The sequence below is a fragment of the Pecten maximus genome, chromosome 8 (genome assembly GCF_902652985.1).
Source record: "Pecten maximus chromosome 8, xPecMax1.1, whole genome shotgun sequence".
Classification (NCBI taxonomy): Eukaryota; Metazoa; Mollusca; class Bivalvia; order Pectinida; family Pectinidae; genus Pecten; species Pecten maximus.
This window is the reverse complement of record NC_047022.1, coordinates 13,769,882-13,825,034: the sequence shown is the minus strand read 5'-3', so window position 1 is coordinate 13,825,034 and position 55,153 is coordinate 13,769,882. Positions and strand designations below refer to the sequence as shown.

The window sequence follows — 55,153 nt, the reverse complement described above, 5'->3', positions numbered from 1 at the left end:
TTAAGTTAAGGATAGAATTGGTTCTTTCTGATATATGAATTGGTCTTTTTTATTTAGTGAATTATTTTTGCTTACAGATGAAGACAGTGATAGTGACCAGGAGGAACAAGATAAGCCAGCATCTGTAAGTACAAACGGTAGAGAATCAACATGCTAAGATTGCTAATACAGACTAAAGCCAAGAGAGTAAGACTGGCCCTCACTGTGTCGTGCAACTAATGTGTTGTATATTTTTATTGATGACAATTCTGGTTGTTAATATACAAGATACTACACTAAGAAAGCTGTAAATTCTATGGTTCAGGAGGGGGGATTTATACCTCATTTTGCAAAGAAAATTTGTGAATTGGGAAGGAAATTTGGAGGAGTAAACCATAGGTTTTGGGATTTTGAGTTAAATATGAACAATTTCCTCTTTTGGGTAGTGGGCCAATTATTGGCCATGAAAAGTCATCATAAAAAAGATACTTCTTACTCTTTCTAGCTATTACTCTCTTAGCTAGTCTGATCTCTTTTGTAGAATCATACAAAGTCTCTTGTTGTCAGATAATTCTTACAGAAATGCTCTAAAATAGTGTTCAAATATATAAACTTTTACTGATTTTTAAGGTATTGTGGAATTATATGTGTTTGATTACACATACAGAATCAAACATATTAATATAAACAGATTTTTGTTACATCTGTCACTCTTGTTTTTGGTTATTCCTACAGAAGCGCCGCAGGAAAACCAGTGACAGTCGTGTATCAGATCGAAAGAACCGTGCCTTACAGCGCCATCCTCTTGCCGTTGTCATGGAAATCAGTTGTCGGGACGGAGGCTGCCTTCACCTTACATTTCACTACCAAATGTCACTAGAGATTATCACTGTTGATACCAAGTTTCAGCCCAGCCCAGACAATGTCACATCATCCATCAGTGGAGGGTAGGCACAATTAATTGTATTTTTAGCTCAAGATTATCCTGTTATCATGAACATGGCATTGAAATTAATTATTATAATGTCTGAAAATAATACAGAAAGGATATTATTCAAGTAGAGAATTATAATTTTATTTTGATGATAGACGTCAAGTCAGGGTTTCATGAATACATTGCAAGCAAAAAAATAATGATGTGATTAACAGGCTCTTATTAGCCTACAGTTGGTTGCAAACCATTTTAACAGTTCGTAGTGTAGTGAGTATTTTAAAGATGGAATGTGATATAGTTGTCAAAATAATAAGTTAGTTCCCTTTACTTGTTATTGTCTACCACCGGTAATCCATGATGGGAGCTAATACAAGTCTATGTATACTGTTATAAAGACTTGTTAAAACTCAACAAAAGCCCATTTATTTTTATACAACAATGAAATATTAATGATTTAATTTTAATGATTTTATGATTTATTAAAATAGCATGTTGGGAAGTCTTTCTCCCACTTTTCATATCCAAGAAAGTCAAAGATTGTTGAACAATGATGATGCTTTGTTTTGAGTTAGATATGAAAAAAGTAATTGTATATTGCATGCATCAGAGTGTGTTTTACATTGTCTGCTTATTATTACTTCAGTAAAAATCACTTTAAATCATTACAATGAGTCACAATTACTAAATTATGTTAATATTATGACAATAAATTTAATTAGGTTTGCAAATATACAAATAAGATCAGGAAAAAGTTATAAGAATAACCTAACTCTGTTTATATCATCAAAATGACTTAATCCTGTTAATATCATCACAATTATGACTTAATTCTGTTTAAATCACAATGACTTGATTCTGTTTATATCATGACAATTATTTAATTCTATTTATATCATGACAATTATTTAATTCTATTTATATTATGACAATTATTTAATTCTGTTTATATCATCACATGTTTATATCATAATGAACATACCTGTGTATTACTTGTATTTATCTCACAGGGACCTACTGTCAGCAGAATCAGTCCTTAATGACATCTACCCTGGTGACCATGGAAACACAACACCTAATCCAGCCAATCAGTATGAACTTCGCAGACTGGGGTATGTTTGTGTTTAGTATATGTAACTATTAAAGATTTAAGTGAAAATTTCTGGTGTAATATCCTCTATCATAAATAAAACTTTCCCCATCAACAATCCCCTACTGGTATAAAACAGGACGGGTATTTACTCTCCATCTGTATATCCTACCTGGTTTTATGATATTTGACATAGGTAATGACATTATGACTAAATTAGCCTTACAGTGCTGTGGACTAATTGTTGTATGCGTTTAATTTAGCTTGAGAGACTTCACCCACTACATTCCTGAGTTAGGTCGTCCTTTCCTTTGGGCTCAGTGGCTGGGTGGTCTACAGTTCCTGGACCATGACAGTCCCCTCAAGGCCCAGAGCTCTATCTCCTCTGCCCACATGCAGCAGACGGTGAAACTGCTTCGCCGGAGGATCAGGTCTCGGACATCTCTGTTACAACAACTGGCATCATTAGGTATTCAATTTGAATTATTGATGTCTTTTTCAAAAATCCTAAGGTTCAGCATACTATTTTCATATCATCTCTTCATTCATGACAGAATTAAAGGGAAACACTCAGCTTTTTTATTGGTTCGTGGCATAAAAACTGACCAATCACTCTGAAGATGAATGACGAGCTAAACTTAACAGAGAATACCGACATAATAACAAAACCATAATTCTATCTCATAATGATAAAGCAAGGGCTTAATACAAATAAAAATATACCGTATTTATTCTAATAAACGCCCCCACCCTAATAAACGCCCCCCCCACCCTTTTTTTGGAAAGAAAATTCCTCAATTCGAGAAAAAGAACTTACCGTGGCACATCCACGTGTGTCCAGAGGTAATTATTTAAAGGATATCCAACATAAAACTAACACAAACCACAAAACAAAGTTTCAGTAACTATATACACAGTACCACTATATCGTATCAACAAACGTTAATGTCCCGGGCTGTCATACGTGCCACTGACCTCGCTGTCATCATCACTTCCGGTGGATTCACTTTCACTTTCACCGAGTTCAACTGCACCTACCATTAAATTTTCCAGTACATCCTCAGCTTCCTGGACGTCAATATTTTGGAATTTTACTGACCTTCCTCCTCCCTTACAGCATTTTGATGTTTTAGAAATGTTTTTTAGTTTTTGTTTGTTTTGGCACCAGTCCTGCACTCGTTTCCGGTCAACCTTAAACACAGTAGCTGCCGCATGTTTTCCCTTTTGCTCGGCGTAGTTTACAACTTTCACTTTGAAACTTACTTCATATAACTTCACTTCAAACCCGACGTGATTGATAGCAGATATAATAAACTACAAGTGATGAGAGTAAACTGGATCGTGACCGGTTTATGACGCAATTTAACACACTCGACCCCGTGTTTCAAACAATGTATATGTTGTACGTAATGTACAACTACCGTAAGTATAAATAACAAAGTTTATGTTTCTTGCAATTTCATACACAAAATGTTTGTCACTTAGTTTTACAATGTTTTGGATACATATACACATGTTTCATGGTGTGAAATGGGTACATACAACATATCTCACAACTTACCGACTCTGAAATTTTGATCTCCATTTAACGCCCCCCCTTGGAAAAATTTCACGCCCCCAGGGCGTTTATTAGAATAAATACGGTAGATTTACATGGGGACACTTAAAAAATTACAAGGAGAAAAAGACCAGGTTTTTTCGGAAGGGTTTATAATGTACCAAGCATAACAAAGATATGCAGGGTTCAGTAAAATCAACTATCCTCTGTAAGATAGTACACATAAAGCCTTCAGTATTGTTACAAAATCCAAGAGTGTAAAAAATTTATATCCGATTTGAGATTATCTGCACTATGCAGGAATGTGTTATATACAGTCGTACAGTGAAGTAGAGGAAGCAATTAAGATTGAGTTTGTACGGGTTAATTCCTTAATGTTGAAAAAAGTATTCAGTTATTTTGAATTTGTGTGTGATGAGCTTGAATCATGAAAGTTGCATTTGAGTCACATTTAAATAGATAGTACAGGATTTAATGGAAATTTTATATCTGGTAGGTGATTTGGTGTTGTTGATTGTGAGTTAGAGACAAGTCAGTATTGTCTCCATTTGTTGTATTGCCTGTGACCAAAAATCCGAGAGGCGAGACTATGATGTTAACTTTTGCAGCAGCATTGTTAACATTTCACTTTAACAAGTTTTGCATTAGATCAGCTGTTGCGAACTTGAATCAACTTTACAAATAAAACATAATGTTTGTGTTCACAATATATCATTGTACACTTTTTATCAATATAAACAATATTTTTATCCATGAATATAGATGTGATTCAGATTATCACAGAATTAGATAGGCAATTGCTCACTTCGATCATGTCAGGGTATCTGGCTGTTTATCACTCTGACATTGAAACATCCTTTGTAGCGATTTGGCAAGTTGTAGCAGCTTCATATATTTCCAGCAATTAGATTTTGTGCCACAGAGTTTAAGGCCCGGTCAGGGCACAAGTCGAAAATTGTCTTCTTTAGTCCTTTGTGTTTCAATATCATACAAGTAGTTGTATTGGATATACGTTACATACCTATACATTGTAACATGAATTTGTATAACAGAGCGTGGATCTATACAAGTGAACAAGGACTACCTCCCCTTGTTTCCTGCCAAAATTGTTGCACGCCTGGTGTCATGGAAGCGATCAACATATGAGGACTTCAGTGTGTTGCCACACGCCCGCTCCGCCATCACAGCTGGTCTGGCAGGAGAGTCCGATCTGTACTTTACAGCCATCATGGAAAGGTCCTCAGGTGAGTCCGTGTCCATCACCTTTTCCTTTAGCCCTTCCATATATTTTTCTCAGTTTGTGTATTGTCCATTCAGTCAACCTTTTTCTGTCAGTCCTTCCATATAATACATGTTTTAGTCCAATCATTTTACACATTTTCATTCTTTTCCTGTCCATCCATCAGTCTGTCTTTTGTCCATGGCATTCAGTCAATATTTTCCTGTCAGACCTTCTGTGCACTAGTACATCAAGACATGTCTTCATCCATTTCTTTCACATTTTTTCCTATCAGTCCTTCCGTATACATACATTAAGACATGTCTTCATCCATTTCTTTCACATTTTTTCCTATCAGTCCTTCCGTATACATACATTAAGACATGTCTTCATCCATTCCTTTCACATCTTTTTCTGTCAGTCCTTCCATGCATCCTTCATTAATGTCATACATAATTTCAGACCATCTGTCCATCATTCTCCTGTGTTCCGTGTCTGAGGCCATGTCTGTTTCATGTGATGGTCTGATTGACTCATCACAATTAAGGCTTTACATGGTTTAGAATCCAAGCATAAGACTAAGACAAATCAAACTTAAACACATATGGCTGCTAGATTCTTTTTTGTGTCACCTGCAAAAAGGCCACCTATAGGCCTATAACTATGTCAGCAGCAGTGGGGGGGACGTCCGCAAAGAGGTTTCCATGTGATAACTCAAGTTCCCTTGGTTCAATTAAATTCAAACTTCATGCAGGTCTTCCTTACCAAAAGTGCTTGCTTCGGATTGCTTTTCAGGCCCGAAGGTCAAAGGTCAAGGTCACTGTTACTAAAAATAGAAAATTTGTATCACAAACACTTTGGAAAGCATTGCAAGACAAGAATTGATTCATTAATTTCTAATTAATTCAATGTAGAAGTTTAAGCTCAAAGTGAGGATCCTCCTTCCAAATACTGTTTTCACAGATCTGTTTTCCTTTCAGCTAAGATGACAGTCCAGGTGGTACTCACAGCCAATTACCCAGAGGTGGTCCCTTGGTTTGTTGTCGGTGTTCAGTGGCAGACAAACAGGACAGCACTTAATGACTCTCATATACAGGTAATGTACATATACAGGTAATATACAGGTAATATACAGGTAATCTACATATACAGACAAACAGGACAGCACTTAATGACTCTCATATACAGGTAATGTACATATACAGGTAATATACATATACAGGTAATATACATATACAGGTAATGTACATATACAGGTAATATACATATACAGGTAATATACATATACAGGTAATATACATAATATATACATACATATACATATATTATTACTCATTATTACTCATTATTGCTAAAGTGAGATTGCATGTGTGGCTCATGTTCGACTAACATAAATCCATGTAATTGCTGATAGATACAGTACACAATTTCAAGAAAATAAGCATCTAAATAACTCCTTATTTCCTTGATTATTTGTTCAATTTTTACTTACTGAATGCTTTATATATATAAGTATTAAATCATAATCCTACCGTCGAGGGAAACGGTTACAAATCTCGCATCACATTCATGACACCCATGACACCCATGCATCTGACCGCCTACGGCTTGTACCTGCGTATAGTGCACAGTGGATTTTTTCGCTTGTCAGATTTTGAAAAAAAAGTGTGCACTATATGTGAATATTTACAGTATGTTCATATCGAACTAAAAACACACAATGTAAATATTGATGTTAAATTGGATGTTACTAAAACATCAATGATATTTCATCTTTAGGCAATGGAAGAGGAGGTCAATTTGCATTACCAGGAATTGATGAAGGAAAAATCACATGACCAGATCCTATCCAATCAAATGCAACGTTTAATGATGTGCTTTGATATTTATCTGGAGACAGAGGCTCAAAATACAGAAAGTGAGGGTCCAATGGAGATCTCCAAGGAAAAGGTGTTCACCAGGGTAACCAGGTATGTATGATATATGAAGATCTCCAAGGAAAGGGTGTTCACCAGGGTTACAAGGTATGTATGATTTATGATGATCTGCTAGGAAAGGGTGTTCACCAAGGTTACCAGGTATGTAGGTCACACAGAGATCTCAAAGGAAATGGTGTTCACCAAGGTAACCAGGTATGTATGATTTATGAAGATCTCCTAGGAAAGGGTGTTCACCAAGGTTACCAGGTATGTAGTCACACAGAGATCTCAAAGGAAATGGTGTTCACCAAGGTAACCAGGTATGTAGGTCACACAGAGATCTCCAAGGAAAGGGTGTTCACCAAGGTAACCAGGTATGTAGGTCACACAGAGATCTCCAAGGAAAGGGTGTTCACCAAGGTAACCAGGTATGTAGGTCACACAGAGATCTCCAAGGAAAGGGTGTTCACCAAGGTAACCAGGTATGTAGGTCACACAGATCTCCAAGGAAAGGGTGTTCACCAAGGTTACCAGGTATGTATGATCTCTAAGGAAAGGGTGTTCACCAAGGTAACCAGGTATGTAGGTCACACAGAGATCTACAAGGAAAGGTTGTTCACTAAGGTAACCAGGTATGTAGGTCACACAGAGATCTCACAGGAAAGGATGTTCACCAACTTAGGTCTTAAGGAGGTCTCCAAGGATAGAGTCTTACCATAGTAACTAGTCTAATTACCAGGTATATAAGGGGTACGTGTATATGAATTTTTACATTGTTTGGTAAATATATGGTATTTTATATCAAATACCTGTATATAGGAATTTTCAATAAACCACTAGATGAAAAACGTATGAGATAATATTAATTAGTACATCACTTTTGAATGTATTATCCAAACTTTACATGAACTATTTTTGTATTACAGGGGCCCAAACCGTACCAAACCCTATATGTTCTGTCCAGAAGTGGGAATCTTCACTCATCGTTGAGCAATTAAATCACATCTGTAATTGGACGAAGGACCAGACCACTTATGTGTAGCAACGGTTTCATCCGTCATGATGTGGTTCTGTAATACCTTACTGTGAAACCTGTCCAAACAGAACACCCTATGGACCAGACTTTTCTTTTAGAATGATGTTTTATGGGATTTGATAACTGTATTTCACATGAATAAAGAGAAACCTTTATGAATGTCTGACTACTGAAGGTGTCCAGTATTCACTTGTTAAGTTGTAGTAGTGCTCATACTAAAGTGGATCATAGCTACTGAAATGTTTTGTGTTTTTTATCTTGTCGCTGTACAGAGATGCCTCAGGGTATGAAAGCCCATGGATCATAAACGATATCCACATCTATATCCATATACATCCTGCTACAGCCATGCTACCTATGTTATACATCTAGATCTGCCACCGAGAACATCTGTCGGTCGTAGCTGTGGGACGAGAAATGATATTCATTCAGGAGGTTAAGACTGACTTCTCTCCCGTGACGGACAGTTTTAAGTTAATAAGTTTTACTGAAGTATATCAAGACTCGCATCTTCATTGTGCTCTCGTGACATATGTACACTTTGAACAATTCTAGATCCAACCAGTCCCTCAGAAGGGACCAATTCTAGATCCAACCGGTCCCTCAGAAGGGACCCAAATTGGAATTGGGATTTATGGCAGTTTTTACAACCCACTGAACTTACAGAGAAGGGGCCGCGGTGGCCGAGTGGTTAAGGTGTCCCAACACTTTAACACTAGCCCTCCACCTTTAGGTTGCGAGTTCAAAACCTACGTTGGGCAGTTGCCAGGTACTGACTAGGCCGGTGGTTTTTCTCCGGGTACTCCGGCTTTCCTCCAGCTCCAAAACCTGGCACGTCCTAAATGACCCTGGCTGTTAATAGGACGTTAAACAAAAACAAACAAACAAACTTACAGAGAGGAGATTTCCCATTTACAAGAACATTCAGACTGATAAGTATGAAAGCACTGGAGAGACACAAGTTACCATTTATTTATTATTTGTTACTACTTAGTTGTTGTAACTTATTTTATAATTATAAAACGTGGTAATTAGGCTGTCCGGCAAAATAATAAAACAGTATTAATAATGATTAATGACAAATAAGTGGTAACTAAAAGGTCCCTCCAGGGCTTCCGTACATAAGTAAATCAGATAGTCTTCTACAGCTTCAATAGTTATAAAAGCTCTTTTCTGTAGTATTGAGCTACCACAGATTCGTGTGTTTTGATGCTTATGGTCTCGATATAGGTTGCTATTTGAAATATACATTGTATATAGAAAATTCCAGGTATGGTAGATCTAGTTACCTAATGGCACTATACGGCCTTTCAATCTAACACACGTGAAAAATGTCAGAATTACTTAGGAGACATTATACAAGGATTTGGACACCTGACGAGACATACAATTTAAGAATTTGACACCCTTTATGTCCAGAGTGTAGCACTATCCATGATTAATAATTTTGAGGAAGTATATATCAATTGTTTCAATGCAGATAGAATAATAATTGATTACAACAAACGTTCCCAAGTTCTGAAAAATGTAGATATTTCATAAGTGAAAATGGGATTTCTTTTACGAAAAAAGGATCAAATACCAAATTTCAAACATATCATGTCAGATACATGTCTGACATTTACATCCTATGTAGATTCTAATTTTCAATCTCAAACCCGGACGTTAACGTATTATGTAGGTATGTATATAAGTTAGCTTTCTCAAATTGTATTTATTATGTACGTGTGTTCCCCTGGTTGTGGCATGTTCAGTTTTTAGTAATCGTGAAAAATTAAGCTGAATTGCGACCATCCTGAGTTTTTAGAACTGAATATAAAATATACCGCTGATGACGATACATGGTCAGAGTAATATTGGATTTGGGAAACGTAGGCCTACAATATCCAGTGCACTGAACCTAAATTGGACATTTCCAATGTTTAAATGATCTCTAAAAACTTCCGATGACTTTTCAAATTTTAATTCGAAGAAGATGCTATTGATAAATTCCCTGTAAACAATATTCACACTGCCATTTGGAGTCCTCTATTTTTTACTGCCGTCAGTGTTGAATGTTTCGCTGAACCTGACAGAATGTAGGAGTTTCTCCTTGCTTCCTCCCCGCTTATCCTTGATACTAGATCCATCCAACCTACCATCACTGTCGTCCCTCTCTTCGTCCTCGATATTCTGGAGCTTTCTCTGTACTTTGCGCATTGACTTTTTCTCTGTGTATGATACACGCTTGAATTCTCGAGGTCCCTGGTACGAGTCCTCCCACACGGTTGGTAGGGAGTGCGAACTGTCAATCTCCCGCGGTAGAGCCTCCTTGCTGTTAGACATCTGGGCAGGAAATGGTTCTGTGTATTTGATGGGCATAGATACTGTCGTGCCTAGTGCCTGTGTGCCCGTCCCTGTACCACTTGTGCCGAAGGGTTGTATTGCGGTGTTAGCTACGATGACTCCGTACGAACTGGAAGTTCTCGGTTTGCAGTACCGGAGCTTCTGTCCAGGCGAGTCTATCAAACGCTCTTCCATATCCTCTTGGAACTCGGCAGGATATTTCCCAAGTCTGTCGGTGTCTGAATCTTGCCCTTCCAAATCTGCCTGGAAGTTGTATAAAGGATGGTCCGGGAAAAGCCGATCCGACGCGTTCGAACCTAAGGAAATTTCAAGCGCCATCTTGGCCACCGCACGTGCAGTGTGCGTGAGACTCTCAGCAACTTGTTTTACCGATGCCGCCTCACACATGGCCCGTTCGGCAAGAGCCATGGCATGTCGAGCTTTTAAGTCCGCTTCGTGAGCCTGTACACGTGCGTAGTGGGCGAGTGAGCTTACCTGCAGAGCCTCCTTAAACACATCTTCTGTCTTGGCTGTTCCTCCTTCGTCGACATCAGCCATGCTGAAGTAACTCGTTCATTGCTATGGTCGTCGTTATGATCATATTATGACGTCACAATGATAAACGCGTCATTTAATTATTTGATCATACCGCCTAATATCGTTGGGTACATCTGTCATGAAATATTCTTTTTGAAAACACTGATGGATTTACCTGCAAGTGTTCCCAGAGTCATTTAAATGAACCTCGGCATGGATAGCCAGGTTTAATCACATGAGGGGCCGCGGTGGCCAAGTGGTTAAGGTGTCCCGACACTTAATCACTAGCCCTCCACCTCTGGGTTGCGAGTTCGAAACTTACGTGGGGCAGTTGCCAGGTACTGACTGTAGGCCGGTGGTTTTTCTCCGGGTACTCCGGCTTTCATCCACCTCTAAACCTGGCACGTCCTTAAATGACCCTGGCTGTAAATAGGACGTTAAACAAAAACAAACCAAACAAACCAAATAATCACATGATCTTGAGACTTGTCACTCCATGAAACATACAATGTATGCTTTTAATATTGGCATAGTTCTATAAGCTTCCGTATATAAATAAATTAAGCTTTGTTCAAGTTCAACCTGGTCGTGTCTAGTTTGTGATATTTCAGAGCGATAGTATGCGCAGTGGCAATATATTTTGAGGCGGGAGTTCCTTGTAGTAGCTGGTGGCTACTTCAGTGAACAATATACAGGAGACTGGTTGCGCGGCAACACAGTCTCATCCTTCTAAGAAACGCCCGTGTGGGGATCAAACAATACCCAGGCTCTCCTGGAGTCTTACATGTTACAATGACCAGTAGCCTAGTATCATGAAATCAAACTGACTTTATAAATAACTATATTCTTATTCAAATACATTGATCTGAATTACGTGTCTTTTAACATTTCATACAGCAAAATAATTACGGACTGAGCAATTACATGTACACTGTCGTCGAAAGATGAAAATTAGTTTAGCAAGCTAAAATCTTGGCCCTATGAGCAGGATTACCGTTTTTCTCAATTAACGCCGGATATATGTAAAGAGATGATCACTTTGGACAGGGATGTATGGATCTCGATGTTAGACTTTCTATAATGATATAAAGAAATTGTTTCATTTTCTTTGTATAAATCATAAATGTAGCAGCCGAAGGACGTTCGTGTATATACATGGAACTGACATAACAAACTGTTTATATTAGACGATGTCACATAACGGCATTGACAACCGTAGGATTGGTTCAAGAGTATTTGAGCTCGATTTTTGTTCCAAGTTAATTTTTTTTGTAATTTCTATTTTTCTCTGGATTGATAAGTTATACGTTTGTGTTAATACAGCAGGTACGAATCTGGCGTGTAAGTCCATAAGCCCGTGTTTGCACATCACTTTCCATAATACATGTAATTAATTAAGTCAGGAATGCTAAATTGAGGTTTGTTCTGAATTCTTGACTGTAAACCTTTTCGTCATCTAACTTATTGACCAGTACGTTTCAAGCTTTATGTGAATGCATACACATTGACTTATCCAGATAATTTTGTCGTATCCAAATATGACCAAATTGCACCATTTGAAGTTCCAATATCAAGAGTTTTCGGACGACCCCAGACCCCCTATTACCAGTGCTTATACATAATATGGTCCAGCTACGCCCCTGAATTACCAAAGTTGTAAAGTAACCCACATCATTATCAATACAATGAGGACTTTCTTGTTCTGATTTAATTCCTACCTACAAACTATGCCCTGTTGACTGGACCCGAACGTTCACCTGTGACATTCCATTGGACGTTTCGCTTTTGATAATGAAATAAGTTTCCAATTATTGCGCACAATTCACTCTCATTTAAAGATATCACGATGTTTAAAAGAGTGCCTTACTTTGAAAAAGTGATGTACCTTTATAAAAAATATCTTTTATCGTCCCCTGAGTAATCATTTAATTCTATGATACTTTCATCACTTTTATATATATACGCATGCGCATTGCATTACATGTATTGTAAATCTCATCTAATTTTCTATCGTCTATATCTGTATACCATTGGTTGTCAAGATGTTGAGATAAGAAAATGAAATATAATGTTAGGTGAACCTGTGACGATTTTCCGGAAGTGCGAATACGTACGATGTACTCTTCATTATAACAAAGAAGAACTGATGAAGAGCGTGATAAAGTGAGTCAAGGGGAGGAAGGAAAACAAAAAAGGGCGGGGCTCATTATAGTTATGGCTAGTATTACATCATAAAGGACAAACGCTGAAGTGATTAATGAGCATTTTTAACTTCTTTCATTAAGACATCCCATTATGAATATGCTGCAAAGGAAGAAAAAACAATGACGTTTCGCTATGACACAGGGCATTGGTAATACATAAATTATATCGTTAGCTCCGCCTGAGTGGTAAATTTACACCCACATGGCTCACAATTTAGATGAAAACAAATTATGTCATATAATAAGACCTATGTTAGCTGTGTCCAGTAATTTTTTGTTGTTGATAAATCTCCATTTCTCTTTTGTCCCTCTTTCTTGTCATACCTATATGTGTATATCTAAGTAACAGTACTGCATATTGCGTGATATGAATTGTAATTCTATGATTATTGTCGAAGAGGATTTTTAATAAGTTTCAAAACTTATGTACAATTCGTTTGCAATATTTATTGCTTGCAATAAAATATGTATGAATCATAGGCCAATCCCTCGACCGGTCGGTACATGTATTATTTATGATGCTTATCTAATAGAAATGGTTTGCTTTGGTTTGGTTTGGTTTGGTTTGTAATATAAAGTAGTAATAAACAACACCTGTCCGCACTAGGGCTCGAACTAGCGACTTCTCGCTCTCTGAGAAAACGGACCTTATAATAAGGTGACACTTGACTCCATCTTTACAACTTTGTTGGGGGTGTAAGAAACATTACTATAGTTATCTAAATTTTTATTTGATAGCCATACTTTCGTACTTTCCAGGATTCATTTTATCGATCGAATGGGAAAGGGTATGGGAGTCATCTGTCCGACCACACGGGTTTCCTCCTAGTACTCCGGTTTCCTCCCACAGTAAACCCCTCGCCCTTCAATCCCAGCCTACAACCTGTTTAGTAATTGTTGTAAAAATGTCAGTTTTAAAGTTTTAAACCTAAATTGTGTTTCCAATTCGGCTGAAAGTTTTACAGTCGTTCAATCGCAACATCTCGGGGAAATTTCGGCAACACTCGGAAATCTAGATTTCCGAGTGTTGCCGGAAATTTCCCCGAGAAGTAAATTTCCGAGTGTTGCCGGAAATTTCCCCGAGATGTTCCGATTGACAGTCGTGTAATAGGTTACTAAAACAGTGACTGATGACTAATTGGTGGTGACGCGTCAATACTTTCATAACAAACATTTGTACGTTCAACTTATCCGGACAAGGTTACGATAGTTAATCCGGGCTAATCGGGAGTAAGTCGGATTACCGAGCTGTGGTGGGAACCACAGACGTAAGAGGATTGAGACGAAGGGTGGATTAAGTCTCAATGACAGATGGCGCTCAAACCACAGAGAGCCCTAGACCATGGCCACGCCCTCCTCAAGACGGGATTTGACTTCCGACTTTTGTGATTTTCTCGCTTACGACCGTGAAAACGAATGCAATCGTCAAATTGATTAGTAACATATAATGTTAATTGTCGTTCGCCCGTTTGTCCGTACGTCCGTCATAAATTTCGTGAATGTTTTTTTCCAGATGTTGTGATATTTTGCATGAAAATTAGTTTAAGGGTCAATCAGAAATGCTGTGTAAAAGTCAAATAGATAAATAAATGAGTTATTTTTCTGACATGAATAACTCTTTTTGGCCAAAATCTTCGGGCTGAATTTTTGGTTAAGACGTTATGGAGAGTTGGGTATTCATTCAGTGATTTTTATAGCTTTAGGTCTAATTTTGCGTTTAGCTTCATAAATCATTGCAAAGTGGACGCTTTGGTCTACATACTTTACAAATACTCCCTAGTTGCTTCTGTCAATTCTATGTATGGTCCAACATCCAAATTATCAAACAACTTGATTTTACATTCTATGAACCGTTAATTTATACAATGTAAATATCCGTACTATACGCCAACGATTGTTGATCGTCACATGGTTCCTGTCCCAAGTGACACACGACAAGCGACCTTGACCTCTGAAATTGGCGTGAAATATATTCATAGCAAGGACGTCGCGAGGCCAGTCCGCTGGGATTTTGACTTTTGTTGAACAGTTTCGTGAAGTCCAGTCACGCTCCACTGTATTAAATAGCAAGTGAGACAAAACCACTGGGATTTCGACTTAACTGGAACATTTCCTAAGACTGGACAATTGTCCTAAGACTGATCAAGGCTGCGGTTTGTTGTTCCCACGACTTGTGCCAAGAATAAGCGATGTTTACTAGACAATTGTACACGAACCTTAATTCTAGTCTTCAATCGTTTAAACTACTTACTATTGGTACACGTTATTTCACTCTTGCCAACGCTAGTCAACCGATTGAAAGAAAGCCAAAGCGACTGACTTGAGTAGATATTTCGTTTCAGTTCTTTTAAAATCCTACAATAGTTCGGCTTAGCATATGCCGTAAAACAAATTGAAAACAGTAATAGAGTCAGAGAGTTGTAAATTAAACAGTTATAGGGTAACATAGTTGTAAATTAAACAGTAACAGAGTCAGAGAGTTGTAAATGAAACGGTACTAGAGTCAGAGAGTTGTAAATTAAACAGTAATAGAGTCAGAGAGTTGTAAATTAAACAGTTATAGAGTCAGAGAGTTGTAAATTAAACAGTAATAGAGTCAGAGAGTTGTAAATTAAACAGTAATAGAGTCAGAGAGTTGTAAATTAAACAGTAATAGAGTCAAAGAGTTGTAAATTAAACAGTTATAGAGTCAGAGAGTTGTAAATTAAACAGTAATAGAGTCAGAGAGTTGTAAATTAAACAGTAATAGAGTCAGAGAGTTGTAAATTAAACAGTATTAGAGTCAGAGAGTTGTAAATGAAACAGTACTAGAGTCAGAGAGTTGTAAATGAAACAGTAATAGAGTCAAAGAGTTTTAAATTAAACAGTAATAGACTCAGAGAGTTGTAAATTAAACAGGTATAGGGTAGCATAGTTGTAAATTAAACAGCAATAGATTGAGTCGGGTATTTTTATGATTGTTTTTACACATTCAGTCAGTCATTGTCCAAATCTATAAAGAAAGGTTGTCAGGTTTGCGAGTACTCACATTGACAATGTACAAAGTATGAACATTTTATTGCAATCCAGAAAATCAGGAAAATCAAAATCGGCCTAAATAAATAGTGAATAGACTGTATGATCCTCTTTTCAGTGGTGTAAGTTCCTACCATGCAATTGCATTAGTGGTATGATAACTTCAATATTACAATTACAATAATCTCATTATCTCTGTGTTGAAATGTAATTTTTTCGACAAATATTATAACAATATAACATTACCAGAACAAGTGAGAAAGTTTAGCTTCCTGACTTTCGTATTCAATTTGTGGCGGTCCAGTACTTCAAGTACATATTATTGAAGTATAATAATGTAAAAATTGTAGAATAATGTTGAAAAGCATAATTTCTTTGAAAATGACTATATGGTGTTTGTATACCACTGTAGAGTAACGCTATCAAATTTATTCTTGGCGAAATGGACTTTATATAACTCATTCTCCGATGTCTAGACGAAGTGTCTGCAAACCATGACGTCAATATACCAATAAAAAACAGACTATTTCGTCCAATTTAACGGCTTATCTGTCATTACTCTAGGGAGTCGAAGGCTGCAGCGAAGAGGAGCAAGAGGAGAGGCTACAGTTTCACTGGGGAAATGGACTCCAAACAATGGTAAAGCAAAGCATTACAAAACAGGCGTTGGGGAAGGTACGAACTGTAGTAGTAAGTCCAAATACCATTTTATATAACTATTGCAAACTAATCCCTACATTTCAGATTTGGTATTGATTTTCGGTTGTCTTAGTCTCTGGTTGTTGTAGTTTGTGATAAGTGTTTGGTTGTCATGCGGTTTACAGGTGTCGCTGTCATGATAATTGGTTGTTCTTTTGTTTGGTTATTCCATGGTTTGGTTGTCATGGTATTTTGTTATGTTCTTTTCTTATCGTGTTGTTTGGTTGCCAATGTGTTTTTGTTGCAAGATCGTATGGGTGTCGTGGTGTTTGGTTGTCATGGTGGTTTTGTTACAGTATGCTATATGGGCCGTTGTTTTGGTTGTCATGGTAGTTTTGTTGCTATTTGCTATAGGGGCCGTGATGTTTGGTTGTCATGGTAGTTTTGTTACTATATGCTATAAGGGCCGTGGTGTTTGGTTGTCATGGTTGCTATATGCTATAGAGGCCGTGGTGTTTGGTTGTCATGGTGATTTTGTTGCTATATGCTTTTGATGGCTGTGATGTTTGGTTGTCATGGTGATTTTGCTACCATATGCTATTGGTGGCCAAAGTGTTTGGTTGTCATGGTATTTGGTTGTTATGGTGTTTGGTTGTCACGGTGTTTAGTTGTTATGTTGTTCTAGTGTCGTGATGTTTGGTTGTCATGGTGTTTGGTTGTCATGTTGTTCTAGTGTCGTGATGTTTGGTTGTCATGGTGTTTGGTTGTCATGGTGTTTGGTTGTCATGGTGTTTGATTGCCACAGTGTTTGGTTGTCATGGTGTTTGATTGTCATGGTGTTAGGTTGTCATGTTCTAGTGTCATGGTGTTTGGTTGTCATTGTGTTTGGTTGTCATGGTGTTTGATTGCCATGGTGTTTGGTTGTCATGGTGTATGGTTGTCATGGTGTTTGGTTGTCATGGTGTATGGTTGTCATGATGTTTGGTTGTCATGGTGTTTGGTTGTCATGGTGTTTGGTTTTCATGGTGTTTGGTTGCCTTGTTGTTTCGGTTGTCATGATGTTTGGTTGTCATGGTGTTTGGTTGTCATGGTGTTTGATTGTCATGGTGTTTGGTTGTCATGGTGTTTGGTTGTCAAGGTGTTTGGTTGTCATGGTGTTTGGTTTTCATGGTGTTTGGTTGCCTTGGTGTTTCGGTTGTCATGATGTCGAATCAAAAGACAAATTATTCTCCTGGATCATTTGACCGTAACAGATTTTGTACTACAGCACAGGCCAACACTCATCAATAGTAAATAATGCAAGATCTCCCTCTCTTGGACTCTCTGAAGCATCACTATTCATTCCTGCCTGACTCACGACATCGCCGTAACACAAGGACAGCGATTGTGCATTCTATTGCCGTAAATTCCGTTTCATTTCCTTCCGAACGTGTGATTCGGAGTAGAAAAAAGAGATCATTTCATATATAGAACATTACGCAATCGTATAATATCGAACGATTGACTCGGTCCGTGATCGCAGCCGCCGTTCCCTCTGCTTTGCCTGTCTTCGGTTTAGTTATTGCCGTTTAAGCATACTTTATGCTATCTCTATATAACTGATTAGTTGGAAGGATTGGCACGTGCGATAAAATTATCTGACTGTAATTAGGACTACCAGCTTATTACGTTTTTTATCCATTCATCATGAAAATTCGAATATTTTTCAACAAAGTAATGATAATTTTATTTGGTCTTTTCCCCCCCATGAATTATGTACCATTGATACATGTTTTTATTAAAATGGATAAAAGTTAAAAGGATTTTCTTTATTAGAATATTTAAAGAATCTTAAGAATTTAAGAATTACATTTATTTTCTATATGGTGATGTTCAGACCAAACGGTGCACTATTGTCTGTAGAATGACAATTTGGAATTTTGATTTACACTCACGTGAAATCTATGTTGGTCAGTAATCACGTTTTGTAATTCTATTATGTATTTTATAACAATTCCTTATTACAGTTAACAGCATTCTTTACAGACTTTTCCGTCATACCCATTTATATCTTATTACATATTCTTAGATATTGTTACATATTGTTATGTATTGTTCCATATAGTTACATATTGTTATATTTTGTTATATATAGTTACATATTGTTATATTTTGTTACATATAGTTACATATTGTTATATTTTGTTATATATAGTTACATATTGTTATATTTTGTTACATATAGTTACATATTGTTATATTTTGTTATATATAGTTACAAATTGTTATATATCGTTACATATAGTTATATTTTGTCACATTTAGTTACATATTGTTCTTTAAAACATTACACTTCCACTGATGTTTAACAGTCATTATTCGTTACCCAGTCATACCGGAGGCTCAATGATCAAGATAAAAATTATCAGTTTTGGTCACAAAAGACAATTTCCTAACCCGTTACATAGCTACACTTATCAACGTGTGCTTTTCAATAATTTCTGTTCCATCGATATTTATCACTCATCATATGTCAGTCATGAATATCAGTTGATCAATTATATAACCGATTTGTTTTTCACGAAAGATTATTTGCTGTGCCAATTTCAGGAATTTATATCGTACTGATTTTACAGGAGATTTATTATGTTCTCTTATCAGAATGCATATCTAACTTTACTACAGAGAAATAGGGAAACTTGCTTCTCTCGTGTGACATTATAAAATGTTATCTGTATAGTTTATCGTAGACATTTATAGAGCTGAAGAAATGAATGATACAGGTTTTTTCACAATCCATATGGAAACATCTCCAGCGAGTTATTGTAAGAGAGGAAAGTCGGTCTCACAAAACCGTTACAGATAATGAAAACAAGGTAGAATCTATAAACAGGTTTTGTAAAGATTATTTTGGTATGGTAGATAAAATTACGAGCAGGAAAGTATCAGTAAATACCTCGTGTGTCATTGTCTAAAAGTAAATGATATTTTGTGTCAATAAGAACATATCTCGATGTCACCTCGTACTGCAGAGAGCACAAGAGGGTCCAATTGATTCTGTCTTGTTAGTTGCCTTGTGCTATCATAAAGTAGGAAATAGAATGTTGATAATGCTCTATAATCTGTTAGAAACGACGTTTTTATGTTTCTTTGTTTCTACGTAGAAACATAGAGGAATAAGTGATTTCTCAATATTCTCACAATGACACATTTTTCCAATATTACATATAAGGTAACTTTAAAACTATAGTTTTTATCTTCCTGCTTCATGATTAATTCCAAATATTCTGTATTGTTTATTGTGGGCATTTACAGAACTGCACTAAAGGATGATAAATGTTTATCACATTTCATATGGAAACTCCTCATAAAAGTCAACGAGTAATTGTAAGGTAAAAATGTCATTGTCAATTGCGCCTTGAAATATCAAAAGATAATAAAAATATTTTTGCGATATTGAGAATTTAGTAGATGAGTTGAATTCATTTTATAACTATCATTTTATGCATGAATTCTTATGCATCTTCCCTTGTCGAGTATGCTTTGTTTTTACTTTAATATACTATATTGCCTCATTTTGACATATGTTTGAAGGCAACAGAACCTTCCAGGGGTGGTTCTGAATCATTTTGACCAATTTCGTCGTTGACAATATTTATATCGATATACAGCCCGTGTTACGAGTATGCTTCATTTAATTACGACACCTGACAAATCTAAGGCTGTCATTGTCTCTAGAATATAAGAATTACAACAACGAAAAAGATAATAAATAAATAAAATAAAGATTAAAAAAAAAACACCAATAAGATAAAGATAAAAAGTGAAAAATATATAAAATAAAAGCTAATTAAGGCATCAGATATGTCTGAATTGTAATCCAGAGTTTTAAATTAGGGAGATTAGTGATCTTAACTCAGCTTGGTGATGGAAGTCAGTCCAGACATATAGGTCATGTCGTCACTGATAGTCGAGCTATGTAAGCTATTTGTAGATACTTGCTTCAATAATTTATATCCATGTTGGAAGCAAAACACTCGCAACAATATAAAAGTATATTAGTTAAACATAATATAGTTATTGGATGTTTGATGTGTAGAGTAAATATGATTTTAATTACTGACAATCAACCATTATACTTGTGCGACGCCTCTAAATATTTAATTTGTGTGTCTACCAAACCATTACATGAATTTACGACAAATAGCATTCATTCTTAACTCTTATATTCTCAAATTTATCTGTTTATGAGGCTTCGTAATGTTAGCAAGATGTAGTCGGCGAATCGGTTTAATCAACGTCTGCAAATATCACAAAAATATAAGCATAGCGAAGAAATTAAAACATCAGCATTCGCTTTATTGTTTTAAATAAACCTGCTGTTATTTTCGAAGTGATCGATATTTAGGTATTTTAGTAGATGGAATAGATTTATGGAAAGTAAAAAGTGTTAAGAAAAGTATAATCTTTTTTCATAAAACAGCGGAAAATACATCTTTTTCCTGCAAAAACCGCGAAAATTTAAATCAATGAAAAATAAGATTTTAGAAGTAAAAATGATATTTTATCGTATATCACAAATCCATGAATGTAATGAGTGGTGTCATAATTGACAAATGCTACATGTCATTTTGTTTCCGTGCATTTGCGATTCTGGCATTTCCTGCGAAATATCACAGTTATGGCATCTGTAATAATTGATATGGTTGTTTTAATACTTGTTCCATTTGCCAATAATGCTACAATTAAATAGAGGTAGGCCAATGTCTGGAACTCCATCAGTTTTCAGTGTCGTGTTTTGTTAGCATATCAATCAAAGAGCAGAAAGAAACATTGCTTTTGTGTGTCATTTGATAATGATTGAAATTCAAACCATCTTAGAATTAATAGGAAAGGTGCAATAGTTTATCATTCATGACAATGGATCTTGTAAGCAACATCATCACATGAATTATTCACACCTGAACTGGATTTAATTATGAGTAAGAGTCCACATCGTGTTAGATTTATACATTACTACAATTCATGACTGAAGATATTTTCACACATGAAATGTAATGACCCATGTGCCTCCACGGGACATGATCAGACAAAATTCTGTAACTATATATAAAATATCGTCATCCCCCACCATCAATTGTCCTTATTATTTTCGGTCATGTATATTCATTTCATCATTTATATTATACGGGAAAAGACGGATTATAAGTTTTGTACTCATGTCTAATCCTATTTGTGTTTTGACAGATAAAATACGTTTAATTAAAAAAAAATCCCCTATGGTGTGGATCCGTGATTTAATTCAAAAGGAATATGCCGAACTATTTTTAAGAATTGCTTTAAATCGGTAAAAATAGATACATAGGAAAAAAATATTGTTTTTGAGAACATTTTACATTACAGTCAATTTTGCAATCTACTTTCCTACAGAATACATTTACCAGATAGACACTCATCTTACATGAACCTGCATGAGGAGGAAGGCGAACGTGATTTATTTTCTTTAGTATTTGGTCACATTGGTTATTTTTTATGTCTACTTTTTCGCCTTTTGTGTTGACTCTAGGCTTATATTTTCCGTATTAGCTTAAGTTTTGTGTGTACTTTAGGTTTTCTGTGTTAAGTCAAAGATAACTAGACTTTCTGGTGTTTTATTAACTAAGAATGCACTCGCGCCGTAAAATATATATCCTAAAGCATGACACATCGTGTACCTGTCGTCACATTTCCTGTCGACATTGATCAGAATTAGATGATTGCAGTAATCGGTGTACAACTTCACCTTTTACCTGGCTATCCTCGTGACACATGATCAGGTTCCTAATTACAATAAATAATGGTAACTTTACTCGGTTTGTGACAGGACTGGTATCCAGTAATTGCAAAGTTTCTTAACAATTCATTTCAACCATTCAGCTGTAAAAATCAATAAAACTACTAACAACTATACAGTATACACACAGTTTTACATGCTTATCTAAACAATCAACAGTTATATTGCATGCATATATATCACCAGTTTGCTTTGTCGACTTTTTTCTTTAAAAACTATTAATATCAATATGTTATGTAGAATCTCCGCAGCATTAATCATCTTAAGGAGACCTATTCTGTAGCCCGGTCTTCTTTGTGAAAACGATATGCCTATATTCAAATCACTTCATTTGTGATCTGTATCTATCCCCTGACAATTCGGCCATGATTTATCATCAAGGGTAGCGTATAGTGCTGTCTTAGTCTCAGCCAGGCTCGCCATAACTCATACGATGAGATCCGTAAGCATACAAAAATAGAATAGGGGAAAAACAACTTTGAATTGCTCTGCATCATTACTGTACTGGTGGCTTGCTCCAAACACTACCTGTATAGAGAATACCTTATGTACTTACAATTGGAAATTGGGAAATATTTCAACAATATAAACGTTGTTCTTAATATTTTGTATAAAAATATTTCATTTCCACAAAACTAAAGTGATTGTTTCCAAAACATTTTATGGTTAAGTTAACTTAAACGTGACAAGTTACAGTTAATTAGAATTTCTGGGTTGATTGTTGTGTACTTTTCGATGACATTTATAAATCATAACCGGAAATGAGCAACCTGATCTGTCTAATGGTCTCGGATCATTTTGTGCATTGAGTGGAATGTTTCGAGATTTTTACAAGATTATCAAGAAGGAATGCTAATGTCTCTTCTTAAATTAGTTTCAATTTAATGCTACCGAAGAAATTATTTTCGGATCTGCATCATTTACTCTGTCATACTTTTTTAATCTTTAAATAAACAGCAATGCAAGAGGAACATGATATACAATGTGCAGGGGAAAATACTTCAATCTTAAGCGGCATCTATAATTTCCTCGTGGAACTAGTTAATAATTTCGTTAGACATGATAAATTCATTGGCAGCTGTGATTGAGTGAACAGTCCCATTGCAGTATATCTCAACAAGGTAGCTTTGGCATACTGCCAATATCGGCGGCTCGCGCTGCCGACCTTCTATTAGTTCTATAGCGGGATGAGGTAAGCCTCGTCTTTTGCTAAATATAACCATATAAGCGACTGATAATGGAAGTTCTAACCTTTCAAGTTAATTCTACACCGACAAAATGATAAAACAGAAAAAATAGCCGGACATGTTTATTATTGAAAATGAAAGTGAAAAAATAATTACGTATTACAATAGCCCCTTTTGTTATTCGTAATATACTAATGTCTAGACATCGACAGGTAAAAGGACAATAACCTGTGCTGTATTATTGACCTCATTAGACGTTAATTTATCCGTAAGTCACTCTACTCATTAATTAGGGTTTCTCTGGAAATCAGAGTCAACTAATCGGGAACAAATCGGCCAGTGACCACAGGTTCATATATACCATGTTCCCTCGTCAGCTTGACGATATATGGAATAATAATTTCACGGTTTCAATAAAATGCAGAATCGCATTCATCTTATTTTCACTATTTTTATGTGTTTACACTAAAAATTTTCCATTGCGATTTTCCAAACGTGTTCAGGGCTATAAGGCTTTTACTATCTTTGATCAGAGGTAGCACGTTACTACCATAAACATCAGTCATCTTCTCAATAGACCGATATATGTGAGGTGAGAATATTGTAACAATTCTTCCATTAGAGGTCGATCTTTAACCACAAAACATGTCTTTTAAAGTGATTCACATCTTGACCAGATGTTCTAATTAAGTTGATCATTCTCGGTATATCTATAGGTGACTAGTGATTAGCGGTACCTAAAGTAAACAGACGTTGACCTATAACTTAAGGGGTATATTATAAACGTATTATGTACGATCGTCAGCCACAACACAACACTGCACGGCTTATGATACTGTAATAGGCTCAACAACAACACAAAAAGGTGTTTAAAATGACTTTGGTAGCACTCGTAATGATTTGTGGCTAAGTACATACACTTTACTACATCGTAGATTTCAAGCTATCCGGATGTGTCCCTCGGCAGGGTCTTCACTAACTCCTTACACTAAATAGTAATTTATCTGAGGTTAGATTAGATTCTTTATAATTTTTACAGTTAAAATAAGCTTATCGTCACACTGAGAGTCCTGTCTATTTTTTTATAATGCATGCCGGTGAGTCATACTTACACCACTACATGTTATAGACACAAGTTAAATGAAATTTGACTTCGATACAGGTAAAATGCTGGTAATATTCTAACAATCTATATATTTCCGTCAGTGGTGTCAATTTTGTAATCAATACAAAAAATAAACGATATTTTTCGAAATAAATACAATTGTGTTACATTTTGTTCTGCGTCATTTGTGTTTTATTAATAGACAAATGGTTAAGCAGATGACATAGACATGTGTTATTTTAACAATAGTCTTATATTTCTATATAAACATACCAATGCCATATATAGTGAAGTTACCATATTTAGATTTATTGTTCCACATGGATATAATGCTACATTTAGATAGGTTACTATATATAGAAAAATACAATATGAGGATGACGAAAGACAATAGACGTCATGTTCGATTTCGTAATTTGATAGGACACTTGAATATACGGATCCTACGTAAGTGAGTTAGAAAATAGTCCAGATAGCGATGAAAATATATACTGTTTGTATGTTTGAACAATGTTTTCAAATATAATTAATAATCAACCTTTGTTTTGATCAATAAGGTGTTATACTTACCTGATAAAATCAAATATTAACAGAGGGCGAAGGCTCGAGGTTAATATTTAAAAACACAAAATTAACCGAATCAAAGACTTTTTAATATTATTAGAAACCTTAAAGGATTGAATTGTATTACATTATGGCACTGTGACGTCATAAACGCAATATTCGCTCGGTGTTTCTAAAAAGGCAACATCAGGTAAATATCTAAACATATTAACCTCCACGTGATAATGCTATAGTCAATAAGAAATGAGGAATGTCGGATCGCATTTAACATTACTGCGAATCGCTTCACTTTCGCGCGTATTTTATTTAGCGACTTACAATGTCTGTATGCTCTGGAAGATTGGATAGTGTTTTTCTGTTAGGAATCTCCCTTTTAACAGCACATTTTAATTGAAAACCAACAAATCCTTGAGCTCATTAAGCATATTCCAATAAATTTAACGTTTGAAAGTACCACGACGCGTTAGATAAATAATAAATGAAGAGTGAGTAATTACAATTGGATATAAATATATCCTGTATGGTCGACTTGGCACAATGATCCACATTGATGGCTATCGCTTCCTTTACGTCATCGCCCATTGTCAGTCGCGACCAAACGTCACTGCTATGCTTGAGTCTTGTCTCTGTTGGGATATCTGATTTCACTAACGTGTTTCACACAGTGACATAAAAAAAGACTGCGCCAGATCTGATCATACCGACAACATCAGTGTATGGCGAGACACTTCGATCGGTTTTTGTAAAAAACCTCCTCTCATGTATTTGGTAACACGTATTTAGTATCAACACGTATTCGTTCTGTAATGTAATTATGAGAGACAGACACATTTCACTTGTTAATAAAACTTTCACATTATTGTCAACAAAAGAAAATAAACGTTAGCTGATTCTTTTTATTACATATCAGTAAATCAGAGATGTTTTGAAAACAGGATTGATCGGAAGCCTGGGTCACACACCAATTGGAATAATTATCTCTAAAAGTATTTTGATGCAGAAGTCGATATCTTCATGTTTAAACATAGCTAAGCCACTGCCATAGCCCTTTATATTACCAGGGCGCCTGATATCGTATTTGGTGATATATTGTCGTATTGTATTGAACACAAATTTTCTACATATATGAATTAAAAGTCATATCCGACGCTTCATCTTTCATTACTAGAGAACACGCATGAGTGTTGATATGTGTTAACTTTACAATGGAAATAACGTCCGGTATTGCTTAACAGCATTTGACAGGTGGCCCAGCTGATAATGAGTCATTCTCTAATAATAAACCTTAATGTACACGGGATAGTGTTATATATATATATATATGCTCTATTATCAAAGTGAGTTCGTGTTTATTTAGAAATAGAAGACATTTCCTACTTGACATTTCATATTAATTTAATTAATAGGCACTTCATAGAAATATTTTTGCATATGAATTGTTGTTTAGGATTGTTTGTATTCTTTAATATTTTTGATACTGTAATATAACAAAGGGCAGTTATATTAATTACTAATCGGTGTACATATTACTGTTATTAAAAAAATACCTTTCATCTAAACCTGATATATTACATTCTGCTCATGTAAACCCCTCATAAGGGGACCAAGGCCGAGTTGGGCTAATACTTGATATAAGAGGTGAAATGTTGCAAATGATACTAGTCGAATTTTAAACCGTGTGAAAAAAGACTAATTTGATGTAAGTTAATCTGGCCGAGTACATTTGATACCTGTGTCTGGTCTGGAGTTCACCAGACTAGATATTTCATCAGACAAGGTATATCAGCTAGAGTGTTCGGTTTGTGAAACCTAATTATCATTTTCACGTGATATTTACATCAGGGATAAATGCTTCGGTCGTCAATATGTAATAAAAAGACGCTCAACACAGAGAATCATTTCAGAATTATTTTATTTTTATTTTCAGCATCATCTGTATAAAACACAACCTTCCATACATAACCTCTATCACAATCCATATCACAGTTCATAGCTTCTCCCACTCCCCACAGCGACGCTCAAATATCATCAGTTATCATTTGTCTCAACTCACAACCTTCAGAAAACATATCATCACCCTAACTCAATGGCGAGATTCATTAACATATATACCCTGTTTGTCAGGTACTCACAGCGTACAGTCAGACTTCAATACCCGACTCGGCAGGTAGCCAATAAATTAATAACCTAGTGTGTTTGCAGTGTTTTGAAGTCAGTCTATACCCTGTCACACCTGACACAGGTGAACACATTCAATATTCCATTGGCACCAAAATCGGTCTGAATGGCAACATTTGACTTTTTCTTGAAAATCTGTAGCAAAATAGATCAGATTTTGAAATCTTAAGTGGTTATGAAAAGTGAATCAGATAAAGTGGTGTCGGATGAATTTCCTTCAACATCTGATCAAATGCACTGATCACCGACAATGCCCGATGAAATTACCCTGAAATGGATTGGCGAAATCCACAATTGTATTGCCCGATTATCACCATACAAAAATGGATCGGATTTGAACGGGTAGCCAATTTCTAATGATTTTGAACAAAAATATATTTTATAATTCATCAAAACATACACAAAAAGAGGGAAAAAGAGAAAGAAAAAAAAACAAAAAACAAAAAATAATAATAAATTATGAACAAAAACAGAAAAAATATCTGAAATTGTAAGCCATTATATCTCGATGCTGAATAGACAGTCTGATATTACTTCGTTTCACTAATCTCTGAACACATTCTGTATATCCCACACACGGTAACTTCGATATACCTGTGCTGGGAAATGCACATTTCGGTAAGATGATGTGTAGGCAACCGAATTCGAGTTCATTCCTGAAAATGTTTGTCTTTACCGTCTTCAAAGTGTCACTAGCAAAGACAGGTTTACGTTACTAGGTCACAGGCACGCTTGTCAATTAGTGCCTATAAATTGTCACTGGCACTAACACACAAACATTTGTGTAATAATGCCTTCATTATAATCCATGTTACGTGTATGTTTGTGTGTGACCAACATAACTATGACTCGACCATTGTATACAGTGTCTTTATTTTTCCTCTTGTCACAAATAAAAGTGTCCTCCCCATAGCCTTGCCATATAAATGTTTGCATAACAATGTCTCCATCTTTTATTTTATCAAACAGTTATTTACAAGGACACGTGTACTCAAATCACACGCGTTTCCTGATACACTGGCTTCAATGCTTCGACGCACCATGTACATCTCAGTGTCAAACATTATAATAATTATGTCATTAAGTCTTAATCCTTCTCACGAAATCCTTTAGTAAAACACTAAATTGTCGATATCGTGTATGCGAGTATTTGCACATCCGGTATAAATAGTTCTAGTTATTGAACTTGTCCATACAGACAGACATGCTGTCAAATTAAAATTGTTCCATCCAAAATTAAACGTCATTCCGTATTATCAATTAAGATCCGTAAACTCCTAGACGACAATTGTTTAGGCACGCGGGCAGCCACATGTCTTTCTGTCTCCTTCACCTAGCCTGACTAGCGGCCACCTGGGAGAATGACAGGAATCCGTTAAACACACACACGTAAACTCTGATAGCTCCACAGAACTTCACGAGGTAGGCAGACATATCTGTAATACAAAATAAATATCACTTAAACGTGCGGTCGAATCTAGCATGTAAGAGCAATAAAAGACAATATGTAAAAACACCAAAATCTCTAAAGCATCAAACCATGTTTGTTGTGTTTTACACTACCTTAATTGGCTGAACGGTTTTATTATTATTTCCTTATATCACTGTGTGTTACATATCGCCACAATCAATATACCATTCAATCCTTGTCACAAAGCCGCTAAGTGTTGACATAAAGGCTAACCTCATATCGTTTTATTTTTTGCATGTCCAGTTTTTTCTTCGGACTTCATTGATAGACTTTAAATGAAAGAGTGGCCCCCTAAAATCACATTGTATATAAGAAAATGCAAATCAACATAGAAAATAATATAATTAGTATTGTATGACAAAAGTACTCTTGGTTATGAAACATGCCAAACATGCATATAAACGATATGGAAACAAATACTGGCGTACTTAGGCGGAGTAAAAATATTTACATATCTCCTATTGATATACAGTATACATATTATGACGGGTGTGTAATACTCGTAGATCTACCCTCTCATATTCACACATAACAGTTTTCGACCTGGTCTGTTGATATAAATAGCTGCATATGCTTTGTAGTATACAACTACAGGTATGTTTGATCAGTTTGTAAATGTGACAACAAAAACTCACATATATCCTATATAAATATATATGGGTCAAAGAAGTAATATAAACAGTATAATCCAGATAACACTGGATCCTCACATAAATGTAATTAAATATATATATATAGCCTGAGTTTCCTCTGGCCCTGGCACCTTGTCTGGTGTAGGAGTCAGGGCAAGAGGAAACTCGGGCTAATATATATATAGAACCTGTTATCGTGCAATCCATGTAAATTTGCTTAGGGTTATGCCTCTAATCATGATATACTGTACGAAGGATTCACTATATGTTCATAAACACAAACGACCAACAGGTGTACCAGACGTACTGCGTAGTAATACCCAGGGTAGATTCTCGTCTATATATAGCTGCTTATTGTATCATGCATGACAGTGGCATGCAATACGTTTGACGCGGCGTTCAATGATCAATTTTTATTTAACCACTAATTTCTCTGTTATCACTTTAATCAGTTATGGATATTCAGTAATGGTTAGATCTAATAATATAGCAGTAATATTCAATCATTTGATAGATGAAGGCAAATTTATTTCTATTTTATTAAGTTCACGTATCCACGAAATGGGATCTTTAATTCCTGATAAGGCATTCATAATAAAAACGTGACATTCAACAAGCGTTGTTCAAAGTATTATTAAAGTTATTCTGCAGTATTAAATCACTAAAATAAATGTATGATTTGTATGTAATGCCAAGTGTCAACTTCATATCCTAATTTCTGTATAGATATTTTACGGTATTAGTTACCTGGTGACACCCATTCAGAGGTTTCCAGTGTGGATGGCGATTCTGAAGAGAAGGGAGAGGATGAGTAATGAAACTCTACCCATACGACACGTACCTCTGACCCAGCGGTCATTTGACTGACCATACTCCTGGTACAAACTGTCCCCTATGTTCCTCAGTCTCTCCCCACACACCCGAATATCCTCTTTAGCCGCCATCATCAATATAAGAGGCCACACATGTCCCCCTCACTTCCTTCATCGGTAAAAGTCACCAGGTTTGTGTTCTGTGACTGTACCGCTAATACACTTTAACTCCAAATCTCCTCAGGAAATCCCAAAACAATCGGCAGAGCAAGTAATGGGCAATACGATAACAAAGACACGTGGTCGGTGTATATATACAAACAACGTGCCTACGTCACGGGTAGGCCGCTTTGTAATGGTTACCTAGCTGCCTTCCCAGAAGTCCAAAACATAAACAGTCTATGCGCGTGCGGACTGCACGCGATCACGATGGCTTGTGATATCAGAAACATATAGTCCGGGGAAGTGACAGGGTGTCCACATTAATTTTGTTGTTCGGTAGGGGAGAATTTGCCCACTACATCTCGATGGGCAAAAGTCCATATCATATATAGTAATGGGGTGGCGCTGAACGGATAATACATATATTATAATATATATCGACTGCCTTATCAGGAAATCAGAGTGCGCGCAAACAAAAAAGATCACAACAGATCACACCAATAAATAAATGGTCTGCTTCTGTTTTATAACGCGCATCGTGACTAACAAATCAGTATTGAATTTCGTAAGAAATTAAAAATAGATACCATGCAGATAATTTAATCGATAAGATCCCTTTAAAAATATCCTGGTATGACAAGCAAAACTATGACGAGAGAAACTGTGATAAGATTAAACACTATCGGTTTGATGCCTACATAGTACATAGGTCCCGCGTAATCATCTTTACGACTGGTTACCTTTAAAATATGTTTGACATATTTTTATCTTAAGTGGTGATTCAGTATCAGGGAATCTATTGATCAGTGTGATTTAAAGGCCACTCTTATACAATCGGAAATACTTTTGAGCCTATCAATCTATTTACAAACTCTAAGGCCAATTTTACCTTATTTTTATCTCACTTTAATAGATTGTACAACATATTTACAGATCTAGTCACAGTAAATAACATATAAAGGAAATAATAACAAAATAGGCATGTTTTGTATTGATTGCTTTTATTTGTACATTCACAGAAGTATGAACTACTAGCAAATATGTGACAATTACAAAAGTTTGGTGATACAGAGGATATCTAACAGTATCTTTAGTAATACCAAATATAATTCACGAGTTTTGATATTTTTCGAGTGAAAAATATCAAAATATTAGCCACACACGTGAAATACATTTGGTAATTCTGAAGATACTGTTAGATATTCTGTTTATTACATTTCTATAGCAAAATATACCGGGTAAGCTTTTTATTTTTCCCATTGTCGTTTGTAAGCAGCGATTTAATTGGTCAAATAATAAAAGGTGATATATTTCCCCCCGAGTGAAAAATATAAGAAAAAGTGACATTTTTCACAAAATATCACTTTTATAGATTAAATATCTTTCGGTATTTCACAGGTGAAAACGCAATAAAAACGAATCTCACATATCTTGTTCTTGCTTTGTACTGATACCTTTTTATATGGTATATTTTTTATACCTAACCCCGCCACTAATAACTATACTTAATAGCCATTTATTGTAGTTATACCAGTGTGATGTCCAACAGGCCTTAGTTACAAATGTATAATTGCTTGTGAAAATAGACGTAGAAAACATAAAACAGAAAATTAACATGATTTACTTGTTCTTTAGTAGTTTATGCAGAAAAATACACGCGAAAATTGGCTTGAATCATTAATTGATTGCATTTCTCAATTAATAAGCTAATGATCTCGAGCAATGAAAATAATACGTTTTTAATAGTGACTGATCATGTTAAGATTTTCTGAAAATTTTCATCAGCTAATTATAACCTTTTGATTGAGATTAGAAGATATCACTTTTTTGTGGTTTGACCAAGGGGATTTTAGAATTGATTTATCTTGAATTCTATTTATAGATATGATGCAAACTTTATCTAGCTATACTTTTCATAAGAACTGCACATTTAAGTATAAGACCTGATTAATAACTTCATGTATTGCAAACAATATGTGTACAGGTTACGAACTCACCGAACTTCCTATTATGTATTTTGCGGTTGTATGTTTATCTATATGTGTTTACCTGCCACGTGCACTCGCCACCCGGTAACAAAGAGGGCCTGCTTTTACCTTTGTGTTTGGCACAGGTGTGACATTTAAGTTGTGATTGATATGTGTCAGAAGTAACAGGTAAAATATACAACACAATAAATCCATAGCAATAACATTCTAATGAAACACTAACAAAGGAAATATCCAATATATAGATTTCAACGACGTGTGTGCATCGGGTACGAATACATCACAAAAACATATACATATATAGATAATTATGTAATGGCCCGGAACGACAAAGGTATGATATCGGAATAGACACAGCATGTGGAGTTGGCGTGTGCCTATGAATCAGATCACTCATAGTAAATGACAAAGGTGGCTTTTCTCCGACAGGCACACTTCTGGGTTCAACCAATACACATTGACAAAACACCTTCAGGTATCAAAGGTATTACCTCTTTGAATGAATTGTGAACACCACAAAGGAGTAGTAATTGATTCTTGATTATAACAATATTTCAATCGAAAGACAATCTCAATCAATTCTGTCTAGAGAAATGTAATAAATTCAACCAAATAATGTTCAATAGATGAAGAAAACGACATGACTATCATACGTAATCTCTCATTTTGGTGATCCCATTTAGATAAACATTTTTTTCTCGAATAAACAAATAATTAGATTGAGGTCATATGAAATGTACACAAGCAAAGTGGGAAATCTGATAGTAACACAAATAATTGAAATAAAACCAATAACAACCGCAATGTTAAAAAATTACATTGTAAAACCAGAAAAACTTAAAATAAGATATCAATTGACATTATCCAAATATATGATGTTTTAGGCAGAGACTCTGAAAAGAAAATACCCAAATTGATAACTTGTTATAGATAAATAATAAAAAAACTGAAACTTGATAGAATTATAGAAAATATTACTATATATTGTACCATACGTTTTTTCTGTAGATAGAAATTTGTTTCAGAGGTAGAACACTTTACTATATTTTCTTCTGTTAGGCGTCTGGTATTTCCTTTATTTTGAAATACTTTTAGTACATGTATGAGCTCGTTGATTCAATTTTATAGAATGAAAAATATTACTTCATTTATTTACATAATCCCTACATTGGGATTTTATTTTAACAAATTTTATCTAATAAACTCTTGTGACTGTTTCATTTTTATTTGATAAAGAGACAGATTGCAGCCAAAAATTCGACAATTTACTTGACTACATGACCAATTATATGATGTACTTGCATGGTACAGTATATATGCTTCTATCTTGTATCTTTCATTCTCTTTCAATAATTCTTTATTTCTCTCATTATTATACAGCCAATATCAACTGCAAACGATTATATTTATCAAGGAATCAACTATTTTGTACATCTAAACACAGAGACATATCTAACAAATATTTCCATTTGTACAACCACATTTACATGTTTTGTTATCAATTTTATTAAAATTGACATTTTTATCCATCATTAATTTTAAAAATACATCTTGAGATAAAGAAGTATATCTATTACATATGCAGTTTTTATTAGTCTGCATTCTTTCATACATCATTGTAATAGTAAAACTTAATTGTTTTCTTCGTGTAATTTTCTGATATGCCTATTGTTTCCGTTATCACTACCCTAATTCTCACTAGAGATTATGACGTAACCAGAATTTGGCATCAATTTTCATGACTGGGTATCGTCGATGAAGCAGAAGACGCTTACTACTCTTGATCACATGGTCTTTTTCTCCATTCAATTATGTATATATTACCCTCGTTTACTCGACCTGGAGTTTGAATTATGGTTTTGTTATCATGTCAATATTCTTTATTTTCTATAATCTAGACAGGATATTTCGAATTCAATTTGTTATTCATTAAATACTGTTGAATGAAATAAAAAAAAAACATTGCATGGAGATGTAACACAATTACCAGAAAACAAATAGTTGATCTATCACTATGGTTAAAGCGAGACAATGACAATGATCTTAGTCAAGTGTTGGAAGGATGAAGCCATACTGTACACGATGCATTACATTTGATGCATCTACGATTCTTTGACTGGCTACGGTTTATTCACAGAATTTGTGGTTGTTTACTCGTAACTTTGACGGTGTTTACGTCAGGGCGTAATTTCATCTGACAATTTAAGCTTAGACGGAATACTGAGATGGAATAATGTCAAAAACACGTTCATTTTAACACGATACTCCTATTAACTAGAACAACGTTATTAGTTGAAAATGGAAAATAATACAGTTTTAAGTGATTGTCCTGACAAAAAACACTGTCAAAGTTAAGAATATATGAGGATGGTATTTCAATGTTTGAAGCAACCATAAATTCTGTTAATAATCCGTTGCAAGTCAAAGAATCTTGGATGCATCAAATGTATTTGCGATCATATCAAATGGAAAGTCGGGGATACGAGTAAAAAGTAAGATAGACTTATCGAGAAGCGAGAGATGAATGTGCCATCTTGTTCTTAGTAACGTTTCAGACGTAGTTTCCCTGCCGTGTTGAACATCGCGAGAAGTGCACTTATCACTACATCGAGTTACGATGGGCGTGTTCAGATGGACACAAACATAAAAACACCAATAAGATCCGAGTATTCCAGGTTAACGAAGATACATATTCACGTCTTGGCGGTATTTATATTCCGTAAGCTGGTCAGTCAAGCTTCCGGCATTTAAACCATTGATATATTGGGTGAATCAATGACGTTAGCACTAAACAAACTAGCATTATGTCCACCTGAAAATAATAATGATCTTATCAGTAACTATTTATATTGTTTAAAAATTATTAATCTGTGGCATCAACATAAAGGCTACAAAAGATATCGAAATGGCAAGGAAATGTTCCTGATCAACATTAGGAATGTACGTTAGCTAGACCTCACCAAATTAATTCAAAGAAGTTATCTCGAGTGTAATATGTTGTTTTGAAATAATCTGGTTTGGTATATTTCATATCCCGCTCAATTACTAATCGCTTTAATGGTTCATCCTATCTATTGTAAACAGTGACATCAGCTAAGAAATACTCTCTTTGTTCATTCAAACTTTTCAACAAACAAAAATTATCGAGATGCTGGCTAATGGCTAGGTATATATATTTTGTTACCAAACTTTCGAAAACATCAGATGACCAAATTTTACAATTAATGTACGACTTTTACAAAAGGTGCATTCTAATTTTCTTACACAAATGACGTCCTATATTAAGCAGGCTACCAATAGCACAAGGGAAATAACTCTTCAAGTATCTCGCCAAATATGTACTACCACTCAGCTACCGAGAGCTTCTCTTTAGCTCGATTCGTTGAGTTAACTACTAGTAAACCAGTATCACCACGGATGCATCTAAATAGATATAATTTATTGTGATAGTAAAATTCGTGAGACGTTTATTAAGGTATTAATGTTATTGTACAGTTTACCGTAAAGTAATGCGCCCATCTATAACTTACGTGTAGAAACGCCCCGGAATATAACTCTGTCCAGTAGAAGAAGAGATATTGGAAAAAGCTAGAAGCTCCAGTTACAACCATGAGAATTCCCGATAGAGAGTTCAAATACTTGCTTGGGAACCTGGTGACAGAACGGTTATATATATCAATTCATCAATAAAATGTTGATATACGAATACGAGTTGGTTCTAGGTTTGTCATAGTTATGTAACGCTTTTTTTCAATTTGGTATTGTGCGTCCTCGATTTATGTTTGTCGAATTACTGACTCGTATTTCTAGTGTTAGTTTGATAATATAGAAAGCTTAAATTGTAACATTCGTAATGTGCATACGTACATTTCGCTTAGGTACCCGTTTCCGATTGCGTATAAGAAGGATCTGAAGGCCGTCACTGAGAAAAAAGACGCGTAAATGGCTCCCTGGTCAGGGATCATCTGCATCACTGACAATAGCACCCCAAGGGCTGTTCCAGTCATCAGGGGTAGTACGACTGGGCCAGTTTTTCGCCTTCGGGGATTTTTACAATCTGGTAAAAGAGCACACCGTGAAATGAGCATTTTAGCTTGATATTGAATTTTTACACACAATTAACAGCATTACACACAATTAACATCGTTACACACAATTAACATCATTACACACAATTAACAGCATTACACACAATTAACATCGTTACACACAATTAATATCATTTCACACAATTTATATCATTTCACACAATTTACATCATTACACACAATTAATATCATTACAAACAATTCTTATCATTTCATACAATTAATAGCATTACACACAATTCACATCATTACACACAATTCACATCATTATACACAATTAACATCATTACACACAATTTATATCATTACACAAAATTTATATCATTACACACAATTAATATCATAACACACAATTAATATCATTACACACAATTAATATCATTACACAAAATTTATATCATTACACACAATTAATATCATAACACACAATTAATATCATTACACACAATTTATATCATTAAACACAATTTATATCATTACACACAATTTATATCATTACACACGATTAACACAGATCAGTTGGCAGTGTATTAAAGACAGTAATTATACAATAGATTTATTAAGATAACATAAGAATGTGTAGAGGGTGATAGATTAAAAGAAAAACCGGTTAAGAGCATTTACTGGGGCCGCATTAACTGCATTCATTAAAAAACTATTTAAACAGTAAGAATTATGAGGCAAAGTTTTATATATAAATTACATTATAAACAATTACGTTTACCCGGTAATATAAATACTGTATGCCTTCTGCTCTAGAACAGTGTTCTTAGATACAGGCACGTGACTAAGAAGTATCATCTAGGTGAAAAGCAAGTGTGTTACCACGGAGCCCCCCAACCTCCTTAAATAAACACATGTTGTGCGATAAAACAGTTCTTTTCATTCGGTGTCTAGCAAATTTAGCAGTGAAAAAAAAATATTTAAAGGGTCTTTCTTAGAAGATAAATGTACATTACAATAGTCAAATAATAGATTTTAATCTATGAACCTGCTACAAGTATATGATCAATATTACTGCAATTGGAAAACAGCACATATTATAATATAAAACATTTCCTTTTTATGGGCATCTAAACAACAAGCCCAGTAAAAACAGTGATATTTTACAAGCTTAAACATTCCTTCTATGGTGCAATTTAACAGAAATAACTTGATCAATACTAGTATGTATCATGGCAAACATTGGGACTTTCTGTTGACATGTAATTTGTTGAGCTGTTTGTAAATTTTAACAAATCATGCAAAAATGTATGTTTCAGGCGGTCAAAATTAGTTCATTTGTATCACATATATTGCACAAAAGAGCCATGTCGTTTTGCACACAATAGGAGCATTAGTTTGACCAGATCTGACTTCAAAATATGCATAAACACTGATTCTAATTTGACCTTGAAACGCAAATGGCGGTTGTGAATAATATCACACAAACATATAAGGAGGTATTTCAAACATAAAAAAATGTTGCTATTAAACACAATAAAGAACTCTAGACATGGCAAGAATACTGTTTATAGAAAAAATGCATATTTTTAAAAGGGTCCCGAACTCAGCAGTTTAACAAATTGTCTTAAAAACGTCCTTCTTACTACGATCAGATGTCTTAAAAGTATGATATAGGAGAATTTTCAATAGATTGAAATGTCTCCTTTTAAGCCATATTTTTGAAATAATCTTAAAACCGCCGTTTGTATTTCAAGGTCAAAACATAAGTACATAAAGTCAAATTCGGCCAAACAAATGATCATATCTTGTGCTTTAGACACTTGTGAGCACAAAAGCATATCTACTTTTCTGGTTGGAATATTTCTGTGACTATTACTACATATTACCACAACTCTATAGAAGAAACTGTTATCATCTAGAATAAATTATTACTGAATTTAAGAAACTACATGTCAAAACAAACATTTTGGTATATCATATGAGTTTTTTTTTATTCGTGTTTGAATTTCAACATCATTCTCTTATATAGATACCCTTAACAAGTCTGATCCTCATGCACACCTGTTCACGACATTGGTCATATATTTGTATATACTCAGTAAGCAGTTAAATGGTTCCTACCAGTCTGGGAGCTTATGGTAAATCAATCCTGTTATAAGTGATGGCTTACCATCACTGCTACCACGAGGGACAAGTTACGGTTCATTTTGACAGAGCACTTCATTGTCTTTCATAAGTTTTATGACTACGGAATCTTGCAATTTACTACTTAGCGCAAAGATCGTGTTCACATGAAGGATATCCCATATCGATAGTCGAAGGTGTTAAAATAATATCAAATCCCACATTTCATTATGAGGGAGAGAGTGGGCGACAGTGAATCTAGGAAGAGAGTAGGCGCTAGTGATTAGAATATCATGATGAGGTATAGACCTCTAGTCATATCGCCATGTCGGAGGCAAACTGTTAAAATTACGTCCACATTATCATCACCATGTCAATGATGAAAAAGCAGGCACTTTAATCATAAATACCATTTAGATAAAAACAAATTGGTTATATGGATATTTCATTTTATCTGATGTTATCATATTATCAGACGATGGACTTAAAAAAACACATTTTATATTGAGTTGATGATACATGTGTACCCTGGAAATATATACATTGTAGAACACCCAATAAGTGTATTAGATTTTTTTTTCTCGTATACACGATAATCCGAAAGTTCTGAATGAAAGTGTACACGTCATTACGGGGGCACTTGGATATGATGCTGTCCTAGCTATACATACTAAAAGTAAAACCTTTGTACATGTATCTGAACCAACAAACCAACCAACCAACCAACCAACCAACCCCCTCTCTGAATAATACCTTTATATCTCCGCTTCAGCATTTCGAAGAAAGAACCTGCCATGGATGAGGTGGCAATACCTCCCAGCATAAAGTACATACTGACATCTGTGTAACGACTCACTGAAAACAAGATTTAGTACAACACTCGATAAAAGACAACCTCATATCCATTATACATTAGCGTTTATCAAATGAGGGTTAAACGGGTTTAATACCAGCGAATGCTTTTATTTATGTGTATTAATTATTTATCATCAGTCTTTTTAAAATTTCTCTTGTGTAACGTCTCATTTTATCAAATTTGTCATTGTTTTAATCTATTACATGCATTTCATCAATTGTAATATTTTCTACAAGCTATAGTTTATTAATTCCATATTAGCATTTATATACAAAAGTACCTCTAACCAAGGAGCCACTTTACACACAGAGCAAACATTACGAACCTTCTTCCTTGGTATGAAGGACCTTCTCTAAAGTAGAGGTTGCCTACTTTCTTCCTCGGTATGAAGGACCTTCTCTAAAGTAGAAGTTGCCTACCTTCTTCCTCGGTATGAAGGTCCTTCTCTAAAGTAGAAGTTGCCTACCTTCTTCCTCTGTATGAAGGACCTTCTCTAATGTAGAAGTTGCCTACCTTTTTCCTCTGTATGAATGACCTTCTCTAAAGTAGAAGTTGCCTACCTTCTTCCTCGATATGAAGGACCTTCTCTAAAGTAGAAGTTGCCTACCTTCTTCCTCGGTATGAAGGACCTTCTCTAAAGTAGAAGTTGCCTACCTTCTTCCTAGATATGAAGGACCTTCTCTAAAGTAGAAGTTGCCTGCCTTCTTCCTCGGTATGAAGGACCTTCTCTAAAGTAGAAGTTGCCTACCTTCTTCCTCTGTATGAAGGACCTTCTATAAAGTAGAAGTTGTCCACCATTTTCCTCGGTATGAAGGACCTTCTCTAAAGTAGAAGTTGCCTTCCTTTTTCCTCGGTATGAAGGACCTTCTCTAAAGTAGAAGTTGCCTACCTTCTTCCTCTGTATGAAGGACCTTCTCTAAAGTAGAAGTTGCCTGCCTTCTTCCTCGGTATGAAGGACCTTCTCTAAAGTAGAAGTTGCCTCCCTTCTTCCTCGGTATGAAGGACCTTCTCTAAAGTAGAAGATGCATACCTTCTTCCTCTGTATGAAGGACCTTCTCTAAAGTAGAAGTTGCCTACTTTCTTCCTCGGTATGAAGGACCTTCTCTAAAGTAGAAGTTGCCTACCTTCTTCCTCTGTATGAATGACCTTCTCTAATGTAGGAGTTGCCTACCTTTTTCCTCTGTATGAATTACCTTCTCTAAAGTAGAAGTTGCCTACCTTTTTCCTCGATATGAAGGACCTTCTCTAATGTAGAAGTTGCCTACCTTTTTCCTCTGTATGAATGACCTTCTCTAAAGTAGAAGTTGCCTACCTTCTTCCTCGATATGAAGGACCTTCTCTAAATTAGAAGTTGCCTGCCTTCTTCCTCGGTATGAAGGACCTTCTCTAAAGTAGAAGTTGCCTACCTTCTTCCTCTGTATGAAGGACCTTCTCTAAAGTAGAAGTTGTCCACCATTTTCCTCGGTATGAAGGACCTTCTCTAAAGTAGAAGTTGCCTTCCTTTTTCCTCGGTATGAAGGACCTACTCTAAAGTAGAAGTTGCCTACCTTCTTCCTCTGTATGAAGGACCTTCTCTAAAGTAGAAGTTGCCTACCTTCTTCCTCGGTATGAAGGACCTTCTCTAAAGTAGAAGTTGCCTCCCTTCTTCCTCTGTATGAAGGACCTTCTCTAAAGTAGAAGCTGTCTACATTTCTCCTCTGTATGAAGGACCTTCTCTAAAGTAGAAGTTGCCTACCTTCTTCTTCTGTATGAAGGACCTCTTAAGTACAAGTTGCCTACCTTCTTCCTCTGTATGAAGGACCTTCTCTTAAGTAGAAGTTGCCTACCTTTTTCCTCGGTATGAAGGACCTTCTCTAAAGTAGAAGTTGCCTTCCTTTTCCTCGGTATGAAGGACCTTCTCTAAAGTAGAAGTTGCCTAGCTTTTTCCTCGGTATGAAGGACCTTCTCTAAAGAAGAAGTTGCCTACCTTCTTCCTCTGTATGAAGGACCTTCTCTAAAGTAGAAGTTGCCTACCTTTCTCCTCTGTATGAAGGACCTTCTCTGAAGTAGAAGTTGCCTGCCTTCTTCCTCGGTATGAAGGACCTTCTCTAAAGAAGAACTTGCCTACCTTCTTCCTCTGTATGAAGGACCTTCTCTAAAGTAGAAGCTGCCTACATTTCTCCTCTGTATAAAGGACCTTCTCTAAAGTAGAAGTTGCCTACTTTCTTCTGTATGAAGGACCTTCTCTTAAGTACAAGTTGCCTACTTTCTTCTGTATGAAGGACCTTCTCTTAAGTACAAGTTGCCTACCTTCTTCCTCGATATGAAGGACCTTCAATAAAGTAGAAGTTGCTTACCTTTTTCCTCGGTATGAAGGACCTTCTCTAAAGTAGAAGTTGCCTACCTTCTTCCTCTGTATGAAGGACCTTCTCTAAAGTAGAAGTTGCCTGCCTTCTTCCTCGATATGAAGGACCTTCTATAAAGTAGAAGTTGCCTACCTTTTTCCTCTGTATGAAGGGCCTTCTCTAAAGTAGAAGTTGCCTACCTTTTCCCTCTGTATGAAGGACCTTCTCTAAAGTAGAAGTTGCCTACCTTCTTCCTCGGTATGAAGGACTCTCTCTAGCCAGGGATTCAGTGTACCCACAAAATAGAAAAACCTCAGCTGGAGAACGCTGTACCAGAAAACGTGTAAAAGGAAAAGATGCGAACGAAGGAAATCGCGGAGTCCTAGATCGGAATCGTTCGTCTTGACTGGTATTGTATTCAGAGTCTGGGAGGCATCATCTGTTCAGAATGGTATTCGATTAATGTGTAAAATTTGTGTTTAAAGAAAATTGAATTGAAACGAATAAATAAATAAATATTATGATTTTCTAAAATACATTTCCGTACTCAAAATATTTAATGATAGCCTAATATACCTTGTTCTGTCTCTTTGCCATTTTGCTCGTCTATTTGTTTTCTTTCCTCTAAACTTATGATCTTCTCAGACGTCTCTTTATCATCCATTTTTTCTTCCTCGTTACAATGTACGACTATTGTTTCATCATGTACCTCAGGAAGATCTATGTAAGTTTTTGGGAGCCAAAGAAAGGTACTGATGAGCGCCATTATGTGCAAACAAGCTACAATGATGTAACAATATTGCCTCTTGATGCCGCCGTCGTATCCAATCTGACAATGTAAAGAATAATTACCAGGAAAAATAGGGTTAACTTCTCTATAAGTTTTCTTACAATTACAACCTCGTTCATATGTCTATATTTCCATCTTGCATTTCTTATAATATTTTCCTGACAGTAATGTAGGATGTAAACAACATAGAAGCATACACAATGGATCTCACATAACCAAACCTAAGAAAGGTTTACGTTACCTACCTTTATATAGAGCTGGGTGGCTATTGACAATGGAAGTCACATATACAAACCTAACAGTTTAGCACAGCATTATGTTAACTTACCTATATATAGAGCTGGGTGAATATGGACAATGGAATGCACATATACAAACCTAACAGTTTAGCACAGCATTATGTTACCAACCTATATAGAGAGCTGGGTGGCTATTGACAAAGGAAGTCACATAAACAAACCTAACAGTTTAGCACAGCATTATGTTACCTACCTATATATAGAGCTGGGTGGCTATTGACAATGGAAGTCACATAAACAAACCTAACAGTTTAGCACAGCATTATGTTAACTTACCTATATATAGAGCTGGGTGGATATGGACAATGGAATGCACATATAATACCATGAAAAATGTATCATGTTACCTTACCTTTATATAGAGCTGGGTGGATATGGACAATGGAATGCACATATAATACCATGACAAAGCATTATGTTACCTTACCTATATATAGAGCTGGGTGGATATGGACAATGGAATGCACATATAATACCATGACAAAGCATTATGTTTCCTTACCTTTATATAGAACTGGGTGGATATGGACAATGGAATGCACATATAACCATGACAAAGCATTATGTTTCCTTACCTTTATATAGAACTGGGTGGATATGGACAATGGAATGCACATATAACCATGACAAAGCATTATGTTCCCTTACCTTTATATAGAACTGGGTGGATATGGACAATGGAATGCACATATAATACCATGACAAAGCATTATGTTTCCTTACCTTTATATAGATCTGGGTGGATATGGACAATGGAATGCACATACAATACCATGACAAAGCATTATGTTTCCTTACCTTTATATAGATCTGGGTGGCAATGGAGGAATCAAACGAACCCGTCATCAAACTGCTCACTAATGAACGTCCGCTCTCGAAAAGGTAGGATAACTATAGCGAGAATCGACATACGTAAAGCAACGAGATTGAAAGGAACAAAGTATCCAATAAATAATATATATATATTACATTTTTACCAGTGAAATATCAAAAATTATTCATTCTATAAAAGTGATATTTTTCACTAGTGAAAATATCATATTTTTCACTAGTGAAAATATCATATTTATCACTAGTGAAAAATATCACTTTTGCTGATTTGACCAATCAAAGTAATGATTAGAAAATACCAAAATAATTGACCAATCAGAAAGCCCGACATATATCTCAGCACCTGGACAGGGGGAACTACATTTTTTGCTTACAAATTATCGCTGTAGGCCTAGTTAGCATACGGGGTAGCTTTTTCGTTGATAAAAAATGTAATAAACAGAATATCTAACAGTGTCTTCAGTAATACCAAATATATTTCACTCATGTGGCTAATATTTAGATATTTTTCACTCGGGCTGCGCAATCGTGAAAAATATCAGAATATTAGCCCCACTCGTGAAATATAATTGGTATTACTGAAAACACTGTTAGATATCCTCTATATATTAATTACTGTTATACGGAAAGGCAAAATTCATCACATATTAAACAGAGAAACGTACGATATGTAAAGGTATAAGGCTGGAAATAAACCTGATTATGAGAGTAGGGTATAGTTTCAAAAATAACAAACAATGGGTAATTTCAATTGGACGACGTAATAGCGCTGAGCTTTTCAGGATAAACAAGCATGCTGAGTATTGCTAAAGCAATGCATGACCCCTACCGTCCCCCACTGAAAAGTAACCATGACCTTGACCTTGATCCAAAAAACCCAAAACTAAATTTATCTGTAGCTACTCATACTGAATTTACATACCAATTTTCATACCTGACTGACATGGCTGAGAAAAGTGCGGAAAACAGCGAACGGACCGACAAACGGATGGACACACAGACGGATTTTGGTCACCGGTAGGGGACTAATAAATATATCATTTCAACTGCCTTTATATGATTTGAGGTCAACTCAATGTCAAAAGGTAGCCTTGTATAGTTCTCTTTTGAAACTAATACTGTTCGCATTTTCATATCTTTGGTATATCTATATTCACATATTCTTGCATTATCATTATACAATATATGAACCAAAGATAATTCTATTTGATGTTAACAAAATATTTGGACTGGAAGGGGACAATATACATCTGTGAGAGGAACACTATACGACCGTGAGGGGAACAATATACGTCCGTGAGAGGAACACTTTACGTCCGTGAGAGGAGATATTTATACGTGCGGGAGAGAAACAATATACGTGCGTGAGAGGAACACTTTACGTCCGTGAGAGGAATAATATACGTCCGTGAGAGGAACAATTAACGTCCGTGAGAGTAACAATATACGTCCGTGAGTAGAATAATATACGTCCGTGAGAGGAACAATTTACGTCCGTGAGAGTAACAATATACGTCCGTGAGAGGAATAATATACGCCCGTGAGAGGAACAATATACGCCCGTGAGAGGAACAATATACGTCCGTGAGAGGAACAATATACGTCCGTGAGAGGAACAATATACGTCCGTGAGAAGAATAATATACATCCGTTAGAGGAATAATATACGTCCGTGAGAGGAACAATATACGCCCGTGAGAGGAACCATATACGTCCGTGAGGGGAACAATAAACGTCCGTGAGAGGATATATATAAACGTGCGGGAGAGAAACAACATACGTCCGTGAGAGGAAAAATATACGTCCGTGAGAGAAACAATATACGCCCGTGAGAGAAACAATATACATCCGTGAGAGGAACATTGTATATCTGTGGGGGGAGGGGAACAACATACGTCCATGAGAAGTAAGATTATATATTTGTTGTTATTCGATATAATATACAGTTAACGATAGATAATTATTGATTACACAAATTTATCATTAAAATAGCACAGTCCATTCATCTTGCAATAATTTTGCCATTTTTACAGAAACTGTACAGCACCAACACCGTATATTTACACTCTAAACTATAATCTCAATGTACCTAAGGCTTCATCCTTCATGCATTATTGTAACATATGTATAGACATTTCACGAAATGTTAATTAAACACAAAAATATAATTACCTGAAAATTAGAGAATAGAAGACTACATCCGGATATACCGTACAGGAACATCCCGACGAAAGCCAACCAGGGGAGGTCTATAGAACAGGTAGTCATATCATCAATTACAAGTAGGGAAGTTCTGTTGAACAGGTAGTTTATTATATTGAAAGAATAAAGAAACGCAACTTCTTTAATTGTTAAATATTTTGTATTGAATATGCATTGCCATATAAAAAGTAAGGGGGTATTATGCGCCTTTGCCTAACTGAAATACCTCATAAAATATTCAAAATATATCATTCGTGACAAATAAAAACGTATCCACTTCTGCTGCGCTTTAATTACCACATTTACATACCGTGACTGTACCAATGCATGCGTTCTTTTCTATTCAATCGAGTGTCAATTTCTGACTATCACCAATCACTAAAATGCATGCTCGCCAATACATTTGAAATTTAAAATTGTTTTACAGATATGCCACGGCTACCCCAAAGTTGATAGAGGACGGGCTCTTGCGATACTAATGGGCGGCATCACTAAACAATAAGTCGCTACTCACTTCGAGGTTAATAAATCGACTATAAATTCGTACCTCTCAACACCACGGGAAGAATTGACGACAGTCCGAATCCGGACGTCAACATGCAACGTCGCGACGTCAAGATCGGTTGATTACGCTTGCCCACTTGCTTGACGTCAGATTAATGGCAACAGAAACGGCATGAAATACCATTGGTAATGCAAACCGTCGGACTCACCATAAAATGTGAGAAATAGACTGTGAGAGTCAATATTACGCGCATGTCGTCAGTACGTTGGCTTAACACTGACACTTCAACGCCTCGCGCGTCGTACGCGATTGTTGGCGGTATATGTTTCCAGACATTTATAAATGCGACGTTGACAGTCGATGCTCTTCCCGTTATTTCGATCAGATAGCCGTCAACGTGTGTACCGACGTCGAGGTGAGCGTTTTGCAGACATTTGTGTCTTTGAGCGCGACATATATAGAGTGGGATCAATTGTGGTCTGTGGAGGAATTTCTTATTAGTTAAAGGCACATTTAGTGATCATTAACGGAAATTGAACGCATGTACGTTATCGATAAGACCCTAAGACCTTATATTGTACCATTCATTAGGAGGCACCATTTAACCTTTCAGCAGGATAACGCTAGACCACACGTTGCTTGAGTTTGTAGGGACTTTCTTGCAACCCAAAACAGAATCACTATTGCATGGCCTCCGCATAACCCCGATTTGTTCCCCATTGAACACTCTTGGGATGAATTAGACAGAAGGGTTTGGAAAGGGCCAAACATCCAATTTACCTCTCCCAAACATTGGCTAACGTCTTACAGAGAAATGGAATTACATTCCTCTATGGACTGTTCATGGCCTTATGAACTCCATGCCTCGCAGAATTAGAGACGCTATAACTGTTCGGGGAGGACACACACGATATTATGGATCTGTCTGACAACAGCCGTTATTTCAACATTATGTACATGAGGGTACCCTTATTCATGGCGGCCTAATGGAGTCCTCAATTGTTGAAAACATCAGAAAATTTGAAAACGGATGGTCGAATATTCGAACTTTTTATTATAACATTTCACATTTAGGTAATTTGCACACAAATATTATTTCATTAAACCGTGAAGATGAAGTTGCGATTCTTTATCCTTTCGGTATTTCAATCAATGTGGATGAATGTACATTATTATGAAGGGACTAACATTCAAATAACACATTTTAGTTTCAATGAGGTATTTGATGGTTTTTCCAAAACATGTTGTGAGTTGCGTTTCCGTTTTTCATCAATGTTATTAAAATAAGACTTTTAATTCCGCTCTTATACGATACTGTTTTGCAGTGTCCACGATACACTGTTTTGCAATGTCCACGATGCACTGTTTTGCAGTGTCCACGGTACACTGTTTTGCAGTGTATCGTAGAAGAGCGTTAATTAATATCTAGTTTTAATTACATTGTACATTTCATAGAATAAGATTAGTAAATGTTAATATGTTACTTACCGGGTGTAGTGAATGCTACCAGTAATGAGCCTACCATAAAACTAAATCTGAAATTCATACAAGAATAAATGGAATTAGAATAAGTCATATTTCAAGTTATTTTGTCTATTGAAAAATTTAAAATTCAAAATCAAGGACACAAACAGAAATGGTCAAGTATGGAAACTTAACAAATCATCAATTCAAGATAATATTAAAACAAAAGTAAAACAATCGATCTAAATGTCCATATTACCGAGACAAATTAATTTGCGATTAAGCTATTATATATATTGGCTCTGTGTGAACAAGTTGTCTGAGAGCATTTTACTTACATATTTGTGTACATGCTGCTGAGCCTGAGGAAGCGAGTTACAAACTTGTGTCCGAGTTGTCTGAGAGCGTTTTACTTACATGCTACTGAGCCTGAGGAAGCGAGTTACAAACTTGCGTCCGAGTTGTCTATGAGTGTATTACTTACATGCTACTGAGCCTGAGAAAGCGAGTTCCAAACTTGTGTCCGAGTTGTCTATGAGTGTATTACTTACATGCTACTGAGCCTGAGGAAGCGAGTTCCAAACTTGTGTCCGAGTTGTCCTAATATGCCATAGAAAAATGGCCAAAGCCCGCTTACAATGGTAAATCCCAAGTTAAATTTCTTATCTTGAGCAGGACATCCCACTTTTGTGCCCAAAACTCTGGCAATGTTTTTGTTAGTAGCATTATTCTTCAGTTCCTGAGTCACATTTTCACTGTAAACGTCATATCCGGCGGAAGTATGACCACTGTATAGAGTTACATTAACATTACCATAATACAAAGTTCTGGGCGTTAACCCGTACTGCATGTCATCGGATCCAGTTGCTTCAGTGTCACAGAGATAACCATACACCCCTTCCTCCTTAAGCATGAATACAAGGGTACCCCAGCCGAAAAACAGTCCAGCAAATAGGAATATCTCCAATAATGCCCACAAAATGGCGAACACTTTCCGGGAACGCGTGTTTAATGCTATTAAAGTCATTCTAGACACAGGAACAGTCACGACAGCTCAGGAACACCATATCAGTCATTCGTCGGATAGTTATACATGTTACAAAGGCATCCAAGCTGTCGAATATAATAAGATAATAACATTTATATTACCGTTAAAACGTCCACGTAATAAAACAATGGTAGGAAACAGCTGGTATATTAACACCTGTGTATTGTCATTGTTTGTTTTGTTTCATCAAAACCAAAACTAACTTTCGAGATAAAATAAAACTTGTCAGCTTTACAAGGAACATAAATCTTATAAGAGCTCAAGTGTGATGTGTAAGTAAGTATTCTGTTTAAACGGGATCGGTACCGTAAAATATATTGACATTCGGTGTATTTATTACGTATCCGACAAGAGGCCTGCACTCAACAACATTCATAGCAGATCCAAGTCAGACAAGAAGCCTCCTGGTCAAATACATTTGTAGTTATTTAAACCAAGGTGGTTCTCCTAATAGAAACATTTCACACACATACACAGCTGTACAGAATACGGGCTAGATAGGAGAAGATTGGTGACCTAAGTATGTAGAAGACATGAACTCGTGGATATATAACCACGGTCAACCACTTAATGTTATGTCGGGCCTTTTAACATAAACAATGACACTCAATTCACACAGCATTTCCCGAGCAGTGAGCAACATTGTTTTGCGTTGTGCCTATAAAATAACGAAACCTCCTATACAATATGTTGATAGCTTTCCATGTTGTCTAAAACACGTTGTATTTAAACTTGTTCAATTGCTTATCTGATTTTGTCAAATTTAATTTTGTGAAAGTCGTGGTAATGCTAGGTAAGCTCAAAATATACATGACAAATAAACATGTGCATACATTACCTCATACATATTACTAGGCATTTAAATGATAATTGTACAAGGTGTAAAAACTATTATTTGTGCTTTGGAAGTGTGCAGTGATAGCAATCATCATGCTTCGCTGCATACCGATTTGTTTGATTAACTTATACTTGTATTTATGTTTTCTAGTAAACAGGAAATAATAAAATTGTGCTGTAGAATTCAATGTGTTATGCATTACATATTGATAGTTGGTGAAAGTAAGAATCAAGTAAAATCAAACCTTTTCTGTATGTTGGCTGCACATTACAGCACGTGCATACCCCGTACGCCAACACAGGACTTGAGGTGTCGAGTCACAGTACCGGTAGACTTCGTCACGTAGTCCTCAAACTCAATACGGAGTTCAAACATTTGCTGCCGATATTCCTTAATATCCTCTCTGTGCCTTTCAAGGTCACAGGTTTGTCAGTCGTTGATAGATATAGGCGGCGACTCGATGTGTAATCACAAAATCACATTGTATTCAACGCGAGCGAGCGGACCTGGCACTTGTAGACAACGTAAGAGTCGGGTCACCTGTGTAGTATACACCTTGTGTACCGATAACGAGGCCGTTTAAAAAAAAGAATGGTGTGCATAATATGCAACAGTGACTAAGACTTCATTTACAAGATTTAGTATATTTTTAACTGTCTCGAATCAATTAAGATAATTTGGTCAAAAGATTTTTTTTCTTCCAAAATTTAGGGGATAAGAGCAGGCCTTTCAACATATATCGATATATGTGGTCTAGATACACCAGCCCTGGTCACGTAGGGGTGTTCTCCGTTTGCCCACATTTTAAAGTTCAAAGAAAAGTGTTGATATAGGAGAACAAAGGGAAACCAATTATAGTCTGTATCATATTAATTTTAGCTGCGTTTTACCTGTAGTCATTTACCTGTGCTACAGGTAGAAAGTAGGGAAACAGAAACATATGTGCATGAACCTCTTACCTGTGAAAATGTGGGGAAACAATTCTCTGTTGAAAACCTTAATATATATAATCATTATTCCAATTCAGTCAGCAAGCAAAATAAAACACTTGTATTACATGTACATGTAGTTGAAATTAAACATGAAAAAATAAGAAACATATAGAAAATGCATTTCAGTCAGCAACATATATCAACAAGAAATAACTAATTATTATATTTCAGTCAGTATGCAATATTGGAAAAGAAAGCTCTAATATTACATGTACACATATAGTTGAAATTAAATACGAAAAAAATAAGGATACACCTACAATTATAAAGCACAACATTTCAGTTTATTCAAAGAAATATGAAAAATATCTACATTTATACAACATCTAAAATTGAGTCCTACAGTATATGTCATCAATAATGGCTTTACAGTTCATACTTATATTTTCATCTTTACTCCGAGTAAAGAAGGCGTGATGCTGCGTCGGCGTAGTCCATCAGGCTGTGTGGTTCTGCAAGCATTCCTTGAGTTGGGCGAGGCGGTGGTCGATGTTCCGGTATCTCTTGGTGCGTGGTCTGGTTGGTCCTCCTGGGTCCTTCTGTATCCTGCTAATCTCGTTGCTGGCCTGGATCTCATGGAAGACTTTGTTGATGGTGAAGATGTTGGGATGGGAGTGGCTAACTTTCTTCTTCAGTTCCCCATGCCTGGCTTCCGGGTCGTTGGTAGTGCGGCGTCCCTCTGTCTAAGTAGTGGTTCCCCAACTCTCTCTCTCTCTCTCTCTCTCTCTCTCTCTCTCTCTCTCTCTCTCTCTCTCTCTCTCTCTCTCTCTCTCTCTCTCTCTCTCTCTCTCCATTGTGACACGACGTAGTCGGGTAGGTCAGCATCATCTAGTTCTTCTAAGAACCACACGTCCTCCACATTCGCACTCTCCATTGGCACTCAGCGTAATACAGCAGTCAGGCGTACCAGTCTAAAATTGTCGGTCCTGTAAAGCTGCTGCAAACCTTTCTCCGTATACATTGTGTGAAGTGGGACAAAAATCCCTTTACTGCGACCCCGGGGGAAACCCTGACGAATGGCGTTGTGGGCAGCTGTCTCTAATCTACAGACATGGTGGCTGGCTTTTATCTTGTGCTGGACACTTGTTTTAGTTATCTGTGTGACTTAGAATTATTCCACGCTACATCTTAACCAAAAGTAACACTATAGAAGAAAGTATTAAGGCTTTCGAAGGATGTGTCCAAAAATAGGATTAGTAATACAATGGAAGATTGCGTTTTCTTTAATACTATGGAGGATTCTAATATCGGGCACGTGCACGTAAGGACATCTTTTGTATGATGTACTTACATATATAAACAGGAGCATTCCTATAATTATCTAGTGGTCGGACACTGGTGGTATTTTTTTCATTCTGGGTCATATGTATACACAGGTTATCACCCCGGGTTTAGTGATACATGTACGAACAAACAGTCGAAACTTATAAACCCGCAAACTTCTGTACATGTAGGTCATTCATTGGAGTCTATTTATGAAAAGGAACAATATCCCTATGTTCTCCATTAAAGTATCACTTCATCGTTACTTCATCTATATGATTATCGACTCGTCTGTAATCAATATGCTAATCAAATTCAACTCGACGGGTCATTCTGGTCGGACTATAGTAAGTCTATATATATATATATATATATATATATATATATACTTCAAAGGATTAAATGAACAAAGTATCAAACAAATATGCTTAATAGAAGACTCTTAATATATCCTTATAAGGGTAGAGTTTACAGAAAGGTTATAAGGGCAGAAAAGGGATCTTTTCCTGATATATGTGATGTGACATTATGTGATGCAAAACAAAAGCATAGAATCATGGCTGATTAGATCACATAAAGATTAAAACGCCTAGATTTACCAATAAATATATGCACATCCTGAAGCAATCTAATTAAAATATAGATGCTCATTCTAACTACATTACATAAACATCTTACGACATTTAACGTTCTTGTGACCTTTGTTATCTCAATATTTCACTTTCAGGTCGAATTGTCAATTTTTCGATGTCAACGATCTCACCCATTTGTCACATCATTCATCTGAAGCTAACCATTTCGGTACAGCATGTATATAGCTATATACTTCGAGGACGAAATGACTTGAAACAGATTGACAGAATATGCAAGCTATCCACTCTAGACATGCTATTTCGCACATACGAAATTCACTTCCAAGATTCTGTAAGTTGTGATTTGATTGGTTAATCCGAAAGGTCATCCTGACGTGATCCCTTATGCGATGTCGTCAGATGTTCATGTAACCTATGGAGAATAACTATTTAGATTTTGATTAGATTGATCCTTAAGTAATGATCTGTTTATTGTTCTGTCACAGTCCGGACAGACTTTGAGAAAAATGTTGGTGAAAATATGGTTATAATTCCACAACTACTAACAATACAGAAAGTTTAATGTGGTCATATGCTGGACACTCTAGAAAATAACGGAAGACGGTTTCGTATTCAAAGGAGCAGGCACAAGAAGGATTGTTTCTGAAAGTTCTTTAGGTGATCAGTAAATATATATAAATTTGAATGTCTACAAGAATGTCTAATTTGACAAAGAAAAATATTAACCCTTCTACCCCCTTCTATTTAAAAAATTTGTGCTGACTCAACTTCACTAATGACATCTGATTTAGTTAGTGTTTTAAAGCTGAAAGAGTAGGGGAGCTAAGGACGTCATTATCAGAAGTATTCATTGTTCGACGCTTTAGAGGGGAGAATCTATCAAAAAAGTATTAGTTCTGCATAATGATGGATTGAATATTCTTTTTGTCTGAGAGAATAGGAGTTGTTGTTTTGATTATTGATAAAATGATTTAGAACATTTTGTAGGTACTCAGGTGAAAGTCCATGCATTATTTTATGCGTCATTGTTTACTGATAGTGCATCCATCCAAGTTCTGTATATAGTATATTGTGTAATGTTCCAGATCTAAGTCCTGTTATAATTCTAACTGCTTCTAATTGGACTGATTCTGAAAGTTCTTTAGCTTGTTGAGTTCAATTATGTCTGCATATTCTAACATTGGTCTAATAAATGCTTGGTTTGTTTTTGTTTAACGTCCTATTAACAGCCAGGGTCATTTAAGGACGTGCCAGGTTTTAGAGTCGGAGGAAAGCCGGAGTACCCGGAGAAAACCACCGGCCTACGGTCAGTACCTGGCAACTGCCCCACGTAGGTTTCGGACTAGCAAACCCAGAGGTGGAGTGCTAGTGTTAAAGTGTCGGTACACCTTAACCATTCAGCCACCGCGACCCCAAAATCTAATAAATGCGGTGTAACTTTTAATTAATGACTTACGATTAACTTTATTTGAAAATATAGCGAAGGATGTTAAACCTACTTTAAGCTTTTTCATATATATTAAGAATATGTTGCTTCCAAGTTGTATCATCCTTAAATGTAAGACCTAGGTGTGGTCTGTTGTATCAGTGATTTGATTGCTTTGGAAATTTATTGGGACGTGATTTTTGTGATGCTTTCTAGAAAATAATACTCACTTGGTTTATGTTGTCCCAGATACTTGCTCATTTATAATTGTTAGAGAGATCAGATGTTATTAAGGAGGTGTTTGGTTTCGTTTGTTTTTGTTTAACGTCCTATTAACAGCCAGGGTCATTTAAGGACGTGCCAGGTTTTGGAGGTGGAGGAAAGCCGGAGTATCCGGAGAAAAACCACCGGCCTACGGTCAGTACCTGGCAGCTGCCCCACGTAAGTTTCGAACTCGCAACCCAGAGATGGAGGGCTAGTGTTAAAGTGTCGGGACACCTTAACCACTCGGCCACCGCGGTACCTAGTAAGGAGGTGTCGTCTGCAAAAAAAATGTATATCAGTAGAAACACTTTCAGTGATGTCATTTATATAGAGGAGAAAAAGAAGAGGCCCAAGAACAGATCCCTGAGGTACCCCTGTATTTACAACCTTCAACTGTGAATGAAAGCCTTCAGTGGTCACTCTTTGTAATGTATCGGAGAAGGTACATTATCAAACCACTGAAGCAAATTTCCATTTATTCCATACATTGTGAGCTTGTGCAAGAGACCTTTGTGCCATACACTGTCGAAAGTTTTGCTAATATCACAAAAAAAAAAAATCTAAGCTCCTTTCCCTGGTCAATATTACTAACAATTTCATTATAAATAAACAATAATTGATTAACAGTAGAATCACCAGGTATAAATCTAGACTGATATTTGGTTAAGATAGAATTTTCAGCGAGGATAGTTGTACAGTTTTAAATACATGTTACAAATACATTATTTTACTGAAACATGAGATTGGTCTGCAATTGAGAACATAATTAGATGAACAATTCCCTTTATATAAAGTGTTTTATTAAATAAAAGAATGAGGGGGATGTATAAGTGAATTAGTCAGTTGTTGGGTTTTTTTTCATGAACCACACCATCAGTACTAGGAGGTTTGTTTATGTTAAAAATACTAATTTGGTCAGATACATCGTGTTGATTGA

General features: G+C 35.9%; 2 protein-coding genes and 1 long non-coding RNA gene across 6 annotated transcripts in view; 1 reads left to right on the top strand and 2 right to left on the bottom strand.

The window, feature by feature from the left end:
- LOC117332544 (THO complex subunit 5 homolog) overlaps positions 1–7,967 on the top strand; it is an 18,515-nt gene extending 10,548 nt beyond the window's left edge. The window contains exons 9-17 of one of the 2 annotated variants that reach the window (XM_033891494.1): positions 78–124; positions 715–926; positions 1,921–2,022; positions 2,264–2,469; positions 4,611–4,802; positions 5,758–5,845; positions 5,938–5,965; positions 6,557–6,747; positions 7,623–7,967. In XM_033891494.1, the coding sequence (XP_033747385.1) occupies positions 78–124; positions 715–926; positions 1,921–2,022; positions 2,264–2,469; positions 4,611–4,802; positions 5,758–5,845; positions 5,938–5,965; positions 6,557–6,747; positions 7,623–7,686 (1,130 nt within the window). In that variant the 3' untranslated portion in view covers positions 7,687–7,967. Of the gene's footprint in view, positions 1–77; positions 125–714; positions 927–1,920; positions 2,023–2,263; positions 2,470–4,610; positions 4,803–5,757; positions 5,874–5,937; positions 5,966–6,556; positions 6,748–7,622 lie in introns of both variants that reach the window. The other variant, XM_033891493.1, reaches the window with a different exon arrangement.
- Positions 7,968–27,014: 19,047 nt separating this feature from the next.
- LOC117333005 lies at positions 27,015–30,741 on the bottom strand. Its single transcript, XR_004533804.1, has 2 exons — positions 30,149–30,741; positions 27,015–28,734 (listed from the first exon to the last, which is right to left on the bottom strand). It is a non-coding gene; the product is annotated as an uncharacterized LOC117333005 (long non-coding RNA).
- A 1,113-nt stretch (positions 30,742–31,854) lies between these two features.
- On the bottom strand, positions 31,855–50,369 carry LOC117332705 (solute carrier family 43 member 3-like). 3 transcript variants are annotated; one of them, XM_033891710.1, is made up of 11 exons: positions 49,923–50,362; positions 48,344–48,905; positions 47,817–47,863; positions 45,794–45,870; positions 43,589–43,681; positions 42,278–42,530; positions 41,949–42,140; positions 39,275–39,376; positions 36,231–36,420; positions 35,894–36,014; positions 31,855–35,175 (listed from the first exon to the last, which is right to left on the bottom strand). In XM_033891710.1, exons 2-11 carry the CDS (start codon positions 48,817–48,819, stop codon positions 35,092–35,094), a joined length of 1,635 nt encoding a protein of 544 aa, XP_033747601.1. In that variant the 5' UTR covers positions 48,820–48,905; positions 49,923–50,362; the 3' UTR covers positions 31,855–35,091. The 3 variants fall into 3 exon arrangements, with proteins under 3 accessions (XP_033747601.1, XP_033747603.1, XP_033747602.1); XM_033891712.1 differs by lacking the exon at positions 35,894–36,014 and having other exon boundaries at positions 49,923–50,369; XM_033891711.1 differs by lacking the exon at positions 49,923–50,362 and having other exon boundaries at positions 48,344–49,914.
- Positions 50,370–55,153: the final 4,784 nt, after the last annotated feature.

Bases quoted from the DNA above. Each gene is read 5' to 3' on its own strand.
- LOC117332705 (XM_033891710.1), bottom strand. From the start codon at position 48,819: ATGACTTTAATAGCATTAAACACGCGTTCCCGGAAAGTGTTCGCCATT. The intron at 42,531-43,588 runs GTAAGGAAACAT...TTACATTGTCAG, and splicing joins CCACCCAGATCTATATAAAG to ATTGGATACGACGGCGGCAT. The intron at 39,377-41,948 runs GTAGGCAACTTC...TCTTGTTTTCAG, and splicing joins CCTTCATACCGAGGAAGAAG to TGAGTCGTTACACAGATGTC.